Consider the following 72,089-nt stretch of genomic DNA (forward strand, 5'->3'; position numbering starts at 1 on the left):
AGAGGGAGCCTGAAAAGGCCAGTTCCTATAGCCATACTGATGAATTTCTTGCATATCACCATAGAACCTCCACCTGACGATAGATGAAGAAAATGACAGAGCCCCACATTGGAGCACCGGACTGAGCTCCCAAGGTCCTGATGAGGAGCAGAAGGAGAGAGAACATGAGAAAGAAAGTCAGGACCGTGAGGGAACCTCCAGCTGGCGACAGATGGGGAAGGTGACTGAGCCCCACATTGGAGCACTGGACTGAGCTCCCAAGGTCCTGATGAGGAGCAGAAGGAGCGAGAACATGAGAGAGAAAGTCAGGAACGAGAGGGGTGCGTTCACTCATGGAGACGGTGGGACAGAACTAATGGGAAATCACCAACTCCAGTTGGAATGGGACTGATGGATCATGCGACCAAACCCGTCTCTCTGAATGTGGCCAACAGCGGGGGCTGACTGAGAAGCAAAGGTCAATGGCTCTGGGCTCTGATTGTTCTTCATGGACGGGCTCTGTGGGAGCCTTCTCAGCTTGGTCGATCACCTTCCTGGACCTGGGGGGAGTTGGGAGGTCCTTGGTCTTAGCATAGAGTGGGGAACCCTGATGGCTCCTTGGCCTTGAGAGGGAGGGAGGGGAGGTATGGGTGGAGGGGAGGGGAGGGAAGGGGGAGAAGGAGGGGAGGGAAGGGGGAGGAGGAGGGGAGAGAGGGGGGAGGAGGAGGGAAGGAGATGGAAATTTTTAAATATAAAAAAAATAAACCATGAGAAAAAAAAAAAAAAAGAAGATACCAGTAAATGGAAAGATCTTCCATGCTGTTTGATAGGAAGGATCGACATAGTAAAAATGACAATCTTGCCAAAATCAATCTCTAGATTCAGTGAAATCCCCATCAAAATCCCAAGACAATTTTTTATAGGCCCTTAAAGAACAATAATCAACTTCATATGGAAAAACAAAAAAATCCAGGATAACAAGACAATCCTATACAATAAAGGTACTTCTGGAGGCATTTCCATCCCTGACATTAAGCTCTATTACAGAGTTACAGTAATGAAAACAGCTTGGTATTGGCAATAAAACAGCAATGTTGACCAATGGAATTAAATTGAAGACCTGGATATTAATCCATACTCCTATGAACATCTGATTTTTGACAAACAAGCTAAAATTATACAGTTGAAAAAAGAAAGCATCTTCAACAAATGGTGCTGTCATAAATGGATGTCAACATGTAGAAGAATGAAAATAGATTCATGTCTATTGCCATACACAAAACTCAAGTCCAAATGGATTAAAGACCTCAATATAAATCCAACCACACTGAACCTAATAGAAGGGAAAGTGGGAAGTAACCTTCAATGCCTGGGCAGAGGAGACCACTTCCTAAATATAACCCCAGTAGCACAGACACTAAAAGCAACAATAAATAAATGGAACCTCCTGAAAGTGAGAAGCTTCTGTATAGCAAAGGGCACAGTCAATTAGACAAAAAGTCAGCCTACTGAATGGGAAAAGATCTTCACCAATTACACATCAGACAAAAGACTGATCTCCAAAATATATAAAAAAAAAAACTCAAGAATTTAAAATGGTGTACTAAACTAAATAGAGAATTCTCAACAGAAGTATCTCAAATTGCCAAAAGATACTAGGAAAATGTTCAACATCTTTAGCTATCAGGAAAATGTAAATCAAAACAACTCTGAGATACCATATTACACCTGTCAGAATGGCTAAGATCAAAAACACTAATGATAGCTTATTCTGGAGAGGACGTGGAGTAAGGGGAGGATTCATCCATTGCTGGTGGGAATGCAAACTTGTACAACCACTTTGGAAATCAGTATGGTGGTTTCTCAGAAAATTTAGAATCAACCTACAACAGGATCCAGCAATATCACTCTTGGGCATATACCCAAAAAGATGCTTAATCATACTACAACAGCGTTTGTTCAACTATGTTCATAGCAGTATTATTTGTAATAGCCAGAACCTGGAAACAACCTAGATGGCCCTCAACTGAAAAATGGATATAGAAAATGTTGCACATTTACACATTAGAGTACTACTAAGTGGTTAAAAAAAAAAAAAACAAAAACAATGGCATCTTGAATTTTGCATGAAAATGGTGGAACTAAAAAACCACTATGTAGTTAACACAGACACTGAAAGAAAAGCATGCTTTGTATTCACACGTAAGTGGATACTAGCTGTAAAGCAGAGGATAATAAGCCTATAACCCATGATCCCAGAGCAGCTAAGTAACAAGGAAAACCCTAAGAGAAACATACATAGATCCCCCGGGAAGGGGGAATAGATAAGATCTGAGAAAATCAGGAACAAGGGGGTGGGATAGAAGGGAGGGCAAAAGGGGAGGTAGAAAAGAGAAGGGAAGGGGAGAGAACAACTTGAGGGAACAGGATAGTCAAGATAAAGAAATAACTGTGCAACCACTCACTTTAGTCCCCAGGGCTCCAGTACAGTTTTATGAAGACCTTTCAGCTCAATAAACACTGTCTTGTTTGTGTGGTGGTATTTTGCCTCTGAATCTTAGGGGTGTCTTCCCTGCCTACATAACTACAGTGCCTAACACATAATAAATATGGTTTCCTGATATGTGCTCTTGCTTCTCATGTGCTTTGAGTCTTAAAGGTATTTTTGGTTATCTAGCCTTAAACTTTACTTCCCACTCCGCTTGTTTCTTCCCAGAACTAAGCCATTTATTCTGCTTGTTTATAAAATTATCAAGGAAAGTTACTGATCCTTGGCAGTAATATTAACTTAAAAACAAATGAAGAAATCTTTAAGTGAACATACTAGTTGATGATCTATGAGTCTTGGAAGAACACCGTGTATGAGGGTGGCATTCCAGCCAATGATGCTTTGTTCATTAAACTTTCTAGTATATATTTTTTTCTCTTTATTTGTCGAAAGGGTGCATTATCATTTTATACCACTATTTTACCTCCCTGTGCAGCTATATCCTAGATCACTCGAGAGCTCAACATGACCATTTTCAGTGATTGTTCCTTGGGTCCTTATTATTTCTGGTTTGTGTTGTTATTATTACTTTATGTCTCTTCATGAAAGTGGCTGTTGTGCATGTTTCCCTTGGGTTGGTAATACTCAAAGCCATTTCTATAATTTCTAAATCCAAGATACTCTACTGAAGTTTCTTTCCTTTTCTATACGTGTGTATGTAGGTATGTGTATATATATATGTGTGTGTGTGTGTGTATATATGTATATATATGCAAGAGAGTTCTCTTTGATTTCTTTCAACTGCATTTCATCCTCTAACCTCTTTACTTGCTATTGTTTTCATTTTTGTACATCATCAGTACACCACTGTCTTGTTGATACCCATTGTCTGGGTCTCAAATCCTCAAAACATATTGACTTAGATGTTATGTATATTGCCTTGCTTATATATACTTTGGATACAAATAAAAACATAATAAAAGATAGTTGATTCTAGCTCCTTTTATGTAAAAATATAAAAAGTTCTTTTTAAAGAGCTCAATTATAAGATATTCACAAGTAGAAAAAGTCAGCTGAGCAAAGCATCAGGAAATCTACAGGAAACCCAACTTCAGAGGAAATCTACATTGCTTCACATTCTGCTTTTGATGTCTAGTAAGGGATTAAGTCAGTCTTTCTATAGAGAACTTAGAAAAGTTTTATATTAGTTATTGAGATGTAATATCATGATTACAACTCTGTAAAAGATTAGGGTCAAATATGAACATAATTTATTGTCTGATTTTTAATATCTGAAAAATGCTCCAAAGAAGCTGCAAGATGAGATGAGATTAATGGGATTTCTGTGCCACTTCACCTATAATGACAGGGTATGGTTTCCTATGTCTTTTTTCTTCATAACATACTAAATCACTTTTCTTACGTTTCTTCAGAGTGCTCTTTACTTTCAACTGGTTAGCAGATATTCCAAACACAGTATATCCTTTCAGGAAGAGAACACACATGCAGGTCATCAAACTTTGTGACAAACTTAACTATATATGTGAACACGTGCACAGAAGAAGCATGTAATAAGCAAATTTCAATTGACTATCCAGTTACATGAAGAAGATTCCTATTTAACCAACATGTAACTATGTAAATTTGAAATAAAGATCTAATGGTTGTTTTCTTATTGAGAAAAATGATACTAGCCTAATTTAGCTCTCTTTTAAACAATGTAACACAGAGAAAATGTCTGGTCAACCATTCAACAAAAGTTTCGTTTAGACATAATAAAATGAAGAATTTTAAAAATGTCGTATTTTCAAGCAGAGTCAAAAGTTTGGAACTTCTTATATCTTCCGTTGAGGTAGAAAATTAATCATCTGAGAAAGTATTAAGTGAAATAAAACCCTTCCTTTTATTGCTGGGGGAGATCCACTGCTTTAATTTCCTCTGATGTTAGACTTCTCTGAAGTCTTATGTGCGAAAACATATTTTTTTGAATTATCCAAAAGGGTCCTGTTATTTTCCTCATTTTAGTTATTAGTCTGAAAATTGCCACCATTCTGAGATCTCTATGACATTTCCGTATTATAGCCAAACCCAAGAGCCAGTTTACTTATTAGTGGCAAGTGAGGGAAGAGCAAAGAGGCCATAAAGTTGGATAATTTTACATTAGAGTTGGGATTGGTTCCCAGAATTATCACTTACATGAAAGACCTGCATTCTCTGTCTTGTAGCTGATATTACCTCCAAAAAGTCACTGAAACACCACTTTTACTTGAATTATTACAGTGTATTTTCCTTCTGTAAAAAAAAATAAACATGTATGTTAACTTGATAAATATTTAGCATTTTTCCTCTGTGGAATGAACTGAAAAAATTATTACTAATTGAGGCAAATTTTGCCCTGTATATGCTTCCTGTACTCAAGAAACTATGTCAGATTAAAAAGAAATCACTGGTATTTCCTCTCTTCTTCTAATACTGTAGATTAAGTTGAGTTTGCTTACAATGGCAGATAAGCCTTATATTTGTAGGAAACCAGTCCCTCTCACGTAGGTATTTGAAAAAGACACTTGGTGGCTATAGTTAGGTGCTGAAGGTGTATTAGGAGGTCCTGTGCTCCACCCTCATTGTGCTATTCTGTGATCTCTGGTGAACTTCATGGTCCGGGTCTATAATAAACCATAGTGTGCCTTATAGTTTTAAGGGAGCCACAATTTTGGGGGAGATATGGCTTGTTACTACACTTCTTCATATGCTCCTGGTTTTACTAGCATGAGAATTACTTAGGTAAGTGAGGACATAACATTTACACTGGGAAGTAATTATGGACTGCTGCAGTTAATTGTGAAGCAGATTTTGAGATATCTATTTTAAAGAAATATTTATAAAAATATTACTTGAGAAAGCTATTAAGTTGTCTCCAAACCAGTTGATTTTCCAGAACCATAAGAACCATGTGGCAGCTCATGACCATCTGGAACTGCAGTCTAAGAGATCTGAAACTCTCTTCCTGGCTTCTACATGCATTGTGGTATACAGATATACATATAGCAAAATATTATACACACAAACATATATATATATGTGTGTGTGTGTGTGTGTGTGTGTGTGTGTGTGTGTGTGTGTGTTTCCCAGATGTCAGTGTTTTGTGTTGTTAAGGCATTTGTTCAGGGAAAGGCAACTTTGATAAACACAATTAATAACAACAATTGACCATTAAAAAAGAGTCCTCAAATTAGAATTAAGTGATTAAACATATCTGTACATATAATATAAAAGTAAGATTCAAAATTCATCTTAATTACATGAAAACTTATTATTTTAATGTATTTAGACCCCATACTCTAGACATGTCATCTACTCTGGAATTATGTTACTACAGGGGACTTATTAATTCAAATGATTCCTGAAAATTGATATGGAATGTCTATAAAGCCTGTGGTTTGTGTCATTTCCTGGGAAATAATAAATGAGAGGACTTAATGGCTCTTGGTATTTCTATTCTTTAAGGTTATTTATTCAAGATAAGTGGCCAGAGGTGAAGTCTTTATTTCTTAATTAGTATACTTTAAAAAAAATTCTGCTGATGATTTGAGAATAGTTTTGTATTTGGAATCATGAGATTTTAAAAAAATTTTATCCAACACTTGTGGACTTGATGTTTAAAGAAATTATCTTGGTGGGACCTAAGTTTTGTTTTGTCTTCCATGTGCTACTCATGAAGAAGTGATGGTTCCTTTGTATTGCGCACTGGAACCACTTAGCTATCTTGTTCTGTTCATCTATGTATGTCACCATATGTGTTTAATTTGATGCAATAATCTATTTTAAAAACCTAACAGTTAGTATGGAAATTAAAATAGCACTCATTTATTTCTTATCATTTAAAATCCTCTTGGAAAAGTATAAGTAAATAGGTTGATGTTGAAAGGTTAACCTGGTTTTAAAATACCTTACTATACTAAACATATAAATTTATATTTAATTTTATTAATAGCATAATTTTAATTCATGAGCTACACATGACATCAGGTTTTACAAACAGTACTTAAATTTTCTTGCTTAACTTGCAAAAAAATATTGAAAATTTTAGTCACAATTAAAAACTGCTGGAATGATGCCTGCTTTCATATTTGCTTACTCTACATTATGAATGTCATAAAACACCACACTTTATTGCAATTTCAACACTACTGACCAAGTGTCAATACAAACTGTACAAGAGTTCACAGTTCCAAGTAAGACTAACATTTCTTTAGATGTGATCCCTAAACTTAGAAGCCCTCCAGTCATTGGTACTTATGGCTTTAAACCAGGGAGTATCCATAATTCCCTCATGTTTGAACCAAAGAACTCAGGGAAACACTATGCTAATGAGAATAGTTTTATTCTGCAGTATTCAGAGAAATCAGAGCAAGTGCAGAGAAGACACCACATTAAAGGTTAAGAGGCTTACCAACACAGTTCTACTTTCCTGTCTGTACTAAGTTTAATATAAGTCATATTCCTAATACTGTCACACAGTGAGCACCATATTAACACACGGATGCATCAGTATATAGATGCTTGATTATGTGTGCATGTTACTGACACTTAATTATGTGTGCATGATTGGTTGTGATATTGGTCATACTACTGGGACCATCCTCCATCTACCCTCCTTTGTCTTCAAGAAGTCTCTTGGCTGATGCCACCTAGCTCTAAATTTCTTATCTCTACTATCCTGGATTGTGTTTTAAAGTGACCTGCTTCTGACTTGAGTCACATCTTTAACATAGACCATTCATGTTTGAAAGACACAGCATGAATGAAAGACATTGAAACCAAAGATATAGGATCAATCTAATTCTAAGTAAAGACAAACACTAATGAAATTCCTTACTATATAACATACACTCTACAAATATTATTTAATCATTGTATTGTAACAACTCTCTGGGTAGGCATTTGATTGGAAATTGTGTAGCTCTGAAATGGAGACTGTAGCAATGTACTTGGTACAAGATCACATCTCAGCCAGATGGTGGCTACACACGCCTTTAATCCCAACACTCAACAGGCAGAGGCAGGCAGGGCTCTGTGAGTTCGGGACCCACCTGCTCTACAAGAGCTAGTTTCAGGACAGGCTCCAAACCTAAAGAGAAACCTGTCTTGAAAAAAAATTTAAAAATTAGCCAACAAACAATGATCTCAACTCAAAATCTGTCTTATTTATGCGTGGCTCTATAAAGGGAGTAATAGCACTAAAATCTGATCCAATTCCATCTACATTGACTATACACTAATTCACTTTATAAGAAAACAGCAATAACAACAATAAAGACCAAACCACATAGGATGAAATTCTTATGTGCCAGAAAAAGAAATTTGCCTGTTAAAAGAGAATTTTGGCTTTAGATACTTAAGATCCTTATCATTCTACTTCCTAGAAAAATTTATAATCATATATTGCTAGAAAACCACAAACACAAAATAAAGACAATTGGCATTGATGCAAATGAGAACAAACACTGGCTGTAATGTGGGAACAAATACTGGTCTCCTATTTGTAGTAGATTAAACTAGTGCAGCCACTATGTAAATCAATGCATAGGCTTCTCAAACAAACTAAAAGTAACAAGTATCGTATGACCCAATTTATGGCATTACTGAGCACAGCAAAGGATTCTATCTCCTGCAGTAAAGATAGCTGCTCATCCACATTCATTGCTTCTCTAGTGACAATAATCATTACCTGGAATCAGCATAAATGATGCAAGAATTGGTAATGATAATGTGAAACATATACATAAAGGGATTTTATTCAACATAAAGAATGATAATATGAATATTTTAGGGAATAGCTCACAAAGAAAACTCTTACATGTTCTCTTTCATACCTTCTAATCATAAACATCAATGTTTTCATGGTAATAAATGCAAATAAAGAAACTAGAAAGAGATCAACTGGACTAGAAAAAAATACTTTATGGCAATGTGATAAAGAAACACAAGACAAATAAAGCAGATGGGAGGAAACGGGTTGAAATAGTATAGCATGAAAAAAATGATCTGAAAGATGAAAGCAGAAAGTAGGTAACAACCAAACTGAAATATATTTGAAGGACTCACATAGACATCTATTATTCCCAAGATAATTTCATGTCTTTTATTTCCTTTTTTTTTTCTCATTGGCTTTCATTCTGTACCTACAGATGAGAAGATTGCTCTAACTTGCCTCCCAAGTACAGCATAAAGGCATGGCCCCTCGTTCTCTGAACCACTCTCCTTAAATTGATGTGCTGCCTGAGCTGTCAGCAATGCTGGGAAATTAATAGCAGAATTAAGAGTAGAGTTCAAGACAGTATAGGCTGAGTGGGTTACTTAATCTGAGTTCTCCAATCTTGTTCCGATTGTAAACCCTGAGCATAAATGTGCTTTCCTGTGTGGTGTGCTATGTGGCTTTCCTTCTGGCAATGCAGCTCTTTGTTCCACCTTTCCTTATTATTTGTTTCAAATAGCTGGGGAAACGGTTACAGTTCATTGACTGATGTCATACAAAACAGATAGACAGAGTCAGACAGACAGATAGGCAGACAGGCAGACAGACACGCACCATACCACACCACATTCTAGAGGAAGGCCATGCATCCAAGAGTATAAAATCAGCACAAATTTGTGCTTATTTCTTTTTTAAAGGACACAGATTTGGGTGATGGTCTGGTCAAGGTTGGGGTATACAAATATAATCAAAATAATCTATAAAAATTTCTCAAAGAACTAATAAAACATAAGAAAATACACATCAATCATACATATGGTGTGTGATAAGAACATGTCCCCAATTATGAAGTACTAATTGGTGTAGGATTCACTTTTCTAAGTGATTGTGCTTGGTGTGTCAACTCCCAGCATAGCTTCACAGAAACCACTGGGGCTGAACGTCTTTTATCAAAATTCTAAAAATGAAAAATTTATCATAACAGGTGGCCTAAAATTCTCAAGTTGAGAGATTTTCACTAAATCAATAGGAATCTCTCTCTTATAAAAATAAGCAGGATCATCAACTGTTAGCAATGATTCATTTAGAAGATATAGCGTGAAATTTGCCTCCAATATACCGGTCTCATGTCACTGAGGTTAATTGCTGTAGGATTGCTGTAAGACAGCAAGGAAAACAAGTGTTTCCCAGGTTCTAAAAAAAGTTCCCCACTGAGAAATGTGCAAAAGAAAGAAAGAAATGCATGGAAGAGTTTTGCTGAGAAAACAAGGTAAATAATAAGACTATGTTTAGTTACCATTTTTTCCATGGTTTTTTCACCTTCAAAGTCAGATTCTGTAACTGCTCTGTACTCACAAGAGATGAAAGAACAACCCTGTCACTAGCTGTTCTTGCTGGGAGTTAACACCAGCCATTGTTTTCTGTCGTTTTACACAAAGGATCTCAGTTCACTTTAATGTATAAAATATTTGCAGTAATATAAATGCACTATAATAACAAACTAGTACAGATTATAGAATACTTTGTATTCTCTTGTTTGTTATTCAGTGTATTTAGTACATGTGCTTAGTTGTTTGGGGAAAACAAAGAAATGCAAAACAGAGTGAGAGAGTATTTGTGATGTTAGCCCAATGATGTGAAGTAGGGAAATAACATAATATCTTTTCACTCTTGATTTGCCTTAAGGGAGAGAACAATCTTGTCTAAATCTATAGGAAAAGGATACAAAATATTATAGGATATGCATACCCGTGTTAACTTTCAAATGCCATATGATCTACACAGGTTACTTAGAGTATAACAACCTCATGATTTTGCTTTGCTAATTATTTGTTCTTTAAGGTCCTAGACTGTTATCTCCACCAACTGAAATATAAAAATCGTGAAATATCGTGATATACTGGTTAGGAGTGTTTTTCTAATAAAACATTCTGTCACACTGGAGGGTGTCATTTGCCTTCATGTTTTGGGCTGCTTGTACGAATCAATGGAACGTGATAGCTTAGGAAAAAGGTATTTCCAACTGTTATGCAGCTTTGTTTTTCATAAAAGAGCAGGGACATAACAGTAATGGTGTAATGATGTCTTAGGCTTGTGTGCGTGTGTGTGTGTGTTTGTATGCTGAGGTTTGAATAGGTGTCAGACAGCTGCTCTCCTTTTAAGCCATAGCCATGTCTTTAATCAAGATATTGGTGTTAAAGGTTGTTACTTGAGCAAAGGAATCAAGACTTTAGAAGACGCAGGTGGTTTCATCTTTGGGGTAAGCACAGTCCAAGACAAGGATATAATGTCTGTTAGACTAGTAACAATAATTATAATTTTATAGCCAAACAAACAACAAAAAAGAAGAGACGAAAGTGTATTGCACTATGGCAGATGCATAAAACAGCCAGCTTTTAAAGGATATTGCAATCATACATGGAAAATTTCCCATCCTAAGTAATAATTCTAAAAAGTAGCTAACTGTATAACTTTCTGAATGAAGCATTTAACAGATTTGCATTGATATAAATAATGATGTTGTTGCACTAAAACTCATAGAACAAAATGAATCTCAATGAGTCAGTTTGGGAAAAGTGAACAACTGAAAAATTACATTCTATTTTGGGCATAATAAGTACTAAAAAATAAGATAAAATGTTGAATCTTATTTGTACATTTTAGATTTTAAACACCTCTCCATGCATTATTTTATTAAATTATGCACCATCACTTTGTGTATTTTTAATAAATTCAAATTAAAGATATGAAATAATAATGATGGATGACTCAAAAAGCCAGAATGAAATTATTTCTAAATATGTTTTTGAATATTCCTTGTAATTAATAAAGTTATAAACTTTTCATCAACATATATAACTTGGTAGCATCTAAAAATATATCCTATATTTTTATTTATTAGTGAGCAGTAGGGAAATAAAAAAATCATGAAGCAATTATTTTATAACAGCAGCAAATGAAACTCTCCTTCAAAGACTTTTCAGCTATCCCTGAAATAAAAGACAATTGTTTAATTGAAGATGTGTTGGCCTATTTATTAACAACATATTAACTTGCAGTCTGATATCTGAGTGAATACTCAAACATTTAGTATATGAATAACTGGAATTATTTTAAATATTATACATGCCATTTTATCCCAGTCCCCAACTCCAGCAGGCATTCTCTGGGAACCCTCCAGCCTAGACTTCCAGACAACCAAGGAGGTGAGCAAATCGGGAAGGTGAGCTTCAGTCATATCATCTCCTCCCTCTCTCCTCCATATCCAGTCTCCGGTTTCATCCCCAGCTCTGCAGCAGACTGTTGACCTGTTGTGGTCTCTCCTCACTCTGCTCCATTCCCAGCAAACTTAGTAGAATGCCCTGTTTTTTTTCCTTTCTGTGAATCTCTTCAGCATCCTGTTTAGTCCATCCCATTCCTAAATGTGGGTTCCCAACACCTAGAAACTTTTTTCCAGGAATCCCTAGTGACTCTATCAGGATCTTGCAAGAATTTTGTACCAGGCAAACACAGTTACCACACATTCCTAGGAATTAACAAAAGTAGAAATGAGAAGGGAGACACGACAACAGACACGGAGGAAATCCAGAGGACCATAAGACATATTTTAAAATTTTTAAAATTGAGTAATGCACAAAGATGGAAAATCTAAAACAAGTTTATAATTTTCTAGATATTTATCATTTGAAAGACAGATAAAATCAAGGAACTTTTGAGTGGTCGTCTGAAAACCTGACACAGTAGAAACCTTCTAAAATATATACAATTATGAATACAATGTAAATGAAATTGCCAAATAATGGGAAATACTGAAACCCAAATGTCCCTCCCTTGTAACCAAATGAAGCTCCCATTAACAGTGTTAGGTTACCACTCTTGGGCATATATCCTAAGAATGCACACTCATACCATAAGACATTTGCTCAACTGTGCTCATAGCAGCATTATTTGTAATAGCTAGAACCTGGAAACCACCTAGATGCCTCTTAACCTAAGAATGGATAAAGAAAATGTGGTACATCTACACAGTGGAGTACTACTCAGAGGTAAAAATAATGGACATCTTGAAATTTTCATGCAAACGGATGGAACTAGGAAAAAACATCCTGAGTGATGTAACCCAGACACAGATACACAAACATGGTATGTATTCACTCATTAGTCGATGTTAGACATAAAGCAAAATAAAACCAGCCTATAGTCCATGATCCCAGAGAACCTAGGTAACAAGGGTTACATCTGATTGGGACTTTTGCCAAAGGGAGTCCTTGGGAATGCCCAAAGAATTCAGACTGTTGACAAGATTATCAGTTGCTCTTCATAAACTGATTAAAGTTCCCATAGTTGAAGACAACATCTACACAACTCATCAAATATCAACACTTTTCCTTTTTAAAAATATTTTATAACACACACACACACACACACACACACACACACACACACACATTTTTGCTGTACAGGTCCTTGATGCTTCTGTTATGGCTTTCAGTTATGTGTTTTCTATGGGATACCTGAATGTGTGAATGAGAGACTCTATGTCATTGGTTCTCATCCAGAGACTCACGACCTCTTTGGGGGTTCAACAGCTGTTTCACAGTGATTTCCTAGACCACCACAAAACACAGATATTTATGTTATGATTCATAACAGTAGCAAAGTTACAGTTATAAAGTAGCAACGAAAACAATTTTATGTTTGGGGTCACCACAACTTAAGGAACTGCACTAAAAGGTTGTAGCATTAGGAAGGCTGAGCAGCACTGGTAGATGTCATTTTTTGTGCCTTCTCTTGGGCTCTTTTTCTGCTGTTTTTGTTTTGCTTTGTACCATTCTGTTGTGTTAGTTTTTGTTTTTTTTATAATGTGAAATCATATATTACGTTATATTTTATTATCATCCCTTAGAATCCTGTTTGCTTTCTAATGAGAGACAAAGAAGAGGTGGTTCAGAGTGAGAGGTGTTGTCAGGAGGAAGTGGGGTTAGTAGAGGGAGGGAGACTTTAATCAGGATACAATATGTGTGAGAGAAAAAAAAGGCCCTTTCAGTAATGGGGAGAGAGAAGAAATTACAATTTTTCAATATCTTATAGAGAGCCCATCACAATTCTTTTTTCTAAATAAGTTATTTTGTACAAAACTAATAAATGTGTTTCTGAATCCTATGTTCACTTTCATAGTCCATTCTCCGGTATTCTGTTACATTATAGTTGTACAAAGTTTTCTTTCTTTCTTTTCTCTTTTCTTTTTCTTTCTTTCTTTTTTTTTGGGGGGGGGGGTTCGAGACAGGTTTCCCGGTGTAACATGTCTGAGCTGTCCTGAAACCAGTTCTTGTAGACGAGGCTGGCCTCAAACTCACAAGGATTCACCTGCCTTTGCCTCCCTAGTTCTGGGATTAAAGGCGTGCACCACTACCGCCCAGCGTACAAAGTTTTCTTTTCAGAGAGTAAATGCTGTTCTATTTCCACTTCCTCAAATTTTTTTTCTGACATAAATGATTGATCCATGATTTTCTTGTTTGCTATATTTTGTCAGTATAGTGTGCCTATTGTCTATTATACTTTCTAACTATTTTTATTAAAACACTACTAATTCTTATTGGATGATTTATATTCAGTATACAAAGGGGAAATTGAATCGAAATCACAGGTGAAGAGAGAAGGGATGCAGATAGAGACAGGCATGGGAACAGGAGGAGTAAGTGTGGGATGGGTGGAGGGAGAGAGTACTGGGGAAAAACTGCCATCAGGGGCATCACTGTGACTAGCTAGAAATCTAGTACAATAGGAACTTTATAATGCTAGCTTTAGCTAATACTCTTAGCAATGAAAGATAGGGAGCCTGAACCAGTCATCTCCTATAACCAGGCAAGACTTCCAGTGGAGGGATTGGGCACCCAACCCAACCACACAACCTTTGACTTACAATTTGCCCTGCCTACAAGATATGCTGGGATAAAGGTAGCAGAGAAATTATGCAAGTGGCCAGTCAACAACAGGTCCAGCTTGAGATCCTTACCATGGGAGGACGGAGCCCACCCCTGACACTGCTTAGAAGGCCAGGACCCAGAGGCTTGTACAGCCCAAAGACCTAGAATAGAATTAAACATGATGGACAAAACAAAACAAGTCAATGAACTGATTACTAATGATATTCTACTATTGTCGTAGATTGTTGCCTAGCTCAATTGTCATCAGAGAAGTTTCCTACAGCAACAGATGGAAGCAGATGCAGACACCCATAGCCAAAACTTAGGCAGAACTTGGAGAATCCTGAAGAGGGGAAGGAAGGACTGTGGGGAATCCAGAGGGACCAAGGATACAAGAAAGCCCACAGGATCTACTAACCTCGGCTCATAGGGACTCAGAGAGACAAAACCTCTAACCAGAGAGCTTGAATTGTACTGACCTAGGCCCTCTGCACATATGTTACACAGTTGTGGAGCTTGGTCTTCTTGTGGGACTCCTAACAGTGGGAGCATGGGATGTCTCTGACTGTGTTGTCTGCTTTTGGGGCCCCCTTTTTCCTACTGGGTTGCCTTGTTCAATCTTAATAGGAAAGGAGGCGACTAGTTGTTCTACAACTTGATATTCCATGATTGGCTGGTATACATGGGAAGCTTTCCCTTTTCTGAAGAGAAAGGAGAAGTGGATGGGGTAGGGAAGGTTGGGGAGGGACTGCTTGGAGAGAATGGAGGCCGGGAATCTGTGATTGGGATGACAAAAAATAATTAACAGAAAGTGATCCATTTTGATTTTTTAATTAACTCTAAAGCTAAATTAACCAAAAATAAATAAATATTATTTTCTTTGTAGTTTCTTCATATTTGCCTTTATTATAAGTTTCACACTGTTATGTTTTCTTTTTGGTGGTGTTTTAAATATAGTTATAATTTTATAGCATATATTCTTCCCAGCATTTTTAGAATTTTACCTGGAGTGTTTATTTCCACAGAAATAAATGCATAGTCATTCTTCACCAATAATTACAAACTTTCAAATTAAATTCAAAGCAGTAGTTCTCTGTAACACTGAAAAAGTGTTAGTTATCCAACCAATCTAGAAACTTCTTGTAGAGCTCAAAACAGTAGCTAAATAAACACATATTTGTCTGAGAAAAATGCTAATATATATCCACCTAACTCAATTCTATAAACAACTTCATTTTGTTATTTGATCAGTATTCCTTTGGAGTTTAATTTTTCTAAAATATTCCCTTAACAACTGGAGAGAAGACTCAGAAGCAGAATTCATATGATTTTTGCAAAGGACCCAAGTTTGAACGCCAGCATTCGTATCAGTCTATTCAGAACCACCTGGAACTTTGGATCCAGGGGTATCTGATACCTTTGGCATCTAAAGGCACCTGCACTCGTGTGTATACATGCCCACTCACCCAGTCCACCCCCAAACACAGGAAAAATATTTTTTTCATAATCTTAGATAGTAACCCCTGAAATAATTAATACAGAAGATGTCCTCTTTGTTGAACATGCAACCACTGAGTCTTTGATTCTCAATTTTTTAAACCTCTTTTTTCTGTAAGTCTATATGTGGAAGGATCCTTACACATGTTTGTATTATTACTAAGGCAGAATCGAGTCACAAAAGAATGTATTCTATTATTATTTTTTTATTACATAGCAAAATATATGCTAAATTGTTGACATGTGGTTTGACCTCCAATAAATGAAACTTCATATAATTTGTACTTCAGAATTATAGGAGAACTGAGAAGCTGATGCACACTTGTGAAAAAAGGTAAAAAGGAAAGAATTAGTCTATAATCACAATTTTTCAACTCAAGCCTACTTGTACAGAATTCATCTGTAATCTTCATCTCTAATAAAATTGCATGAGCTAGGGTGAATTTTTAAGCTATTTAAAAAGAGCATCCTTTTTGAAGCAACATTAAGTGACTAGAAATAAATAAAGGCTGGGGAAATGGCTCAGGTGGAAAATGCTTGCTTTGCACCTGTGAGGGCATGATTTGGATTGGCAGGACTCATAAAACCTTATGCAATAGCTTAAGTCTGTGCCTAAGGTTCTTACAGCATGAAGGGAGGCAGGGGGAGGAGAGGAGAGTCCTTTGAAAGTCATGGGGAAACTAGCCTGATGAATGAGAAGACACCCTGTAACAACAAAAATAGATGGTAAGGACTGATTCTGAAAATATGTGCAGTTATGTTATACATGCATTTAAAAGAGCTATTCCTAAACCACACATATTAAGTGTCTACTACTGTTAGTTATACAGATCCTGACCCTACTATTAGCTATGCGGATGTAGGAAAAGCAAAGGAAACATGGGTTTTAACGTCACTTAAATTTGTTCTTATTGTGGCAGTGAGCTGACTCAGCAGATAAAGATGCCTGTTGTGTAACATGTCAGCCTAAACTTAATCTGGGTCCCGTATGGTAGAATGAGATAACCTACTTCTGCAAATTGTACTCTGACTTCCATATGCACTTACCCACTCCAACACCCTCCTACCCTCTTACCTATCAACCTCACATAACTGAGCACACACATAAAATAACAAAAATGTAATGTTTATCAAGTTCATTTATACTAAGATTTTATTATAGACCCCAGCTCAAAACACTTATATATCTGAGATAAACATACTTCTTATGCAGTTTTTTTGTGAATTCCAGAACAGGATTTTAAATTTTAGAATTAATGAGAACTTATAAAATTGAAATAAAATAAAATATTAGTCAAAGTTAACATATTCTGGCAGATGTGTGATTAAAAATTTTAATTCAGCTTTGTGACTTATAAAGTGTAGACATGCTCAGCACTTAGCACAATACTAATCCTGGGAAAAAGATGTGTTTCTAACCAAGAACTCAACCCACACACTATAGTTTCGAAATAATGGCAAGATGAACGAATAGGGAAATCTAATAATGCACTTAGCAATCTCTTTGTTAAAATTGACCTAATAAAAAATGTCAGCCAAACAAGAAACTAAATTATTCTCAAAATAAAATCAAAATGTTTCTATCAAAAAATCTTGCTCATATATCAATTTAACACTTCACACATTTTTTATTCTTTTAAAAATAAGGAATAAGAAATTTCCTTCACATTTTACAAATTCAACAAAATCTAAAATGTTTTTTAGTATATTCTAGTGTTAGTAGAGAAGTAGCTTTTACGAGTTGGATAACTGTCAGAGATCTAAACCTGCAGGCAAAATGCTTGAAAATATTATAAGTAAAAATAATGGATAAAAGTTTGATTATTAAGCACAAGACTGCTGCAATAAGAATTTTCATTTTCTTTTTAAAAATCTATATATTTGAGGTGCTGGAGAGACTGCGCAGCAGTGATAAAGGCTTGCTGCTCTCCTAGAGAACTGAGAGGTGGTTCCCAGCACCCATACTGGGTTGCATACAAACAGTTATTAACTCTAGCACCAGGTACCCCAGAACCCTCTTCTGGCCTCTATGATACTATACTCACATCGACAAACACACACACTAATAAATTAATGATAATAGGAAAACCCACGCCTATATGACTAATAGTCTAACAGAGGAGATCTCACTACTGTGGTTTAGTGACAATGACATGGAACTAAACTGCAATGTAAATATTTATCTTTGTGCCGTAGACAAACGCTGTCCTTGTTCTTAGAGAAGATTGCTAATGATCAGCACTGAGTGCAGAGCTCAGTGACTGTTGGAGACAGTTTATATGTTTATAGTGGGAATGTAGCGCTCAGCCTAAAAAGGGCATTGATAACACTCACTCCAAGATTCAGGAAAAAATTGCAGAAGAAATAGCAGACAGAATGTAAGAGCCAACAAATAGAGAAGAGTGATGAGAAATTTGATCTACAGAGCTTGGCACAGTTATAGCTAACAATCCCATAGTGACTGACTATGGCTCCCATGCAAGGCCTGCTGTAATCTGGAAAAGTCAACACACAATGATGGATAGGGGAGAGGTTCATGTGGCCCTATAATTCCTTGCCGAACTAATAGCAGTTGATTGATAGATTCTGAGGTAAGGGTACATAACTGAATGATTTCAATTATGTAGCAAAGGATGAGTCCACAATCTTCAAATGAGAGTCCAAACTTATGACCACATAGGGAACCTGTGATTAGAATCAAAGGATCACAACAGAAAAGAGAAAGGTATTGGTGTGACAAAGGATCCAGGAGGAAGGATGCAGGGATAACAGAGATGTGGGAGGTCAGAAGGGGGTAGTAAGGATAAGCAGACTGCATTATTCACACAGAGACTTGTGAAAGAATACATTCACTCAACTAAATATGAAGTGTTGATAGATGGAATTCTTACTAATTCTTGAAATACATATCATATTTGTTCTTGGTGTGGAGAGAGTTTGAAAACAATTACATTAAGGTCAGGGAGCATATTTCTTAGAAAATTCTTGGATGAAAATGAAAGCAAAACACCTGCCACAAAGTGAAAGGGGCCAGGTGAAGTGCTGAAGATTGACATTTCCAGAGTGAGAAATCGGAGCGCGTTTCTCAGCTGTCTGTCATATTAAGGAATCAGGAAATGAGATTCAGTGTAATGTTACTGATCTAAAAGTGGGGAGTTGAATTTCCTATCTTATGGACACAGACCTAGCTTTAATATCTGAAGGTTCCAACTTGCACAGCTTAGAAAATTCACCCACGTATCAGACAAAGCTTTATGATATAAAAGCACTTTTGTTCTTCATAGGTGAGAAACTGAGAATATTGTTAGTATTATAAAGTTTACATGTTATTAATTTATAAATGTGAAATTTTAAAAGTAAGGGAAACTACCATCTTACTTTTTTCCTCATAATGCAAACAATTGCAATTAACTGTTCTGTACTGGATCAACTGTAAGATTTATTCTAAATAAGAATCAGTATTACGGTCATTTGAAATAAGGAATGGTTTCTGATTTTTCTAGATTAACATGTTACTCTCTTTTGTGATATACCTGGAAATATATGTATTTTTCTGGATTAGAAAGATTTCACAAAATTTACAATTTCATTTACTATGATAAATTTAATAAATTCAGGGAAAAACAGCAAAAAGACTGAACATGAATGCTAACAATGCAATCAGTGGTGAGCCAGGTTCTATAGTCTATATTTGCCTTGTCAGATTGATTCATCAAAGTTTAATATCCACATGCTTTAGGAAGGCTAGACATACTTTGCTTGCATGATTTTATTCACAGAGCAAATCACACACTTGAGATTATGGGGTACTAATCAGTTCAATACATATTGAATGAGTTACATTGTAGCAGACCATACATGGGTAATAATATCGAGACAACGTTAGCAGGCTTACTCTCATTACTTATTTCACGAATCCTTTCCCAGAAGAGAACATCAAAGTCTTTTACACTAAAGAAGCATGTGGTTTGCACGATGACATACTGTTTTATTTTAACCCCTCTATGATAGGATTTGTTGATAGTATTTTTTTTTCAATGAAAACACAGTCAGAGATAAGTTGAGTAAATGGAATGCTATAGTTAGTATTTAACCTTAGATGTTTCTGTGGTATAGAATCTATTTATGTTACCTTAACTTTAAGAAATATTACAAGATACAGGCTATAAAATATGAGACAGAAAATAAATAGATGAGAGGAAGATGATAGATAGATAGATAGATAGATAGATAGATGGATGGATGGATAGATGATAGAGATAGATGATAGATAGATAGATAGATAGATCGCTCGATCGATGCTCGCTCGCTCGCTCGCTGCTCGCTCGCTCGCTCGCTGCTCGCTCGCTCGCTGCTCGCTGCTCGCTCGCTGCTCGCTCGCTCGCTCGCTGGCTCGCTCGCTGCTCGCTCGCTGCTCGCTCGCTCGCTGCTCGCTCGCTCCTCGCTCGCTCGCTCGCTGCTCGCTGCTCGCTCGCTCGCTCGCTCGCTGCCTCGCCGCTCGCTCGCTCGCTCGCTCGCTCGCTCGCTCGCTCGCCGCTCGCTCGCTCGCTCGCTCGCTCGCTCGCTCGCTCGCTCGCTCGCCGCTCGCTGGCTGGCTGGCTGGCTGGCTGGCTCGCTCGCTCGCTGCTCGCTGCTAGATAGATAGATAGATAGATAGATAGATAGATAGATAGATAGATAGATGATGACAGAGAATATTGAACAGTGACTCCACAAAACTCATGTTTACCTAGAACCTCAGCCTGTGAACTGGCATGGAATGGTGCCTTTAAACATATACTTCTGAGGGAATCTCAAGATCGAGTCTTTCTGTATCCATTATGGCTCTACTCATCCCAGGCCCTGATTCAAATCCTGATTTGCTTGCTAGGCTAAGGGGTAAGTAGGAAATTTATCCTTAGAATTGAAAAGAATGGTGTACAAGACAGGTCATTGAGGACTGGAGCAATACTGTTGTTAGCTACAGAATGAGAGAGCCACTGGAAGTGTCAAGAAGCAGACTAGACTCTCACTATCATGTGTAGAGGATGACCCTGCTGATAAATTTGCCTCAGATGTCTGACCCTTATAATGAAAAGAGACTGAATTTTTATTTATTTATTTATTTATTTATTTATTTATTTATTTATTTATTTTTGTAAAACAGTTTGTGATAATTTATTATGATAGCCCTAGGAACTAGGGAGCCAATACATCATAGAAATCATTTTACTCTACACTATTTAGGGATTATTGTTAATACAGGAAGTGAAAAAGAGTACTGGGCTCCAGCTTAAAATGAGACAAATGTGTTGTTTGTACAAAGTTATGAGTGGATTATGCATTTGGATAATGCTTGTCCACATACATATATACCCATAAAATGCATCATCCAAAGGACCCCAACCCATAGATATAAAATGAGCATGGCCAAGTGAGCTATGAAATCATAACACTGGCTTAGTGATACACAAAAATTGTTAGGTTATTCCTTAGGATCAATACTGATTTAAGAGCTGCTTGGCTAGATAGATGGACAGGTAGGTTGGATATAATCAGTAAGGGGATTGCAGAGACAGCTCTGTGGTTCAGAACACTTGCTGTGCTTCAGAAGACCCAAGTTTGGTTTCCAACTTCCAAATCACAGCTGGCTGAATTCCAGTCCAAGGGATTCCTATGCTCTCTCCTGACTTTCATAAGCACTATACACATGGTGCACATACATATAGGTAAAAACACACATATACACATACACACAAACCACACATACACATCACACACACAAACACATACCACATACACAAACACATACAAACATACACCACTCACATAAATACACACATACCACACATACACACCTACATATATACCCAAACACACACCACACACACCACACATATAAAGACACACATACACACACCACACACACACAACACACAGAGACATACACACACCACATATACAAGCCATACACACACAACACAAACATACACCATGTATATACATATCATACATATACACACATAAAAACAACACACACAACACACATCAAACCATACACAGTACACACACAAACACACATACTACACATACACCACGTACATACACACACAAAAGATAAACATAAACAATTTTAAAAGATATGATAAAATAAAATAATAATTTGGTTTATCTGCTCTATTTTATTTTCATGTGCATATGTTTTATATTTATGCATATATATATAATACAATATCAAGGAAAATATTTCTGTAGGCTAACTTCTATTTAGTAGTAACTTGATTGGAGTTTAGACTTTATTTTAAGGTAAAGTATGGTGACAAACAAAAACACACAGAGGACTAAATGTTTTAAAAGCTTAGCTTATTCCTGTGAAATATTTCTCTTCTTATTAATTTTTACACTCTGTTAACTTCCACCAAGCCCAGGTATTAAAATACTTACACTGGGTTAGTAAGATGGCTCAGTGGCTAGAGATTCTTGAAGCCAGACATGACAATCTGAGCTCTATCGCCCAAATCCACATTAGATTAGTATGGGAGAAGTGACTCCTGTGTATGTCATATGACCTCCACATGTACTCTGTGTCACACGTGTGTCTTAGGGGTTTATTACTGTGGAAAGATACCATGACTATGGCAACTCAGTGTTCTTTTCTTTCTTTTTGTATTAATAAACAAAATTGTTAAAAACAAAAATACAACAACCTTAAGTGCAGAGCAGCAGCTAAATCAAGCTGCTGCTGTAAATACAGGATGTTCCTAAGGTGCAATCTGCCTCACGGTGAGGCACACCACTGTTAGTGTGTGTGCACGTGTGTGTGAGTGTGTGCGTGTGAGTGTGTGAGTGTGTGTGCGCATCTGTTTGTCTCTGTGTGTGTGAGTATGTGTGTGTACGTGAGTGTGCGAGTGTGTGTGAGTGTGTGCGTGAATGTGTGTTTGCAAGTGCGTGCGTGTGCGTGTGTTTGTGTGTGTGTGTGTGTGCGCGCGCAAGAACCAAGATGAGTTTGAGACATGGAAACCACTATGGGACAGAAAGCTGTTTATTGCGCAATCCCCAATACTCTGCACTTTTCCTTGTCTTTGTATTCTCTGTCTTTTTTCCAATTGAACTTGTCACAACCCCAAAGCTCTCCTTTCTTTTTTTTTCCAGCTTCTCATCATCCTCAGACTTTCTAGAAATGGAAGAACCATGGAAACCAAGTATCTGCTCTGTTTCTGTTAGTTTTTCTTTGTTTTTTTTCTCATTTATTTTATTAAAGATTTCCATCTCCTCCCCTCCTCCTCCCCCTTCCCTCCCCTCCCTTCCACTCCACCCCTCTCCAAGACAAAGAGCCATCAGGGTTCCCTTCACTATGTTAAGTCCAAGGTCCTCCCAGCTCCCCCTAAGTCCAGGAAGGTGAGCAACCAAACTGACAAGGCTCACAGTGAGCCCATCCATGCTGTAGAGTTCATGTTCATTGCCGTTGTCCTTGGTTTCTCAGTCCTCCTCCACCATCAGCCACATTCAGAGAGTCCGGTTTGGTCCCTTGTTCCATCAGTTCCATTCCAACTGGACTTGGTAGTCTCCCATTAGATCTGTCCCACTGTCTCAATGGGTAAACGCACTCCTCACGGTCCTGACTTCCTTGCTCATGATCTCCCTCCTTTTGCTCCTCATCGGGACCTTGGGATCTCAGTCCGGTGCTCCTATGTGGGGCTCTGTAATTTCCTCCATCCAATGCCAGGTGAAGGTTCTATGGTGATATGCAAGATATTCATGAGTATGGCAATAGGATCTGGACATTTCTGGCACCCTCTCCTCAGCTGCCCAAGGACCTAGCTGGGGGCGTCACTCATAATTGGTTTCTAGCCATAAATAAAGGACATCGAGCCTATAATTCGTAAAAAATCCTAGAGAAGCTATATAAGAAGGTGAACCCAAAGAAAAGCATATAGTTATCCTCCTGGATACTGGAAGTAGACAAGATTGCCAGACAAAAAATGGGAACATGGGAGTGGGGTGGGATGGGGGGAGAGGGGGATGGGGAGAGAAAAGTGCGAAGTGGAGGATGGGAAGAGCTTGGGGGAATAGGATGGTTGGGATATAGGAACAAGGAATTATATATCTTAGTTAAGGGAGCCATTCTAGGGTTGGCAGAGACTTGACTCTAGAGGGGTTCCCAGGTGTCCAGGAAGACGCCCCCAGTTAATCTTTGTTAACTGGAGGCTTGGAGTCAGATAGCAGAACTTTAGATGGAACTGATGAATTTCTAAATCTAGCTTCCAGAATTGCCTTCTTAAATGCTTAAAGGTACATTGAGTCCTTTAGCTCTCTTCTGCATTCTTTCGGTCCGAGATAGTCCAGATGTAATTTTTCCTACCTTTTTTGATGGCAAGTCAACAACCTTTTCAAGAGGGTCTACTTCTTTAACAGGCAGTTCTATGGGCTTTGGTTGTTCTTCTGTTTCTTCTCCCAGAACATCAGCTTCATTTGCTTCCTCTTCGTCATGTTGTTCAAAATGTGCCTGGAGTCGATTGATAAGATCTTGTTTTATTCCTTGGTCTCTGAACCACAAGCAAGACATTCTTGCTTTGGTTCCTTAAGCCTCAACTAGTAAAGCCCCACCGTCTCTTTGTGTCTTCACAGTAGCTCTTATACAGGAAAACATTTCATTGGTGTAGGTTCACAGTTTCAGAGGCTTAGTTCATTATCATTGCTGTCACGGTGAGGAGCATGGCAGCATGCAGACAGTGTTGGAGAAGTTGCTGGGAGTTCTACATCTTGATGGACAGGCATCACTTCCTCCAAGACCACAAGGCCAAATCTCCTAATAAAACCGCTCCCGATGGGCCACACATTCAAACAGGTTATGTGACCACAAGTATACACATACAAACACATTAATTAATTGTTTAATTAAACATTCAAAAAATATACATTTCTCTTTTTTCAGCTAGTCTTGAAATTTTCTCCAGTTTTCAATAGCATTTCATTTTAATATTCAAAAGTAGTTCCAAATATATTTTATAGTTCCTTAATAAGCTGATATGTGTTATTTTTATTTGTTTGCTTGTTTGCATGTATCCCAGGTTATCCTCTAACTCCACGTGTAGATGAAAATAACCTTGAATTTCTGTACTTCCAGGGATTGTAGAAGTGAGTCACTCCTGGTTTATGCTCTCTTACAGCTCAAACCCTAGGAATCACCCATGCTAGGCAAACATTTTACTGTCTCAACTATAGCCAAGGCTTTTTATGAATGCTTTAATTCAGCACAAAAGCCTTTTTATTATTTCATTTCCCTCTGTTAACTGACTAATTATCTTTTCATATGCATTGTTTACTATAGAGATTATACTAATTTTCTTGAGCTATCTTGGTACAGTTATATTAGTTTTACTTCCTTTCTTATTATTACAGATTCTTGAATATTGAAATTTGGTAACCTGCTTGTACTGTGCATTATTGTTTTAATTAATTTAGTCCAAGAAATATTAAAAATTTTTCTTATGTTAATTTATTATGTTGCCCTAGGAAACTACACATCATTGCAAATTTTTATTCCATGTAATTCTACTATTATCACTGTTTTTTTCAGTGAGCATGCATTTGTACTTATACTTCTTCTAACTCTTTTCATTTTATCTTGTAATTTTATGATATTTTCTGGAATAGTTCTCATTCTTTTGTCACCTTTAAGTCGTTTCAGTTAATAATGTTTCTATACTGATCTTTCTGAGAAAATTTTATAAAATGCATTCTTATTTTACATTAGTATTTGAAAGATATAGTCACTGGGTACAAAACTCGAAGCTGAAAATATTTTCTTTAATTAGCTGACATATGTAATGTAGTCATAAACATCTTAGTGATTACTGAGAAATCATTTTAAATTCATGAACATTTTTAAAAATACTTGAAAAGCTTTAATTTTTCTAGTCTCTGTAAAATTACTTGTGTAGTATTGAATATTTGTAAATTTCATTAAATTATTTTGATTTCTCAACAGTTGTACTATGCTTTGCTTAAGTATACATCAAGTCCAACTGAAAAACAGTAATTTCGGGTACAAGACAAAAAAAAAAAACAACCCTGTTTGTGTTAATTCTATTTAGAAAGGTATAATAAAAGATTATAATTTAAATAAGATAATGAATGATATAAAATGAATCTTGCAGTATTATACAAGTAATTTTTATGAAAGAATAAAATTTTTAGGATGCTTTTTAAGAAGAAAGGTTATTAAATAACTTTAACCTTTAGATATATAGATAGATAGATAGATGCTACACTTTGTGACTTTGAAAGAAACCAAGGATCTCAATGTATTAAAATAATTAACACAGTTAATGCTTCTATAAATGAGACGAGATTACTTCTGAAGGATTTTCATATAGAAAACTGGCTGAAGGAAATAAAGATACTGATGGTAGCATCTATGGTATAACATGAAAGTATAACACTACATGAAATGGGACAAAGGACCAAAGATTTAGAAATCAGTGGGATATACAGGGTAATTATATGTAACTGGAAGCTCACAAAGAGTAGCTAAGTTTATTTATGAGAAAAAAATGTTAATGATTTCACATATAAGGTTGAATAATATAAAAGAGTTTGGAAGAGCAAAAGAATGTAGAGAGGGTGGTAGAGCTGAGCATCGTGAACATGTGTAATGATGTTTTGCACAGAAGAATTCAGGGATATGAAAGCAGCCCTAAACTCCAAGAATCCTGACCCTATATATGATATGAAGTGTATGTTAAGAGAAAAGAATACATTAAAACAATTAAAAGTATTGTTTAAAAATGTTTACACACACATATATATATATAATGCATTCTCATTCTCCCACCCTCTACTCATTTGTACGTCTCCCACTTCTGTTAACCTGCCTCCATGTAAAGAACCCTCACCCATGTCTATGCCTTTTGCTTTGTTTGTGATTCAAAGTTTTTTGTGTGGCCATGGACTTGGAGTTATCCAGTAGAGACCGGTAGGCTCTTAAGATACTGACTGACTCACTCTTCTGTAGAACCTTTTATTTCTAATAGTTCAGCAAATATGGATAGAGTCCCATGAATCCCTCCTCCATCTAGGTCTGGATGTTGATAAGTTCAGTATTATGTAAGCCTATTGTAAGCATTTGTGAGTTCATGATTGTGGTATCTATGTCATACTCAGAAGATAGCATTCTCCTGTCCTGCTCCCTGTCTTATAGTTTTTATATTTTTTGTGCCTTTTCTTTCATAATATTACCTGAGTCTTATAAAGGATGTTATAATTTTTCTATTTAGAGCTGAATTCTCAAAAATCCACTTTCTTTACACATTGTGTAGCCAAGACTCTCTAAATTCACAATTGTCCATTATAGACAAGCTTCCCTGATCAAAGCTCAGAGTAGTTTGTGTCTACAGACCTAAAATAGATTTGGAAAAGAAAGTTTGACACTGTATCAATATAGTTAAATGAAAATATTTGGCTCCTTTCTAGGGCTTATAACCTTCTCAGTCTTGGGTTCTTGACTAGGTTGCAGTATCAGTTTTAAAATTCCAACTGAAGAGTTGACCTGGAAAACAATCAGAGAGAGGTTGGGTGTACATTAACAGTGTGCCACTATTACTGCAGTGGTCATACCTTGCATGGTAGGTTTGTATATAGTTCCTGTATTTATATCTAAGTTATAACACCATTGCCTTCTCTCTCCATGCAGCCTACATAGTACCTTCTGACACTGTGGAAGTAGACATCTGAGAGTAAGTTTCCAGCTTTCTTTTGTGCAACCAGGGTTATGGTATCCTCAGTAATATGGGATTTTCATCTAGTTCTGTTGGACAACTAACAGAAATGTAAATAGTTTCTACTCTTTTGGGTGCCTAGGGGACTTCCTTGACCAACAGCATGTGGAGAAGTATCCCATATCTGGCTTTGATATTTTCATACTACAATTTTGTGCAGAATAAAGAATTAGTACCTTTCAATTATTCAGTCACAGTCACCGTGGCCTTTCATAGTAAATAGAACAGCTTTCATCGAAACGACTAATTTGTTTGTCACAGAAATTTGGAACTGATGACCAATTATTGAAAAATGAATTTAAAATTATATGACTTCATAATTTGTTAATGATTAAAATCAGAAATATTGTTTAGTTATTGAAAAATTTAGTTATTATTCTGAGTATTTTAGAAGAGAGAAAGTTCTTCAGTCTCAAACTCAGAGTGCAAAATAATTGATAGAGTTCATAATTTTAGAATACTATTAAAATGTGTCAAAACACCATTAACTTGGGAGATGTTGCAGTTGAAATAGAATAGTAGAAGAACCCATTTTTACACTTTTGCATCTTTATTTGGGTCTTTTTCTTGCTTTTCTTTTTGAGACTAACTTAGCAGAAATTGAAACTAATTTTGAAAGAACTATTCTGATTTTTCTATTATTCTTCTAAATCCACTAGGGAACATCTGAGGAACCTTTGTAAAGGTTTGCTCTGAGAGTGAAATGCATGTCACATATAAATGATGCTCTGTGATGGTAATGCAACTCCAGAGTCTGGTATTTGGAAATAATAAAGTCTCCAGGGAAGAAAAATGCCCTCCCTGATATTTTGGGAACTAGAATATCTCAAGGCCATAATATTGCTGGGCTATTAAACCAATGATGCAAACTTATTCTAAAATACTCCTTTTAAGAGGAATATAAGTTTTAATTAAAGTTATGCTTTATATAAGAACATCAGCATATTTCACATAATACAGATGGTAATATTTATAGAACAAATAATTTCAAATTAGATGCAAAATTGTTATTCAGTGATAAAGTTAATTTCTAAAACTTGCTCATGATTAAAGTTTATATAATTTACATACATACATTATAATTACTGATCTTACATACTCATATTTATGGTATCTATTTAATCATCATGAATACAGCTTCATTACCCCACACTGACACGCAAAAAGGAACAAACTCCATGAGATCACTGATATATTTTTTAGTTTTGAAACTATACACAAAGTAGTGAATCAAAGAAACCAAAGCTGTTTGGTGCATTTAATAAAGTTTTTATAGCTCTAAGAGAATCTTCCATAAAAGTAAAGTGAATTTTGGTATTAAATATTAATTGGAAGTAATCCTAACTGATTCTACAGCTATTGAAAGATTAAAAGTTGAACACTAAAAATCTCTGTCCATAACTTTTAGAAGTCAAGTAAACAAAAATCTTGAGTGATAAAAATTATTATGTTGCATTAAAGAATAAACAGATACTCTGAGGGGCCACACGGCTATCAAATATCTAAGTTTGTGTTACAAATCTTTATTAAAATACAGGCAAATCCACATGATTTTGTTGCTAAATATCATTTATTTATCTTGATTTTGGGGTGTTTTTCGAGCCCAGGCTGATCTTCAGCTTGAAATCTTACAGCATCAACCTCCCAGATGTTGGGCTATAGATATGTGACACAGTGTTTTATTCTTTGTTTTTAAAAGAAATCTAAAAAATTAGCCTCACAAGCAGAAAAGCAATAAGGGCTTCTAAATTAAAATATGAGCTTAACACTTTCTTAATTCCAAAGTCAGACTTTACAAGTATGATGAAGTCTGTAATTTCTTAGCATAAACACAAAAATTCTCAACACATTAGCAAATCAAATGAGCATCTACAGAGAGTAACCACATATAGGTTGAAATAGAAGTAAAATAATTTCTACTAAATGATCTTTTGGTTCTAGAGGGTCCTCTAAATTTTTCTCCAAAATTAAATAGGGGCATTAGATATGCCAGTAGATACTTCTACAAAGAGAGATCTTTAACCATTTGAATAGAAACTTGATTAAAGGCACCATTGAATTTAGTTAATATTTATTTTGATACAAGGACTTGTTGTGTAAACAAAGTGGCCCTAAAACCACCATCTGTGATTCTGTGATGCACTACCCTGCCAAGTTTCAACCTAAATTCAGGTCATCCTTTTGGGGAATGAGTTGGTAAAGGCACCTCCTAAAATCTGGGTGTTTGTTCCCACAAGAAATGAATGAAACATCAATGAATGAAAAAAAGGGAGATTGTTTTGATGAGAGCAGCTAGGGCTGTGTATGAGGAGTTGAAGAGAGAAAATGGAAGGGAAAATGGTGATATTATACTATCATCTCAAAGAAATAAATAATTAAAAACCACAAAATGATACCTGTCTTATGAATGTTCTATTGTTGTGAAGAAACACCATGTTCATGGCAACTTAAAGAAAATATTTAATTGGGGGTTGCTTACAGTTTCAGAGGTAAAGTCTCTTATCCTCATATTGGGGAGTATGGTGGCATGCAGGCAAACTTGCTGGCTTGTTCTTTATTCAGATCCACAGGCAGCAGGAAGAGAAAGAGAGAGACACTGGACCTTGCTTGTGCTTTTGAAACCTCAAAGTCCCTCCTGAAGTTACACACTTCCTTCATAAAGGCCACAACTACTCTAACAAGGCCCCAGTAACTCCAGCAAGGTTACAACTACACCAAGAGGCCACACCTTCTCCAACAAGGCTGTACCTTCTCCAACAAAGCCACACCTACTCCAACAAGGCCACACCCACTCCCACAACGCCACACTTCCTAACCCTTTCAAATTGTGTCACAACCTGGTGTGTCTATGGCTGGGTATTTTTATTCAAACCACAACACCAAACTTTTAGAAAACAGATGGAAACCTTGAATCAAAAGGAGGTGAAATTACTCAGATCCAAGCTCTCTGACATGATTGACAGTTGCTAAGAACCCAAGGCAGAGGGATATCTAGGATGTATCTACAGAAATCACAATGCATTGAATGTATGCTTTCTACATATGAAGTAATTTAATACGCAAGAATAGAAAATAATAAAGAAAATCTTGGATCTTAGGATTTTTACTTCAATGAAAATGAAGATAAGTTTTTCTAATATGGATTAAATTTCATTTAACTAACAAATAACTTCATTCTACTTCATTCATATATGCTTTAGTAAAAGAGTTTGTTTCTTTTTTATTTCAAGACATTTCTCTTAAATCTCCCTAAAACTATTGGTTCAGTGTCTAAGTTTTAAGGCAGAGGACAACTAAGAGGCCAGTGTTACAGAGTATTACATGGTTTATGGCTGGTGCACGAGACATACTTTTTCCTATTGATGTCACTGCTGGTTGCCAGTACCATCTTTTAAAGAAAGAACTTGGAAATTAACTTTCTTTCTGCACAAATGTAACAAGGAGCTTACTTTCGCAGCCTTCTTAGCTATGATGATACCTTATCATTTTTTGCTGGATGGATACAGTTCTGAAGGATGGCTATGTGGTTTTTGGACTCTGGTTTTATAGAGATAAATGTTAAAACATTTTCCCCAGAAGGCACTATTTTGCACTTTCTCAGACAGAAATAAAATGACTTAGCAGAACGCTCATGGTGTATTGTTATAAAATTGCAAAAGCATCTATTCTTTATTGCACTATTGGATAAAGATTCTTAATATTCAGTATACTGGATGCCTGGCCCAATAAATTCTAAGTACAGTTTTTAAATCCAGTTTCCAAAGTACAACTGTCACATTTCCATTTACTTCAGGAGCTACCAGTACAGAGAATCATACTGTGTGTTCTTAGTGCGATTTCATTATTTTGCTTTATATACATTTTAGTTGCAGCATATGGGATACTAACAGCTACAGCAATTGTTGCTTTACTTGGATGCATAGGTAGTGATGTTGAAAGTATTAGTTCTTATATACAAAAATGATAGCACTTATATAAACAAAATTACATCTAAGAGTTAATTAGTTTTTTTTAAGTGGCACTTGGAAAACTAAAGAAAATCACTTGTGTTTTTGCAAAGGGTTTTAAGAAAGTGAATTTAAAAAAACTCTTGGATTCTTTGATCCTTGACCTATAGGAAGTATATATGGTCAGAGTAGTGTACAGAGATGGTGATTTCTGTGTTTTCATATATATATGAAAGAAAAAACAATAAAAGGGATATTTTATTATATTCCTTTCTACATCCTACCCCACTCTAGTTTTCCTAATATTAAAGGTTAATAACAAGAGAATTAAACTGACTTACCATATAAGAAATTGGAATGTAATTTAGCATTAAGTAAACTTCAACTGATTTTAAGATTATAATCCTGACAACAAATAGAAAATGTCAGAAATCATGCCCTCAAACTTCAGGCAAAGACAAGCAGCAACTACTTAGAGCATGCCCAAATAAGGCAGTTGCCTATTTATGGCATATCAGGTTTCTTTCGTGTTTGTTCTACAAAACTCTCTGTTCATACTGTCTGAATGGTCTTTCCAGTTTTGGGCTTTCACTAATTCCTGTGTCACCCTCTTGGCTCAGGTTCTACTAAATCCAATTAGTTCAGACGTTTTTTTCTTTTAACATCAGAGTGTGCATAGAGTTCGCTACTGAAAATCTGCAGCTGTATAAATAGGAGATGAATTCCATAAAGAGTAGTGAGACATTTCCCAAGACTGCTGCATCAAAGAAGATGTTCAAATGGTTAATCTCTAAGAGAAGGTGAAGCTTTTAAGAAAGCAGACAAGATCATAGTTTTTTAAGTTAGTTTAACATTGATGTGAGTGTGTGTCTGTGTGTGTGAAGTAATGGCATGCGAATGGTCAGCAAACAAATTAGTTCTTTCCTCCTACCATGTAGTTTTAATTATTATAACTCAAGACAGAAGGCTTAGCACCAAGAGCCTTTCCCTAATGAGTTTTCTTCATTCAAAATCATAACTTCTGTCATAGAAGAATACACATGACCTAATCTGGTATTTCAACTTATACATAAGGCTCATCACATGTACCAAGACCTTTTTCCATTTCTACTGTAGGCACAAATCACTAGAATTTTTATACCTCCCAGTAGCAGTGGGCAGGAAACTCCAGAGTTGTCTGAAACACATATCCCAGTAATCCTTGATGAGCAAATGATACCTGTCAGCATATACAATTTAATTTGGAAAGTTAGAAATACAGCTGTTTATTTCACTTATTATTTTTGAGACAACTTAGAGCAGTTTATATTCTGAATCTACAAAAATCAATATATTGTTAGAGAAATGAAAGCATATGATAATGGACAGAAAGTTTAACTGTGATAAAAGCCCCTTGAGTGATACTATGAGATTAACTAATAATGATACTACATGACTCAGTTATCTGAAGAACATCTGTCTTAATTTTCTTTAAAAGAATGAAAGAAGCAAACCCAAGTGAGAGACCTACATGGGACCAGGCCCAAGCAGGCAACTTCTGCTGAAGCAGGCTGGAGTCAGCAACCTCCACTAAAGCACGCCCTAGACAGTGACCTTCTCCAGAACAGGCCCAAGCCAGCAACTTATTTGGGAGCAGGCTGGAGCCAGCGACTTCCACTTGAGTAGAACCAAGCAAATAACTTTATGGGAACAGAAATGAAAGACTCCAACCCTAGTCTCCATCTTAAGAATTTTTTTGTGTGTGATCAGTTAGGCCAGGGAAAAACAGGGTATCTGTGGGCAGCAGAAGCAGCCTTGAGAAAAACACCCAGTCTTTTGTGTATCAAAGCTCAGGAAGCAGAAACTGGCTGAAAACTGGCTTAATTTAGACTTGTTTTCATTCTTAAGGTTCTGACAACTTGGTAACAGCTTTAAGTGCACAATCTATACAATTAATACAGGTTATAAGGTATGCTGAACCAGAGAATACTGACAGTATACTGTACAATAGCCTTACCAGTTTGTGCTGTGGACCATTTCTACCAAAAGGAAATGCACGTGTTTTTATCCTGTTAGACTTGTTTTTGTCCTGTTTTCCTCCTGTTAGACTTATTTTCGTCCTGATGTTAACCCCCCCATATGTAAATTTGAGTTGACCAATGATGTTGTGGTTGCTATGGTTCCCTGTTATGGATCCCTGAGACTCTATAAATGCTTGCTGGAAAAATACCAAGGAAGCTCAGTCTCACTGGAGTATTTGACATTAAAGAATCCTCTTGCTGTTTGCATCCATTGGTGTGGCTTATTGAGTCTGGAGGATCCTTCTATGGACCCTAGAAATTAGGGTCTTTCAAACCAAACCAGAAACCTTTGTGGAACCAGGCCCAGGTCAGCAACCTCCATGAGAGCAGGCTTGAGACAGAGACCTCAGTGGGTATAAGACAAAGCCAGTGACCTCCACTGGAGCAGGCCTGAGTCAGCGACCTCCATTGGAGCATATCTGATCCAGCGACCTCTGTTGGACCAGGTCCAGGCCAGGGACCTCTGTGGGAGCAGGCATGAGATAGGGACATCGTTGGGAACAGGTCTACACCAGTGACCTCTGCCAGACATGGCCCGAGCCTGAGACCTCTGCAAGATCAGGTATGAGGGAGCAACCTCCTAGATTGCAAGCCTGAGCCAGAGACCTCTGTGGACTGGGCTTGAGCCAGCAAGCTCTGTTGGAGCAGGCCCCAGTGAGTGACCTCTGTGGGAGCAGGCCTATACCAGTGACCTCCGTTGGACCAGGCCCAAGCCCAGATCAACCAACCTTCAAGGGAACAGGCCCAAGCCAGGGATATATTTGGGAGCAGGCCCAAGCCTGCCACCTCTGCCAGAGAAAGCCTGAACTAGCTACTTCCACGTGAGCAGGCCCTAGTCAACCACCTCTACAGGACTAGGCCTGAGCCAATGACCTCTAAGGGAGCAGGCTTGAGCCAGCAACCTCTGTGGGAGCAGGCCTGAATGACCTCTTGGATTGCAGAGTGACTTCCAGTGTGACTAGAATTGTCGCCCTGATTACACCAAGAGGAGCAACCATCTGAGCCTTGGACCCACTGGCACATGGAAGAGTGATCACTAGAGACACAGCACCAGCTATATCAATCAGAGGAAAAGATGGGTAGACAAGGTATGAACACATAACACCACAATGAAGAACATGACACCAACAAAAACTAGTGACTCTAAAACAATAATACTTGAACACCCCAATACAAATGAAACATTAGAAAATGATCTAAAAATAAACTTTAGGAGAATGCTTAAGGCCCTTAAAGACAAATGAAAAATTCCCTCAAAGAAATGGCAAAAAAGACAAATAAAAAATTGGAAGAAATCAATCCCTTAAAGAAAACCAAGAAAAAGCAGTAAAACAGGTGAAAGAAACAATTCAACACTTGAAAAACAAAATAGAGACAATACAAAAAGACAAACTGAAGGAATTCTGGAAATGGAAAATATGGGAAAATCATGAGAAACCACAAATGCAAGCATACAGCAGAATACAAGAGATGGAAGAGAAAATCTTAAGCATTGAAGTTACGATAGAGGAAATAGATTTATCAATCAAAGAAAACATTAGATCTAACAAAATTTAATATAAAATATCCAGGAAATATGCAACACCAAGAAAAGACCAAACCTAAAAATCATAGGAAAAGAAGTCCAACTAAATAACACAGAAAATATATTCAACAAAATTATAGAAGAAAACTTTCCCAACCTAAAGAAAGATATGCATGTGAAGATACAAGAAGCTTACAGAATACCAAATAGACAGGCCAAAATAAAAAATTCTCCCGACCACATTATAATTAAGACATTAAACATACAGAATAAAAAAAAAGAATATTAAGAGCTGCAAAGGAAAAAGGCCAAGTAACAAATAATGCCAGGCCTATCAGAATTAAACCTGACTTCTCATTAGAAACAATGAAAGCCAGAAGGTCCTGGTCAAGTGTTATGCAGACATTAAGAGACCATGGATGCCAGCCCAATCTGCTATACCCAGCAAAACTTTCATTCACCATAGACTGACAAAATTAAAAACCTGCTTCGACAAAAATACCATTTGTCAGAGTAGGGACATGGGGATTAGATACATAAGTAGAAAGTACAAAGAAGAAAAAAAAAAAAAAAAACAAAACAGAATAACAAAAATAGTACTGGGAGGGAGTTCCAGTGAATAATGAAAATCACCCATGTTTAATTTTCCATATGCTTTTATACCCAATATGAAAGGGGAAGAAGGTAACAAAAGACTTCATTAACATGACACAAACTTCATTAACATGATACAAAGCACCACTTGAACAAATAATTACTTTAACATATTGAGACATCAAATCATTAGCATTCCATTGTTTAGGCAATGAAGCCATTTAGACAAAGTATCCTGAAGACAGCCATTTCCTAGGTAACCTCATATTTCAAAAGAAGGAGCACATCCAGACTATCTGTCAGAATGGAATGGGTCTACTTGTATGAGCCATCTTAATGTGAAAAGAACCAAGAAAACACATCCTGATTCAGGATATGTAGGCACACTTGTACTTGTCAACAATTTTAAGCAACCTCCAAATTCTCCAACCATCAGAAAAGGTGGAAATAGGCTTACATTTTTGGGCCTCTACAGGACAAAACAGACTTATCCTTGACAGAACCAGTTTTAACCAATACCTAGCCACAAACCCAGTCCTACAGAAAGTACTAGAAGGAAAATTCTGAACCATGGAAGTTAGCTACATTCACAAAAAACACAGACAATAGATGATCTTACAGAAGCAAATCCTAAAAAAGAAAAAAAAAAAACATACAATATTATCAGCAAGGAAAACTAAAATAACAAGAATTAGCAATCACTGGTCATTAACATCCTTTTATATAAATGTTCTCAACTCACCTATAAAAAGACACGGGCTAACAGATTGAATACAAAAGCAGAATCCATTTATCTGCTGATTATAAGAAACACACCTCAAACTCAACGACAGATATCACCTTACAGTAAAGGGCTGGGGAAAAAATTCCAATCAAATAGTCCTATGAAACAGGTTGTGTAGCTATTCTGATATCTAACAAAATAGACTTCAAAGAAGGACATTTTATATTTGACAAAGGAAAAATTAATCAAGAGGAAATCTCAATAGTGAACATGGATGGCCCAAATACAGAGGCATCTTCATATGTAAAAGATATACTACTAAAGCTTAAATCATACATTAAAGTCATGTTAACTCCAGTAATAGTGGGAGAATTCTTCACACAGTTCTCACCACTTGACAGGTCTGCCGGATAGAAACTTAACAGAGAAATAAGGGAACTAACAGATGTTATGACGCAAATGGACTTAACAGACATCTGTAAAACATTCCATCCAAAATAAAAGAATATACATTTTTTTCTTAGCACCTCATAGAACCTTCTCAAAAAATTGACCATATACTAGGTAACAAAGTAAACCTCAATGGATACAAAAAAATTGGAATAACCCCATGTATCTTACAGATCACCATTGTATGCAGAGGCTGCTTGTTTGTTCCTGGCTGCCCCAGACCTAGAATAATCACACAGAAACTATGTTGATTAAAACACTGCTTTGCCTATTAGCTTAGGCTTCTTACTAACTAACTGTTACATCTTAAATTAACCAGTTTTTATTAATTTATCAGCATAAGGCTGTGGCTCATGAGGCTGTAGCTTACTGGTTAGAATCCAGAGTTTGTCTCCTTTGACAGCTACATGGTGTCTCCTTGACTCTTCCTACTTTCTCTCTATATCTATGTTCAGTTTCCCACCTGGATTTGCTCTAATAATCCTTTGGCCAAAACAGCTTCTTTAATAATCAATGCTAATAAAATATATTCATTGCATACAGAGGAGAATCCCACATCAACCATGGATTAAAAATAAAATTCAATAGCGAATTAATTTCAGAAAATCACAAACACATGGGAATTAAACAATGCTCATCTGAATCAACAATGGGTCAAGGAAGAAATAAATGAAGAAATTATTAAAACTTTCTAAAATTCAACAAACATGACCACACAACATAACCAAATTTATGGGACACATGAAAGCTGTGTTAAAAGGAAAACTCATAGCACTAAATGCCTACATAAAGAAGCTGGAAAAATTTCACACTAGCAAATTAACAGAACACCTGGAAACTCTAGAACAAAAAAGTCACACTCACTCAGGAGGCCTAGATGGCTGGAATAATTTAATTGATAACTGAAATTAATAAGGTATAAACAATGAAAATAATACAAAGAATAAATGAGACAAAGAATTGGTTCCTCAAGAAAATCAACAAAATAGACAAACCTGTTTCCAAACTAACCAAAAGGCAGAAAGAGAATATCCAAATTAACAAAATCAGAAAGGATAAGGGGTACATAACAACAGACATGGAGGAAATCCAGAGAATCATCAGTTCATACTTCAAAAACCTGTATTCCACAAATTTGGAAAACTTAAAGGAAATGGACAACTTTCTGGATAAATATCACTAACCAAAATTAAATTAAGACTAGATAAGCAAATTAAATAGACCTATAACTAATAAAGAAAGAAATAGAAACAGTCATCAAAAGTTTCCCAACCAAAAAAAAGCCCAGGACAAAATGGTTTCAGTGCTGAATTCTGCAAGATTTTCAAAGAAGAACTAATACTAATATTCCTCAAATTGTTCCTGACAACAGAAACAGAAGAAACATTGGCAAATTCTGTTTATGAGGCTATAATTATTCTGATAAACAAACCATACAAAGACATTCCTAAGGAAGAGAATTACAGACCAATCTTGCTCATGAACATTGATGCCAAAATACTCAATAATGACTCAAAGACAAACTGAATTAAACCACACATCAAAAACATCATCCATGATGACCAAGTAGGCTTCATCCCAAAGATACATGGATGGCTCAACATATGAAAACCTGTCGATGTAATCCTCCTTACAAACAAACTGAAAAAAACCAAATAAACAAACAAACAAAAATCCACATGATCATCTCATAGATGCTGAAAAAGCCTTTGACAAAATATAACATCCCTTCATAATAAAGATCTTGGAGAGAGCAGGGATGCAAGGAACAAACCTAAATATAATAAAGGCAATATACAGCAAGCCAACAGCCAACATCAAATTAAATGGAGAGAAACTCAAAGCAATCCCACTGAAATCAGGAACAAGACAAAGTTTTCCATTCTCTCCATATCTATTCAATATAGTACCTGAGGTTCTAACTATATTAATAGGACAGCAATAGGTGACCAAGGGGATAGAAATCAGAAAAGAAGATATCAAACTCTCACTATTTGCTGATGAATATGATAGCTTAATAAGTGACCCCAAAAATTCTACTAAGGAACATCTATAATTGTTAGAGGAGGGCCCATTTGTTTGTCCCAGCCATCCAGCTAACTTAGCCCCAAAATAACCACACAGAAATTATATTAATTAAAACACTGCTTGGCACATTATCTCTAACTTCTTATTGACTAACTCTTACATCTTACTTTAACCCATTTCTATTAATCTGTCTATCACTACATTGCAGTGGCTTACCAGCTAAATTTTGGTAGCATGTCTTAAGCTGGTGGTGGATCCATGGCTTCTCTCTGACTCTGTTTTTTTTTTTCTTCCAACATTCAGTTCCATCTCCTTGGCTACCTAAGTTCTGCACTATCAACAGGCCCAAAGCAGTTTCTTTATTAACCAATGAAAGCAACACAAAGACAGAAGGACCTCCTAAAACATACAACTCATAAAATACCTTCAGTAATGTGGCAGGATAGGAGATAAACTCAAAAATTTCAATAACCCTCCTTTATACAGATGAAAATAGGTTGAGACTTATATCAGAGAAACATCACCCTTCCCAATAGACACAAATAACATAAAATATCTTGGAGTAAATCTAACCAGATAAGTGGAAGACATATATGGCAATTACTTTAAGACTGTGAAGAATTTTAAGAATACAGCACAAAATGGAAAGATCTGTAATATTAAGATAGAACCGACATAATAAAATCAGCAATCTTACAAAAAAGATCTACAGATTTATTGCAATGCCAATAAAAATACCAGCAATATTTTTAACAGACCTTTAAAAAATAATACTCAACTTCATATGGAAAATTAAAGCCAAGGATAGCCAAAACAATATTATACAATAAAGGAACTTCTGGAAGTATTACAAACCCCTACTTCAAATTCAACTAAAAAACTACAGTACTGAAAACAGCCTGGTATTGACATAAAAACAGACAGAAGGACCAGTTGAACAGAATTGAAGATGAAGATACCAATTGACACACCTACAAACACCTGATTTTTGAAAAAGAAACAAAAAATATAAAATGAAAAAAGTATTTTCAGCAAATGGTGCTGGTATAACTGGATATCAATATGTATAAAAATGAAAATAGGCCTATATTTATTGCTATTCACAAAGTTAAGTCCAGTGGATCAAAGACCTCAACATAATGCCAGCCACAATGAACCCCATAGAAGTAAAAGTGGACAGTACACCTGAACACATTGGCACAGGAGACCACTTTTTAATTATAACCCCAGTAGCACATACCCTGAGAGAAACAATTATTAAATGGTACCTCCTGAAACTGAGGAGCTTCTATAAAGCAAAGGACACAGTCAAAAAGACAAAATGGCAGTCTACAGAATCAAAAAAAGAACTTTACCAACCCTACACTGGACAGAGGGATAATCTCCAAAATATACAAAAACTGAAGAAATTGATCATCAAAAGAACAAATAATCCAGTAAAAAATGTGACACAGACCTAAACAGAGAACCCTTAACAGATGAAACTAAAGTGGCTGAAAGACACTTAAGGAAATGCTCAACATCCTTAGTCATCAGAGAAACGCAAATCAAAATAAGTCTGAGATGCTATCTTACACCTGTAAGAATGGCCAAGATCAAAAACACTGATGAGAGCTTATGCTAGAAAGAATGTTGGGTAAGGTTAACCATAAATAGAGACAATATAAATCAAGTTATATTATAATTTTCAAAATAATCATTATTGAATTAGGCATATGAATAATGTTTAAAAGTTGTATGATTACTTTCTTTCATTTTTGGATTTTTGAGACATGGTTTCTCTGTAGCTTTGTAACCTGTCCTGGAACTAGCTCTTGTATACTAGACTGGCCTGAAACTCAGAGAACAGCCTGCCTTTGCCTCCTAAGTGCTGGGATTAAAGGTATGTGCTACCACCGCCTTGCAACTTTCTAACAGAGAGATATATTATTTTTATACTTAAAATTATCTCCTAGTAAATTTTAAATCATGTTTTTCTTACTTTATATTATGAATTTACCTGAAATATTTAGGTGGACAATTAAAACTAAATGTGAATTGTTTCTGAAATATTTGACTGCTAGCATCTGGAAGTTCCTTCTCTGCTTCTCTGTTTCTTCTGAGGGGCAGTTCATTTTATGTTTGTCTACCTAGGTGCTGCTATGAGACTAACTGATTTCCACTTGGTAATTTTCTAATAAACAAGGGTGGAAAGATTCAAAACTTCATACAAAATAATCAAACATGTTGAAATCAAACTGCTTGAGAAAACCATGTCTGGTTATCTGATATAAACTGAAATGTTTTTCCATGTTGCATAGAAACCGAAAGCTTCTCTCTTGTTCCCTTGCAGTGTGAGGCAAACTAAATATCAGCAATTTCTTTGACCATGATCCTTTTGAAAACACGAAACGAAAGTAATTTTATTCTTATAGCTGCATGAAGCTGCCTATCTTTAAACTATTCAAAAAAGTCACAACAGAACTTAAAAAGAAAACATTAAATGTATCTAAAAAGTCAGGTGAGTTTTTTTTCCCTAGGAGAAAGTTTAATCCAACATAAAATTAAAATTTAAACCAAATAGGCAGAGAGAATTAATAAGATGTATCAAAGCCACGACAAGAAGTGAATAGTTAAACAAATGTGACTGATATCACAGAGATCAGAAAAAAAATACACAAGCAGATGGGAGCCTCTCTTTCTAGTGACTGACAGCTGATGGCCACAACAAGATGGTGCCTTTAATCAACCGAAAAGGTTTTCATTGCTGAGAGCTGGTTAGCAGTGACAGTGTCTGTCAAGTACAGATTAAAATGGGGCTGGCATGAAGGGAAAATAAGATTGCACCTCAGGAGGCTCTCCTGAAAGGAAATTAAAGGATGCTTTCCAGGTAGCAGGAAATTATTTCAGAGGAAAGAATATGGTGTAATTACAAACCCAAGATAAACGGGGATGAAATATGAAGCATGTGTCTGTGTAGATGTGCAATAACATGATGATTATTGATCAACTCCACTCATTCTTTCTCTCCCAACAGAAATGAGAACATGAAAGGCATGAAGTGAAACTAAAGTATATTAAATAAATTATATCATGAAGAAAAAGTCTTTCAGTAGCATACTTTTTTTATACTTTTGAACTATTTTCCAATGTTCATTTCATGAGCATAAAAACTTTGTATAACAAAGTGGTTAGAAAATATAAAACTGATTAAGCACAAAGATTATTATCGTCATTGAGAATAATTAATGGAGCTCAGTCCTAGAATTTTAATAGTGAGTCTGCTAAAGTGTTTATAGTCATTTTATTGCTTCAGATTAGTTTAGGTTGAGGCCCATGAAAATGTGCTATAAATGAACAAGGTTAAGTAATCAACATGAATGACTTTAGGATCTTCACTGCTGGTCCAGTAAATCAGAGCACTTGATGAAGGTGGCCAAATGGCTGCGTCTGAGAGCCTATCAATACATGACAGTTGTGATGCATTTTGAAATAAAAATAAAAATTTTTAATAACTGAACATGGAGACTTAAGTTGTAGATTTATACTAGACAATGATTAGTTTTACTTCAGCATAATTAGTATTAAAAAACAAACATCTACTTGCAAAATTAACCATTTCTTGTAAGTACTCCTGTTTTCAGATGATAGGAGGTGACTACACTATTCCCTTGGATTTCCTCATTGAACGTTTTGCTGCTTAAGAATGTTTATAAAGCCGGGTGGTAGTGGCGCACACCTTTAATCCCAGCACTAGGGAGGCAGAGGCAGGCGGATCACTGTGAGTTCGAGGCCAACCTGGGCTACAAGAGCTAGTTCCGGGACAGTCTCCAAAAGCTACAGAAGAAACCCTGTCTCAAAAAACCAAAAAAAGAATGTTTATAAATGATCATTTCTCTGAAATTAGAACTCCTAGTCTTCTAGTATGAATTTATTTGATCGACAGGCATTTTATGATGTGGTTAGAAACAGTTTCAGTAATTTTCTCCACTTAATCATCACTGAAGAAATTTACTAATATCACATCATTACCACTTATGAACTTGTCCACAGAAGAGGAAATACTGGCTTACATTTGCAACTTTTACTTTATAGTTCATTAAGAATAGAAAATTCATGAAAATATCATTTCTAAAATGTTCATTTTCTGCAGTTTATGAATGTATTAAGGAGTCATGTTTTTGCTCTGTGGTACCTTTCAAAAGAATTTTAAAACTGGGTTTAAACTTTAATCTGAGCCTGAAAATAAAATTATAACTGCAGGAAAAAATATATCATGTCAGAAAAGATTTTGATTTAGTGGAAAAATAATTGTAAAATACAAAATAAAATGGCATATGAGAGAATATAGTTCATGGAAGAAGAAACATGAGTTGTAAATAAAATTTACACACAAAGAATTCAGAGAATAGTTCAACTTAATCAGGGATGGCTGTGGGAATAGTGAGGAAATCGAGGTCTTAGGTAAAGTATTAGCCCAGAAAAGGCTATATGACAAAGCAATAAGGAAGCTTACTGTCTTATAACCCAAACATTTGGGAAGGATGATAGAATATATGCAATATGAAAAAAGAAGTAGGAGATACTGAGGGTTAAAGATTTATTTTGGGATGGAGGGGGGTAGGCATGTGGGAGAGTATAGGATGAGTAATAAGTTAACAAAATAAAAGATCATGAAAGAACATCGTGGAAACCTTTTAGTTAGGAGGATAATTTTCAATAATCTTTCTAAATGTATGGATGGATGACACAGAATATTAAACAAAAATTGCATTTTCAGATGTTGGATACCTCCCTACAAGTTAATGATCAGAGAGGCCCAATGGGTCTACAGGAGGACACAATCTATTTCCATTGCTCTTGGTTAGCCAGAATAAGTTACCTGCTAATACACTATGGCTGAAGGCATCACATACTTTGGCCACAGGGAATACAGAGATCACTGTCAAGACAGATAAGAAACATCCTTCTTGTTATATCAAGTTGCAGTGAGACTAGGCATCTCATCTCCTATTAGGGCTGGGCAACGCAACCCAGGAGGAGAAAAATGTCTCAAAACAGGCAACAGAGTCAGAGACAGTTCTTGCTTTCACTGTTAGGAGTCTCATATGAAGAACAAGTTACAAAAACATAACATCTAATAATAATAACATCATAATAATCTAAGCTGAGGGCTTAGATTAGTCCCATGAAGGCTCCCTGGTTGTAGGTTCAGTCTCTGTGAGCCCCTATGAGTCCAAGATTAGTCAATTCTGCAGTTTTCCTTGTGGATTACTTGACCTCTCTTTGAACTGTCATCCTTCCTTCCCTACTTCCCTGAAGTCAGTCTAATGTTTGGCTGTGGGTCTTTGCATATGTTTCCATCTCTTGCTAGGTAAAGCCTCCTTGATGACAGATTGGTCCAGGTACCATTCTATGAACATCATTAGGAATCATTTCATTGCTTTTTTCCCCCAAGTCATGTTTGGTTCTATCCTATGTCTCTTGGCTATCCTGCCTCAGAGTCCTGGCCCTCAAATCTCATTGCAACTTAATATAGTATGGCTGGATGATATTCATGGGAGGCATGCCCATTTTGGAAGAAAAACTGAAGCAGGAAAGAGTGATGAGTGGGGCAGTAGGATGGAATGAGTAAGTGTAGTGGGGGAGGAACAGGACTAGGAGAAGAGGATGGAGGGCAAACTGTAGTCAGAATGTAAATCCAAACAAAAATTAAATAAATAAAATAAAATTTTAATCCACATGATGCCTTGATGAGCCACAGAAAAAAAGAAGAAAGGAAGACAGACAGACAGAAAGAAAGAAAGGAAGGAAGGAAGGAAGGAAGGAAGGAAGGAAGGAAGGAAGGAAACATCCTTCTTGCAGGCTAGATTACATAGTGCTGAAAGGTATTATGTTGATGTCCTGGGGAGAAAAGACATTCGTGAGTGATATGGGAAGTCCATCTGTATGGGTGTTGCTTTTATTGGTTAATAAATAAAGCTGCTTTCAGCCAATGGCTTAACAGAATAAAGTCTAAATCCAAACAGAATTAGAGAGAGAGAGAGAGAGACAGAGACAGAGACAGAGACAGAGAGAGAGAGAGTAGGCAGAGTCAGGAAGAAGCCATGTAGCCACCCATAGGAGGCAGATACACTGGAAACTTGCCAGTAAGCCACTTAAATTAAAAGGGTTAATTTAAGATATAAGAGATAGCCAGAAATATGTTTAAGCTAGTAGTCAAACAGTATTACAAAAACATAGTTTCTGGGTGATGGTGATTGTTTTGTAGTCTCTGTAGCTGGGAGCTAACAAGTGGCATCCCCCAACAAATTGACACCAATGTGGTCAATTAAATTTACATAAAATAAATTTACATAAAAACCTGAGAGAGCTTGAACAGGAATTTTAGACACATGCATACACACATGCACACACACACGCACGCACACACACACACACACACACACACACACACACACCAGCTTCAACCTCTGTTTGTTGGCTTGCTGCAGCTCCTTTAAAACAGGTCTTCCTCACTCATTCTTGGCAAGAAAGGCTGTGCAGCTTCTTTAGAAACTGGCTTCCTGGTTCACCGGCACAAACAGCTCTGACTTTTTTGTGAGGTCTGGCTATGGAGCATTTAAATGGGGTTGGTGAGCAGTGTGTTGCAAAATACTTAATGGCCCAACATGGACCCGCTACATACCTGGAACTGGGGAGGTATGCATGGCTCACAGAGGTGCAAAGCAGCCTTAATCTTAGTCATGCTGCTTAACATTTTTGTTAAGCAAAAAATTTTGTGAAGCAGTCCTGCTCAGAAAAGGATTACAAATATACAATAAAGACAAACTCAGATAAAAGAAACCTCTAAATGGGTCACTGTGTGGTTAAAAAATGTATGTAGGTTTGGAAGACAGAAGAAAAAGATTATAGAGAGTTATAAAAGGAAGTAGTAGTTTCAAAAATAAAACAAAGTCTTTAAGTACACAAAGTACAGACAGGAATAGATTAATGGAGTAAAGGAAAAGAAGCCACATAAAGATGGAAAATACAGAGAGTCTGGATTATGTAAATTATTTCATTTTTTGAACCTTTTGACTGTAAATAGGCTAAATACAGAGAAACATTTTGTTGTATGAGCTGTTAAGCTAAACCAACATATATATTTTAAAGATATCTTGACTTCAAAATTTGGGTCTAAGGATTTGTTGCTTTGGAAAAGAGGTTCTTCTTTTGTTTCCACAGAGGATGAGAACCTATGTATTCCTTCCAGAATAATATGGTTTGATGGACCAAAAGTCCCCTGAAAGGTCACAGTGAACACCCACAAAATTACTTCACCCAACAAAAAGCAGGAAGCAGTTTAAAGAGAACTATGCCTAAATTCCAAAAATATTGTTTAAAAATAATTGTTTCTATTCAAAGGGGGATATGCTATAGAGATTTGCATAGGTATAGATCTTGCTTTATTGATAGAAATTTAAGATCAATTTTGTTATATATATATATACATATATACATACATATATGTATATATTTCTGTTCTTGATTAAGATATTATGTTTGTGCAGCTCATTTAAAAATATAATGTATAATTAAGAAATATAGGGTAATAGAGAATCATCTATAATAGTCACATTAGTTATGTTTTCTATAATAAGAGAGCTATATTTCAATTAGTTAGATAATCTTCAAACCTTTCAAAGATGTACAGAATATGATATTTAAAATTTTTTCAAAACTGAGGATTTTCATGACAGTGAGACTCATCTGTTCCTGGCTACTTCAAAGGATGATGGTCATAGAAGAGGCTCCTAATGGAGTTTGTTAGCCATTTTGGCAAGAAACTGCTCTTGCCTGGAATGCTTGATGACTGGACATGCAGGACCCACAGAAAAATGCTTGACGAACTTAACTAAAGAAGGTGAGACATTCCCTCAAAATTCCTGCTTCATTAAAGTGTCTGTCATTCTATAGGACACACAAAAATGTGACTGACAACCTGCCAATATAGATAGAACTGTCTTTGAAATTTTCTGCTTCCTGGAAAAGTCTGCCAGATACTATGAGCTAAAGTAGGCTAAAGATGAGTGCCTGAAACATTACAGAATATTGGGTGACTGTCCAGACAGCTAGATGTCTCTGGCAATTCTAGAATTTTTGAAGTTGCTAGCAATGGAATTCATGTGTTTACTTTGGCAATATATCCTTCTGGAATCTTTGATTGAGTTGAAGAGTAGGTAGTCATAATTATAGTTTTCCTTAGTTGTAATAAAAGATAAAATAAATATAAATATTGTAACTATAATTCTTGCTTGATATCTGTTTTGTTATATGTAATTTGACTATGTTAAAGTTAAAACCTTCCTTTTTATTTAAAAGGGAAAATAGGAAATGCTTCTGTATATTTGTTGCCTTTATTAGTTAATAAATAAAGCTACTATAGATCAATGACTTAATAGAGTGAAGCCAGGCTGGAAATGCATACAGAGATGTAGAGAGAGATGAGTCAGGAAGAAGCCATGTAGCTGCTCATAGGAGACAGATATACTGGAATCTTGCCAGTAAGCAACAGCCATGTGGCAATATACAAACTAATAGAAATATGTTTATTTAAGATATAAGAGTTAGTCCAAAATATGCTTAAACTATTGGTAAAACAGTATTGCAAATAATATAGTTACTCAGTGATTATTTTTTGGTCTATGCAGCTAGGAAGGAACAAGTATCCTCCCCCCAACAATTCTTTTTTTTTCCAGTTTATTTATTTTTTATTAAAAATTGCCATCTCCTCCCCTCCTCATCCCCCTTCCCTCCCCTCCCCTCCACCCACACCCCCACTCCCTCCCTCTTGAGGCCAAACAGCCATCAGGGTTCTCAGCACTATGTTGAGTCCAAGGTCCTCCCAACTCCCCCGAGGTCCAGGAAGGTGAGCAACCAAACTGACAAGGCTCACACAGAGCCCGTCCATATCGTAGAGACCAAGCCCATCGCCATTGTCCTTGGCTTCTCGGTCAGCCTCCACCATCAGCCACGCTCAGAGAGATGGAAATAGAGACAGAGCCCCACATTGGAGCACCGGACTGAGCTCCCAAAGTTCTGATGAGGAGCGGAAGGAGAGAGATCATGAGAAAGAAAGTCAGAACCATGAGGGATGCGTTCACCCACTGAGACGGCAGGACAGAACTAATGGGAGACCACCAAGTCCACTTGAAATGGGACTGATGGAACATGCGACCAAATCGGACTCCCCCAACAATTCTAACTTCAATGTTCAGGGAACATCATAAAAGAAAATAAAAGGTATGATAACCAGATGATAGGAGGGCATGCTGTGAATGTTGGCTTCTGGGTATGAGCTGGCTATTGCACTCATGAAGTTACTATAACTGCTCTTACCTGCCTACAACTGTCATAATATCTAAACTGCTAAACTTCTTTGAGGAATTGGGGAGGAATGCATCATGCCCCACTTTAATTGAGAAACTTTCTCTAGTTGTTAGCTGCCAGGGAGTCATATTAGTTTGGGGATACGGGTGTAGAAGGAGCAGCGGGCTGCGTCCCGCCACCTGGCTAGCTTTGCCCAAAATAATTACACAGAAACTGTATTCATTTAAATACTGCCTGGCCCCTGGCCCATTATCTGTAGCTTCTTATTGGTTGATTCTCACATCTTCCTTTAACCCATATTTAGTAATCTGTGTAGCACCACGAGGTGTGGCTTACCAGGAGAGATCTGCGTCCATCTCGGAGAGGAGAAGCATGGAGACTCACTATGGCGACTGCCTGAAGCATCTACCCCTCTTTCCCAGAATTCTGTTCTGTCTATTCTGCCTACCTAATTTTCTGTTCTCTTAAAGGGCCAAGGCAGTTTTCTTTATTAATTAACCAATGAAAGTAACATAGACAGATAACTCTCCTCCATCATTTCCCCTTTTTCTGTTTAAACAAAAAAGAAAGGCTTCAACTTTAACATAGCAAAATTACATATAACAAAACAGTTATCAAGCAAGTATTACAGTTACAATATTTAAATCTATTTTATCTTTTATCATAACTAAGGAAAGCTATAACTATCTATTTATTCTTCAACTCCATCACAGACTCCAGAAGGATATAATATTACCTAAGTAAACAAGTCATATGCAACTTTCAAACTCTAGAAATGACAGAGACAACTCGCTGTCTGGACAGTCACCCAAAGTTCCTCTGTACCGTTGGGGCATCCATCTTCAGCCTACAGGCCCATAAGTATCCAGCAGACATTTCCATGAAGCAGGAAATTCCAAAGACAGTTCAGTCACTTTCTGCTGTGTCCTGCAGAACGTCTCGCAGACTCTTTAATGAATCAGGAACCCCAAAAGGCCATCTCACCTTTAGGCAAGTTCAGCAATCCTCTTTCTGTGGGTTCCTTGTGTCCAGTTTATGCAACAGTCCAGGTAAGAGCAGTTTCTTGCTCAAATGGCTAACAAACTCCATAAGTAGCCTCTTCGATGCCCATCTTCCTCTTGAAGTAGATTGGTGCTGCCAGGAGCAGACGTGTCTCATTGTCATGAAAAACCCTAAGTTATTAAAACATTAAATGCCATATTCTGCAGTCTTTGAAAGATATGAAGAATGCCTATCTGAACTATATCTATGCACATCTAGAAAATCTAACTAACATGACTACAAGCTTGACTATTATTGATGATTATCCATTAACAACCTATATTTCCTAATTATACATTACATTTTTAAATGAACTACACAATTACAATACCTTAATCAAGATCAGAAATACATATACATATAACAAATTGACCTTAAAATCCATACCATTGCAAATTATTCATCTCTATATCATATCCCCCTTTAAATGTAAAAGAACATTTATAACCAATATTTGGGAAAATGGGCGCAGTTTTTTCTCTCCAAACTGCTTCCTGCTGAATGGGGGCGCTGTAATTTAGGTCTTTCATGATATAACCTGTGTGCTAGGTTCCTCTCAGTTGGCAGTTGAGTGAAGTAATTTTTTGAAGATGTTCACAGCAACCTTTCAGGAGGGCGTGGTCTATCATACCATATTGGGATAGAAGCAATCCACAGGGTGTCATCCTCTGTGAAAACAAAAGAAGACCCTCTTTTCCAAAGCATCATGTTCTTAGATCCAAATTCTGAAGTCATACCGTTAAGATGTCCATTCTGGTCTAGCCTGGCAGCCCATATATTGAAATGTCTCTCTGTATTTAGCTCCTTTACAGTCAAAAATTTCAAAGAAAACACAATAAAATACATAATCCAGACTCTCTGTGAATTTTCCATTTTTACGTGGCTTATTTTTACTCTATCACTTTACTTTATTCTGTCTCTTTAAAGACTTTACCCTTTTTAAGGCATTAACTTTATTCTCAATATTTTTTCTTCTCTCTCTCAAGCCTACGTATATTCATCCAACATTGTGAGCCATTTAAAGGCCTTCTATGTCTGAATCTTTCCTATTGTGAATCTGTAATTTTTTTACTATCCAGGAGCACTTCTTAAAAGGTTAACTACTTCTTAAAAACTTAAGTTGCGCCATGTAGAGGTAATACGGTACCGCCTGTCTCCAGCCAAGTCTAAACCTTAACTGCGCTGTTATCATGGTAATTACGATAGATCCTGCCTGAGATCAGTACAGTTCAGCTTGGCAGAGCAGAGCCAAAGCCTCTCCTGCCTCAGTCATTTGGTGCCCCTGAGCCGCACACAGTTCCAGGCACACAGCAGTCCACATTGGAGCCGCACTCAGTAGTTTAATTCTGAGACTGAGCGTGCAGCACAGAAACTCTTTTCATCCAAATACAGCCAAATCTGACACGCAGAGCACCGCGCAGTCTGAAAACATCCCTGTATGGCGGCAGAAATCCGCCATGCTCTCCCGCTCGCCTAAGCCTGATTCTGCCATCTGCCCAGGTGCAGGCAGGGAGCAGGGAGCCATTGGCACGGTCTCAGCACACTCTCCTTCCGATCCCAAGTGGGAACACAAATATCCAGGCCCATAAAAGCCATTGAAATGCTTTATAGCCAAAGTTTGCACTGGCGGCACAGCACCAGGAAGCCACGTTTTAAAATGACTCAGCTTTTTCTCTGCCGCTATTGCCGAAACAGGAAATCTCTCTACGGCACGTCCTAGCAAACAGCAAAAAGCTGTGTTAAACTCTCTCTCTCCTTTATTTAAAGCCCTCTCAGGTTTTTAAGTGGATTTAGTCACCACGTTGGAGCGCCAATCTGTAGAAGGAACAGCGGGCTGTGTCCTGCCACCTGGCTAGCTTTGCCCAAAATAATTACACAGAAACTGTATTCATTTAAATACTGCCCGGCCCCTGGCCCATTATCTGTAGCTTCTTATTGGTTGATTCTCACATCTTCCTTTAACCCATATTTAGTAATCTGTGTAGCACCACGAGGTGTGGCTTACCAGGAGAGATCTTAACCTGCGTCCATCTCGGAGAGGAGAAACATGGAGACTCACTATGGCGACTGCCTGAAGCATCTACCCCTCTTTCCCAGAATTCTGTTCTGTCTATTCCGCCTACCTAATTTTCTGTTCTCTTAAAGGGCCAAGGCAGTTTTCTTTATTAATTAACCAATGAAAGTAACATAGACAGATAACTCTCCTCCATCAATACGGGCATTCTTCAAAGGATGCCCACTCACCCATGTACATGTGAGCAGCATTTAATTAGACACAGTAGACTGGTAAAATATTAAAAGAGGACACAAAGCTTAAAGAGGATGGGAAACATTGATGGTGATTAGGGGAAGTTGGAGTGAGAAAAATGAGGGGCATTTGTGATCATATTACATTGCATGCATGTATAAAATTGTCAGAAAAAATAAATTTAAAGTGTAAGGTGAGATGAATATTACATCAACCTTTTGTTCAGGTTTAGTGAGTATTTATATTAATAATGAACTGATGCATGAATATGTTAAATGAAATAATAATTTGTGGTAGACTTAAGATGGTGAATTGAAAGAACAGTGGGCAGCCTACTCTAATAATTCAATAGAAGCATATTCAAAGAATAAAATGAGAAAGTACACAGAGAGGGAGGATGACAATGAGACTAATGGCCAGGAAAATAAAAAGTTCTTTGAAAGCTAATGTTTCTGAAGGCCTTCAAAAGAACAAAAGTAGCAACAATTTCAAGAGTGAAAAGAAGTAGATGAAATAGATAATCATATTCTTAAAAACTGAAAAAAGGAAAATTGAAATGTCACTAATAAATTGGGGGATGTAAGAAAAGAAAGTATTATTGATTTAATCTTGGGTTTATGCCTTATAACATGAGATGAAAATAATACTTGATTTTGTCATTGAGGCTAGACAGTTGATATTAGATTCCTTCATTTGAGGCTTTTGAATGAAAGGGAAAACTGTTACATAAACATAGAAACAAATCAATGCTTAATCATCTATTGCTCTATCCATAGATAAGTGCACTATTTATCTCACATCAGAGAAGATTCTCTGGAAGTACAGAACTAACCCTGAGACCCATACCTGGACAAACCCAGTGAGTAAGAGACTTTGGAGCACTCAGTCATAAATGGAGTATCTTCATCCAACCTTTCTCCTCAATGTTCAGATAAATATGAATATATTTACATATATAATATATGCATATAGATATATTCACACATATGTGTATAAGTACACACATATGTAAAGGAGGAGGCAGAGACTGTAAGAGCCACAGGTGGTGAATGCTTCCAAGGAAACTCAGTCTTTCAGACACAGAGACTGTGACAGTATTCACAGAACAAAAGCTCCTAGCTTCATGCAAAATCCCAGTGAGAAGGAGAAGAAGTGGCCACAAATTTCTCCTCCTATACAAGAAGATATTCACAATTTCTGTGAAAGGGAAAGTAAGTGTTCATCAATGAAATGATACTGGTATTTCAGCCATAGCTGAGGGCTCAAGCTCATGAGTCTCATGGGTAACTGGCCAACACAAATTGGACTTAATGTTTTTATAGTGTTATTTTCTCTCTCTTCTTTTAAGAGAGAGAAAAATCATGAAGTTGGGTGGGTAGGATGAGAAACTTGGGGGAATAGGGAATGGGAAAGAATATGAGAGTTCTCTGTTTAGGTCTGTACTCCATTTTTTATTGGGCTATTTGTTATTTTAATGAACAATTTCTTGAGTATTTTGTATATTTTAGAGATCAGACCTGTGTCTGATGTGGGGTGGAGGAAGATCTTTTTTCTATTCTGTAGGATGCTGTTTTGTCTTGTTGACCATGTCTTTTGCTTTACAGAATCTTTTCAGTTTCAGGAGGTCCCATTTATTAATTGTTTCTCTCAGTGTCTGTGCTACTGGTGCTATATTTAAGAAGTGGTCTCCTGTGCCTATGTGTTCAAGTGGTGCTTCCCACTTTCTCTTCTATGAGGTTCAGTGTGGCTGGCTTTATGTTGAGGTCTTTGATCCATTTGGACTTTAGTTTTGTGCATGATGATAGATATGGATTTATTTTCATTCTTCTACAGGTTGATATCCAGTTATGCCAACACTATTTACTGAAAATGCTTTCTTTTTTCCATTTTGTATTTTTTATTTCTTTGTCAAAAATCAGGTGTTCATAGCTGTGTGGATTAATATCTGGTTCTTTGATTTAGTTCCATTGGTCCAGGCTGTTTACAGTACTGTAGTTTGTAGTAGAGTTTGATGTCAGGGATTGTGATGCCTTCAAATGTTCTTTTATTGTATGAGACTATTTTGGCTATCTTGGGTTTTTTTGCTTTTCAATATGAACTCTCAACAGAGGAATCTAAAATGGCTGAAAGACATTTAAAGAAATGCTCAACATCCTTAGTCATCAGAGAAATACAAATCAAAACAACTCTGTGATTGTAAGAATGACCAAGATCAAAAACACTGATAACAACTTGTGCTGGAGTAGTTGTGGAGTAAAGAAAACACTCTTGCATTGCTGGTAGGTATGCAAGCTGGTACAGCCCCTTTGGATATCTGTATCATGATTTCTCAGAAAATTAAGAAAAACTTTCCTCAAGAACCAGCAATACCTCCTTTGGGTATATATCCAAAGAATGCTCAATAGTGGCACAAGGACATGTGCTCAGCTATGTTCATAGCAGCATTGTTTGTCATAGCCAGAACCTGGAAACAACCTAACTCCCCCTCAATCAAAGAATGAATAAGGAAAATGTGGTTCATGTACACAATGGAGTACTACACAGCAGAGAGAAAAATGATATCTTGAAATTTGCAGGCAAATGGATGAAGCAAGAAAACATCATATTGAGTGAGTTAACCCAGAACCAGAACGACAATTATCATATTTATTTCCTCATAAGTGGTTTTTTGAAACATAAAGCAAAAAAATAAACAGCCTACAAATCACAATCCCAGAGAACCTGGACAACAATGAGGACCCTAAGAAAGACATACATGGATCTAATATACACGGGAAGTAGTAAAAGATAAGATCTCCTGAGTAAATTGGGAGCATACAGACTATGGAAAAGGGTTGAAGGGGAGGGAAAAGGCAGGGAGGAGCAGAGAAAAATGTATAGCTCAATAAAATCAATGAAAAGAAAAAAAGAATTTGATAAAAATACACTGTGAAATTCTTAATGAATAATTTACAAAGACCAAAAAGTTTGAGTAAACAATAAGGCTCAATGTTTAAATTTTCTTGCCACCAAGCATGACTATATAAATTCAACCCCAGGATCCACAAAGTGGAAGGAAAGGACCAGCTCTTGTAATAGTTCTCTGACCCCAGTGAATGCCTACACATAGGTGGCACAGATACACACACGCATACACACACTCTGAGAGAGAGGTAGAAAGAGTAAGAGCAAGATTACATAACACATAAAAACTATAAATTTTTGACTATCAGCTATGCACAAAATTACTCTACACAGTTTGAATGAAAAACAACAGAGATAATTTTTGTCCTTTTTAACTTTAAATTTGGTAAATACAAGGGTAATATAGTATCTGCTTAAAGACAGAAAAATCGAGCTTAGAACAGGAATATTTTTTGATTCTTGTCTAGAAAGCATGGCACAGGAGAGATGTGACCTAGTCAAAAAGACTAGGTAGGGTTTTCTCTTACTATGAAGACTCAGGTCACATGGGTAGAGATGCATTTAAAGAAGTGTGAGGCTGTAATCAAACATTGAAGACAGTGCCGATGGATTCAGACGGCAAATGTTCTGGGAAACACAGGCAGGTTGTTCTCTGTGCAGAATGGAGATAGGATAACAAAATGGTTGTATAAAAAACAAGGATCATTACATTCTTCCCAAGCAGAGCAGTCAGTATTCAACTAGAAATTAATGTCAGAGAATAGGTTAATTTTGGATCTCAATTATATTCATGAGAAATAACCTTCTCTAAAAGCTCAGACAACATGTAACAAAGCTCTCTTTGTATTTGTTCTTGCTTTCTAACGTTTCTCATACATGAATCTTCCATTGTCCAAATAACATAGACAAAATTTCATGCTACCTAGATGGCATAAATATTGGGATTATTTTGCTATTATTTTCTATCAAAACGTAATGTATTTTTTTCCTGAAAACTATTTACATAAATTGCCACAATCTTGATGTTAAATGTTACTTTAACACTTAAAACGTGGACTCCAGCATAGAATTATATTACTTACTTTATTAGTTCATTTACCACCTACTATGCTCTATAACTAGGTAATCCTTAGAAGATGAGATATTTGAGGTTATTTCTCATGGTAACTTGAGTACCCTTTTGTCTTACAATCACTGTCCTGGTAAAGGGTATATATTTGTGTCTCCTTTAAATTAAGTCATAAATTGTTGTTACATGTGTATATGCATGTATATGTTTAAATATAACCTGTTCAGTCTGGAAAGTGTTTGTTTGTATTATTCCAGACTGATTGATAACCTGTTGGTGTGGCGTTACCCTAGAAATACTCTTTCTCCCTCCCTCAGTGTTCCTTAGTTGACTGTAGTTCTTTTGTGTGGGGTTGAAGCCTTGTAGTATTTCCCTGCCCACTGTGGCATATCTACTGAGACCAAAGAAGGGTGTATGGAAATGTTACAGGAAAGGAAAAGGGTGGGGGAATGGTATAATAGTAATTTCAAAAATAAAATAAATATAAAAGAAATTTTAAAAATATGAAAATATAAAAAATGAAAACAAATTAATCATTTCTGATGAAAATATCTCTCAACCCATAATCAGAAGTATATTTAAAATAAGTATACTCAGAGTATATTTAAAATAAGATCATATATAAAAAGACAAAGCACAAGTGTAGTCCTTTCTAAACATTGGTCTTTTTTATTTTTTATTTTAAGTTTTGTTTTATTTAACAATATATTTTTCTCTGTTCCTCTCCCTTTCCCTCCCCTCCTCATCTAACTGCTCTCATGATCCCTATGATCCCAATTTACTCAGGAGATCTTGTATTTTCTACTTCTAATGTAGATTAGATCTATGTATGTCTCTCTTAGAATCTTTTTTGTTGAATATGTTCTCTGGGACTGTGAATTTAGGCTGTTTTTTTCTTTATGTCTAAAAGCCACTTATGAGTGAGTACATATGATATTTGTTATTCTGGATCTGGGTTACCTCAGTCAATATGATGTTTTCTAGATGCATCCATTTGCCCGCAAATTTCAAGATGTCATTAATTTTTAAATGTATCACATTTTTCTTCTTCGGTCAAGGGGAAGTTAGGTTGTTTCCAGATTCTGCCTATGACAAATAAGTAAGTATTGATCTTATATTTCTTCAGTTCTGCACTGGAAAGCACACAATTTCTCATGTATTCAAAGAACAATAAAATTAAGATGCTAAAATGTCAGATTCTAATGTGAGATGTAAAAAAACTCTAATATTTCTTATCAAATTGGCACCATAAAACTATCTGTATTTTGGATTTGAACCTGATTCTTTTTACATTACTATAGAGATATTGCTGAAAGCAAATCAAAATAGAGAAGATACTTAAATGTTACCAGGCAGCATATTCGTATTCTACAGTTTTGTTTATTTAAGAATCTTAAGGTACAAGTTAGATGCATAAAAAGTAATATAGTTAAATTATTATCAAATTATGTTTTTAGTTTCTGACTAATTTTTGATCAGAGAAGTGGGTGTTCTAACTGGCCATGATAGCAGTAGTTATGTATCCCGATGAGTCAGTTGTGTACGATGACTGTCGTCATATGATGTGCCGACTGTGCCATACAGAAGAGAAACTTCAAAGCTTTGAAACACTTTTCCTTTCATTATCTGACACTCATGCTTGCAAATTTTGCTGAGAGTATATCCTGAGCCTTATGAGAATATACAAACAAAGATTTTAGACAAAAACACTGTGCTGCCATTCCTCTTTCAGTAGTTTATTACCTAAATGACAGTGTTTATGTTAGGTCAACATTACTGACTTACTAATGATGTAATAAATGGTAACCATGCTGCTACATTTTGATAAGATTGTTCCCTTAACTTTTCAAATACATAGTTATAGTAGTTTAAAAGCTAAAACACTGGGGGAGTCTAATATTTCTTTTGGATACCCGGTCAAGGTGAATTTTAACTACTTTATACTTTTCTATTTCCTAAACTCTGAAAAAATGTTTTTATATGAAAGAAACCATTTCCCTTTCATGTTTCTCTGAGAAGTTCTCCATGCTGGTGAGTCCCTTCTATTGAGAGAGGAGGCCTTTTCCACACCAATTAAATATCTGAACCATTGGCTGACTACACTGTTAGTCATGGCAGCCACCTGATAATTTTTTCCTTAAAAATAAGTTAAAGTTGATGTTTTATTATCTAAGAGGTTGAGATATGTGAAAAACTTACCATTTAAAACTTCTTCTGAAACAATTAAATGCTGTACACTGAAAATTAGACTCAAAAGATAAAATAAAACAAAATATTAACTTCCTCTCACATTTAAATAATTTTTAGCACTCCATATGGTTCTAACTTATTAAAAAATTATGGATCAATGTTTTTTTTTTACTCCTAGAAATTTGAAAAGCTATAATTGTTATATAAACTTTAAAAATCTCAGTCTTTTCTAGGTTTATTAGGCTGTTTTTCATTTTCCATTAATTATTTAATTATTATAATTTAACTTCTTTTCCTGAATTTGCTTTCATTATTACGGCATTTTAATCACACCACAGATACTACTATTATTTTTATTATAAAATACTAACTAAAACTCAAATGAAAATCCAAGCACTACATTTTTGCAAGGGGCATAATTATAACAATTCTCTTTCATAGTATCATTAATATGTGTGAACACCTTACCTCGATAACCTAGATCCAATTATTTAATTAGTCTATATAATTCATGTTATAATAATATATTGGTTAACACATGTGGAATTATATTCTACACTTAAAAGATAGGCAGTAATATTCAATTACAATCTATCATAAATTCAACTCGTGGTATAGTAGTTTAAATTTAAAGCAAGAAATAAAGACACTGACTCTCCTGACACCTGCCATTGTTGTCCATAATTGACCTCTGTACAGACTGGCTCAATTGCCTAATATTATTATAACATTATGAAATAAATAATTAGGGATCTACAAATTACAGCAATTGCACCCAGCGTCGCCATTATCTGTTTTGTAAAGGCAATTTCTTTCGAATGTGGCAATTGTTTTGAAAGTTGTTGTTACTGCTATTTTATCTTGACACAAATTATAATTCTCAGGGAAGTGCAGAATCCCAATTGAGAAAGTTTCTCCATCCAGAAGAGCATTTTCCTTATTTTCCTTGATTAATGATTGATGTTGGGTGTCCTGGATCATAGGGGCTGGTGCTACTGCTAGGCAAAGAGCAGGCTGGGCAAGCCATGTGATAAACCCAGCAATACAGTGTCTATGCTTCACTTTCTGCCTCCAGGTTCCTGTCTTCAGTTTCTTCCCTAATTTCCTCTCATGATGTACCATGATCAGGTCATGCAAGCTGAAATAAACGCTTGTCTTCCCCCATTTTTTTATCATGTTTTTTTTTATCACAGAAATAAAAAACCTTTTCTGTTCAGGCATTTGCCATTGGCAATAGCTGCATTCTGAAAAGGAGGATGGTGCTATGATTGTGACAGAGACTTTGTGTCAGCAAAGTTGAAAAATGAAGCACAGAAAAGGATCTCCAATAGACTGGCATTTCAGAAGAGTCTCAGAAGAGCCAACTATTCAAATTATATCGACATGAAAAGTAATAAGTATCTGCATTTCTAAGATATTAAGCACCAGTGCTGTTTCTTTTGTAATACTTAACAAGAGAGACTTCTCAAGAAAACAGCAATGTTAGGTAGAGAAGGTCCCACAACTTTCTGCAGTGTAATTGCTCATAGAGAATAAAAGAGTCTTTATATAAAAAAATGAGATAATGGTATAGGAGTAATTTAATGAATTGAGTCAGGATTTTGAATAGTTTTATGTTTTATAGTTTGCTATTATATTCTAAAATATAGACATCATTGTAACTTTTTCTATCCTTTGACTATTTTTTCACTATTACGTTTTTTTAATTTCAGATGTGACAAAAATCATACCATAAGATTGACATTAAATTGATAATTATTGGAACATGCAGTGATATGCAATATATTTATCATTTTTTCTATATTTTGAATGGTTTTAAAAGAAATGTTGCACATTGTGAGTGTAAAATATATCACAGTTTTGAACTAATTTTTAGTTTTTTACATGTAATATTTAATATGTGATATACAATCTAAAAATAATAATAATCCTATAAAATAAGATGCTTAAATGGCATAACGACATTTCAAAATTAACTTTTCATACTGAAAGCAAGTTGATAAATGGTGTGGGAGAATTGTCTGTATTCTATCAGTCATGATTTAAATAAACACTGATTGGCCAGGCAGGAAGTATAGGTGGCTCAACCAGACAGGAAGTAGAGGCAGGGCAATGAAAATAGGAGAATTCTAGGTAGGAGGAAGGCCATTACTCCCCAGTCCTGCCCAGACCACCAAAGAAGCATGATGTGATCTGACCCACTGAAAAAGGTACTGAGCCATGTTGCTAATATAGATAAGAATAATGGGTTGATATAAGTTATACGAGTTAGCAAGAAGCCTGAGCTAATGGGCCAATTAGTATATCATTAATACAGACTCTCTGTGTAATTTCTTTGGGACTTACCGGCTGTGAGAACTGGGCAAGACAGAAACCCCAACAAGCAGGCTCTCATGTTACAGAAATAATTTATCAATTCTCTATGTCTTAAATGAATCAACAAGGAAGTGCTATATTATTGCCACTGACCCAAGGAATCAACCAGACTGTGATGTAACCATGTGAGGTCTTGGTTAAGTTTATAAAACAGTTCCATTAATTCAGAGAGTAGGTTGACAGAAGCCACTGCAGAATTCTAATTGACTATCCAAAACTATACTTCTGAGATTTGTTTTCACATTTTGTTTCTTAAGTTTTTGTAGAAATAGTTCATATATCCATGCACCCTACTAATATCTATGCATTTTCAATATAATATTAACAATACCCTCCCTGAATATCCATTGCAAATGTAACAAAAAAAGCGAAATACAATACATAATAGTTTTGGAAGGCCCTGATGATCAGAGGTCGCAATCTACCATGGACTGGCAGCTTTCTCCAAAATTAGCAACATGAAGGACTCCCTCCCGAGTGAGGTTTCTTGCTCTCTGCCTGCCTTTGTGAAGCATGTCTCTAGACCCGGATGCCTGACTATCATAGACCCTTGACATAGTTCCCTGTAAACCGTCTTCTCCTGCTGACCACAGCATCAATGAACATGCTCTAGTTATTTTCATAGCTGCCACTACCCCAGGTATATGATAGGAGGGTGCTAATTAATGCAAATTAGGTGATTCCCCAGCTACTGTCTCCACATCTATGTATTCCATATACTCTGGAATAAAGTGGAAGTAACTCACTGAAGTCATATCCTGGAAGGCTTTTTTTCCATTGCAGCCACAGGTGCCCCAAACCTTTTCCCCATATCTGCCCCCTCCATCTGTGAACTGGTGACCAATAATGTCGAGGAAGTAGGAGACCCACAAAAGTAACTCCACCAAATAATGTGTCCCATACATTTCCCCACCCTGTGTAAATAACCAAGTTACCTAATTAACATCTGTCTTAGTACATTTGAGCCAAGATGTAAACCTGTGAGAAAGTGAAGCCTCTGTGTCTTTGGGCAGAGTAGTTCAAATCCAGAAACAAGCAGTGTAAAGGCATTGAGGAAATGGGCTGCACCAAACCATGGAAAGTTGATGTTATTAAAAATTACCCTGGGTGCTAGATAGGTGGCTCAGAGGTTAAGGGCAGTGGCTGCTCTTCCGGAAGTTCTAAGTTCAGTTGTAAGCAACCACATTCTAGACCACAGCCATTTAGAATGAAATCTGGTACTCTCTTCTGGCATGCAGTCATAAATGCGGGCAGAACATCTTATAAATAATAAATAAGCAATTCTTTAACAAACATTTATCCTGATAATTATCCTGAAGAACTGATTGTCTGGAAGACTGAAAAGACGAAAATTAATTTAAAACTCATAGTATTTCAGTTGTAATGTTTTAAAGTGCCTTAGTTTGAGCCATCGCTCTTCAGTTATTGGCCATAGCCGATATCATCATTGAGAGGCATGCTTAGAGCAGGTACATTTATTCTTTTTCATAGGGATCTCTATTTTCCTAAATTTCTGTGAGATTTGATATGGATGCTTAAATTTCTAAACTCAATGTCTTCTTAAGCCACTATGTGTGTTGACTACATGGTAATATAATGTCAGAGAGGGGGACCATTTGTTCTCTCTAGACAACAGGAGGCTTAGCCCCTCTCTGCAGCTGATGGAAATGTACTGGACTGAACATATGCACAGGTCACAATTTAAGACATATTTAAGCTTGGCAGATCAATGAGAAGTCAGCAGTGGTTAGACAAGAAAATCTCACTATAGCATTTCCCGTTTTAGCTATTCACTCTGGTCCTAAATCCCATTGACTTCTACCAGTTAGTTTGCAAGTTCATCAAAACCCAGAACATGAGTGATTGAGAGTCTCTTCACTTTTCTATGTGGTTATCAATAAACATCCACTTTCAACTTGGGAAAAATTACCTGGTTTTCATAGAAGGGTAGGCATAGAAAAGATTAATATATTTTATATTTATTCTCTTACAGGTAATTTATTTTGATTATTTTAAATGCCTATGAACATCATAACTAAAATTTTCTGACCTGAAATTTAGTTTTTCTTGGATATTTATTATTTTAGGTGTTAACCAGTTGATATTATTAAAGTCAAATAATTTTATTTGGCATTATTTGGCATTTAATGATATTAAATTTTAAAATATAAATACATTTTAATAATTTGAGAATTTCATACAATGTGCTTTTAATTATATTCATTCTAACTACTCCTTTTAACTCATCACAGATCCACCTCCCTTTACCCCCAAGTTTTTATTCCCATTTTAAAATTTAACTTAATAACCCATCAGCTCCAATATCTGCTGTCTATATTCTTCTGAGTGTTTGAAGAACTGACATATACAAGGCTCTAGGTTAGGTACTATGATGTTGACAAGTAAATGTGAAACAGAGAGAGGTCTGGAAGTGTATATATAAACCCTAGGTGATAGGTGAAAACCTGTTTAAGTAACTTTGTGCATAGGGAGTTGTATTAAAATGTCATCCATACTGAAGGAAATAATGTGTGAGAGATATAAACTTAAAATAATTGCCCAAATATTTTCACCTCCATAAACAGAATAATTTTTGGAAATAAAAATATGATTTAAGCCAGGTATGATGGCACAAGCCATGAATCTCATCACTTCAGAAGCAGAGGGAGGAGGATCTGAGTAGGATCTCTGTGAGTTTGAGACCAGCCTGGTCTACAAAATGAGCCCAAGACCTCCAGGGCTATACAGAGAAATCCTGTCTAAAAAAATAATTTGTTTAATCATTAATGATGTATTTATCTTATGTTACAGAGCGTATTTTAATTCAAAACATTATTTATGTAACATGAACCTGAACAAACTAAAGGTTATATTTAACATTTCACTCTCCTGCAGAGTATACTTAAGCTGCTTGCAGCATTAAGCTCTTTGTAAGTCAACAAAGGTTCTGCTTCTAGGAACTGTGGTAACCTGCTGCCAATCAGCAAGGAATCAGGATCTCATTGCTACAGATACAAGTACCAAACCCAGATGCAGCCCTGGGAACAGGAAGAAGACTCTGCATTCTAGCTGACAAATCAAACTGGCTCAGACATTTATTTGTGACTTACGAGCAGAGAAATAAACCAAGCAATGACTAGCATTCTAATAAAAGATTTAGGAGATAAAAAAATGGATACTTTAAAATTATTCAATGAATGTTAATATTACTGTTTACTTTTTTTCATGTCTATTAAGCAAAGATTCAACAAAAGAAAACGAATTCCCATGTTGAATCACTGCAAACCATATAAAAGAAACTGGAATGCATTCCTTCAATGAAATCAGAACCTATATCTTATCATTTTATGGAGATAGCAGTTTTAGTAGATTTATGCTCATTGAGTTTATAAATTCTTGAACAGTTGATATGCATGTTTTTTATTTAAATGAAGATGGTATCAAACTAAAATTTTCTCTGCTTTAACTTTCACCCATGTGTCATAGAGATCTGTCTATGTCAACATGACACATTTACGTTGTATGTTTTAATGAAACACATCATCCATTTTCTAGGCTCCTGTTCATTCCAGTTTACTTTATGAAGAATTTTGTCAATATAAAACATTAATAATGATGCAAGAAATTTAGGATACATATAAAAAATATTTACCTAGGATGGAACTAAAGAGGTAAGATTGTTTGATCAAAGACTATGACACTAAAGTTATAATGGAAACTGTCTAATTAACTTCTCTTAATGGACAGAATTGTCTCCTCACATACTCAAATATTTGATTTTAATAGCCTTAATTTTGATAGACAAAATTGGTAAACAAAATTTCACTTTTAAAAAACTAGAATCTTTTTTTTTTATTTAGGAGGTGAATATTCTTTAAATTGTTTGTATTCGCTTTTAATTTTTTAAAAATTTCTGTCTCATATTGGGGGCCATGTGTTTTTTATAAGATCTATTATTTTAGGAAGAAAAGATCTTATGCTATTTCAATTGATGTCTTTTGTTGTTCATCGTTATGTTCATTTTTCTTATTCTTGAGTGCTATTTGCTGTGGCAAGAGGGAAAAAATATGAAACGAGAATCATTTTCCTTTATTGGAAATCAGTAGAAATCCTCTTTCCAAAATGGGATGTATTTTCAATCTTGAGTTTTAATTATAGTAAAAGATACATAAAATTAACAATATTGTAGAATGTAGTTCAGTAGTTTTATCTGTATTCTCATTTCTGTGGAATCAATTTCCAGAATGTCTTCATTTTCCAAAACTTAAACTGTATTAAACAGTAAATCCCCATTTCCTTCCCATCTACTTTCTGTTTTTGTGATTTAACTATTGCAGATATCTCATATAAGGACTTCAGTAACTATGGGCACACATGTTTATCTTTTGAAAGTGACTAAAATGCTAACTAAAACTGGGCTGAGCTTCAGCAACCGTTGAAGTGACAGAGAAGTGTAGGATGCATGACTGATCCACAGGAGTCTAGGGCTTACAAACATAATATCTGGCTTCCGTTTCGAATAATAGCTCTGCCATTCTCATTGAATCAGTTTTTTTGGTTTGAAGTTTTAAATTTAAGACATCTAAAACTTTCCCATATTATATTTATTTTTTACATTTGGTCTGCCACTTATGGCATTAAGAAAAGGTGTGTCTTGGTATTTTAGTTATGTGTAATTATTTTTTTTAAAAAAATCAGGGAGCATTATAATTATAATTTCATCATACAACATGCTCAATAAATTGAGATTTTGATCACTTGAAGTGATATAAAAATTGTCTCTAAATGCAGGTAGATACATAAGCATCCTTCCTTGAAAATCTTCCTTATTAGTCTCTTTCAACTCTTGGCTTAGGTTTCTGAATAGTCTATATCTGGTGTTTGCATACATATCCTTTATGACTTGCTTTACTTTGTTCCTGTCTATTCCAAATGCCTGTAAGTTAATAAAACATGAAATTGGGCAAAAAAAAATATAAAAATGCTATTGAAATTTTCTCCCGTTTTCTAGACTGTCTATGAGTATCCTTGCTGTCAAACATCCTTTGAACTCCTCAGTTTTAATATGCAATTGCCTTTCCTGTCACATCTTCCATTCTGGACTGACACCTTGCTTTAGCCCAGCATGCTATATTTCTCACAGTCTCTATTATGAATGCCAGGAGATTTTTGATCACCTTTGAAAAATTAAAAAACAAAATGTTTGACTCCATAGTTAGTTTTCTTTCTCATTTCCTTGGGATACCATAACAAATCTTATTTGAATATCAAATAACTTGTTTTACAAATATAGCAGAGATAAAAATATAGATGCCATAGAAACATATATTATGTATAGAAAAGTAGATAAAAAGAAATATTGGAGAAAATCAGATTTGGTAGATATTTGTGACTTCATTGTTAAGATCTTACTAGGCATAAACATGCACTTTCTATGATAGTTATCAAACATGTACATAGAAAATGCAAGGATACATGCAGCATTAACATTTTTCTTTAGAATATGCTCAAATTGAAACTGTTTGCAAAATATTTTGTTGATTTAAGAAGCAGAATATTGTCTGTCATATAAACTACCACATTTAATCAGCAGGTGTTCACTTTGGGTAGTCATAACTTCTTCTGAAGAGCTTTTTGATGCCAGCATCTGCTAAATAGACTGTGTAAGAATTTGGTTCCTGGAGAGAATTTATGGAAATTTTTCTATCCTGTTGTGTTGATGGGAATCATACCATGCTTCTTCTCTCCAGTGGAAAAAAAAACGGTAGGGCTGTGTTTAGTATGGTGCATTTTAGATGTTCAACAGTTTAAATAAAGTTTACTTTGTGACATTAAAAAAAACAGACAACATTGACTCTTCAAAGGATGATGATACAAGAATCAAAATCTCTTTACAAATTGGTTTTTATTGCTTTGTCCCTGTACTGTTTTTTATTGGAATCAAATCTCATCATAACTCCATATATTCACCAGAAAATATATGGTAAAGAAAAATCATTTTGGGCAATTTAACATCTTGCAACATGAAGAAAATAACTTCCAACTGGCATGTAGCAATTAAAATATTAAAATGTTCCAAATATATATTTGGCTATTCAAATTCACCAAGGAAAAAGCATTTGGAGCATCACACTTTAATTTTTACTTAGTAGTAGTGCACCGAAAAACACTCTAATTTTAAATGTGAAATCATGAGAGTCTGTTTACAGAGCATTTAGAAAATGTGTATTTTGTGTATGCTATTTTGAAGTAACTTCATTTCATTTTTTATCAATATATCTCTCCTTAAACCTCAAAGAAATATATTGCCATTTTACTGAATGAATTTGACTGCTTAACTTATTCTTATGCACAGTATTTTACTAAAGTTGTCTCCATGAAGATCAGAATACGGAGGTTCAAACTGAAGAAAAAAAAGTCTTCCCTAACCAAGAACATCATGATACATAATACATTAGCCAGTCGTGATACATTCTGGAAAGGAAAAATTAGTTTACTGCAATGTCACAGTCAACCACAATCTTGGGCAAGCCCAATGCCCAGAAGAGCCTGGGAATACTAAACACACTCATATATATATATATATATATATATATATATATATATATATATATATATATATATATTGCTTTTTTTGTTTTGTTTAGGTATTTTGAACCATTTTTGCTTGTTTTATTTTTTGACTTATGTATCTTTTACATTTTGATGGAGAACATGAAGCTGGATGCATAATGAGAATGAGGAAGATTTAGGAGGAGTCGGGAGAGGGAAAAGAATAATGTGTAAATATACTGTATGAAAAAATATTTAATGAGTTATTTTAAAAATTTAGAAATTTAAAATTATGTACCTTCAAAAACAGAACAAACATTGTTTCATTTTAAAGTTATTGGAGATGATTTTAATAATTAAGAAAAAAGAACAAATGTGTTGTTGAAGGTCTGGTTAAGGAATAACTAAAATTGTTCATGTAAGGACCATGCATGATACTGGAATAGCTTGCATTTGTTTCTTTTTGTATTTTCCTCTTTATACTCTTTTCTGGTTTCATTCTGTTGTGGTGATAAAACAGCATAATTAGAAGAGGAACATATTTATTTAGCTTATACGTTCCGGTCACAGTCTATCACTGAGGGAAGTAAGGACAGAAAGTCAAAGAGGACATACAAAACAGGTTTCTTTGCTATTAATTCTAGTCAGGGAACTCACTAATAGTTAAAGAAAGTACAGCATAAATTATGAAAGAATGTTATTTTTCATAGGGCCATGCTTCGCTAGCTTTCTTATACAGCCCAGGACCACCTGCCTAGGGAGGGTTCTGCCCCCAGTGGTCTGGACCCTTCTAGATAAACTAACAACTAAGACAGTTGCACATAGATAAACTCATAGCTCATTATTATCAGGATAATCCCTTCACTGAGACTCCCTTGGGTATGGGAGGCCCTTCTGTCTATGTGTTTTCTTTATTGGTTAATGAATAAAGAAATTGGATTGGCCTATAGGATGGGATGAGTAAGGCAGAGGGAAAGAGGAGCCATAGATAGAGCCACCAGAGACAGATACTGGGAACTTTATTCAGTAAGCCACAGCTATGTGGCATTATGGATTAATAGAAATGTGTTAAATTAACATAAGAGTTAGACAATAAAAAGCTAGAACTAATGGGCCAAGCAGTGATTTAATATTTTGAGAATCTCTTAGATTCTACTGACCAACAACTTGGAGAATGTGCTCTCATGCTTGGTAATAAGATTTTGATTAGTTTATGGTCTTGGGCAGAGTATTATCACCCCATGTGGTACCACCTAGCATTTCTAAAGATGCTATAATAGAGCCTCCTCACTCACTTACACAGACTTGTCTATCATAGTTCCCATTCCAAATGCCATTCTCTTAGGAAATAACTCAATCAGTTCATTTGCAAATACAGTTATTAAATCAAAAATCACATGTCTAGTTGACAAGGCACATAGCTAACAAGTATTTTAAACTTTACCTTCCCTATTTTAAATAAAAACAGCACCTAACATTTTGTGTGCATTGTAGTTAACATGCAATTTATTGAAAGCAATTTTAAGCCAAGAGAATAAATAATTGTTTATATAAAAATGCATCTATCATTCAAATAATCATTTATGATTCTTCTGAGATCACACATAATCTCAAAATTGCAAATTCCACATAGCATAGAATCAATTTAAATATTGCTTTAAGTTTATTTAGCATATTCTGTTTGATGTACAAGAGAAATGAGCCTTTAGAAAGCAGTTGTCAAAATCCTCATTTATTACTATTATTTTAAACTGAGGCAGCTGGAGAATGCTGTCAATTACTCAAAGTTAAGCTGGTAACTTTGCAAAAAACCACCCCTACTGGGTAAGTAAATGAGAACCACATGCAAATTAACTGAATAGCTCACTGTCTGGACAATTGCTCATTTATCACTGTTTGTAGGGGCGATTTAAGAAGTTATTATTTTTTTTGGGGGGGGGATAGAAAAACTTTACTTCTTGACTTCGTATATCACCTGATATAGATGTCAAGCATCGGCTTGCATTCCAGGGCATAGAGAACAATGGAGAGCTAATTTTGGCCAAATAGAAGGAGCAGCTACAAGCAGGTCCACCAGCAAACTGGACAGGAGCGAAAGTTCAAGTCTGTTTTTCCCAAAGGTGGGTCATAGAGGAATGTAAAGGGAGGGAAAGGAAGCTGCTTGTCCATTGTGTGGCCAGAAAGGGGACTTTTACATTTCTTTCACCATGCATCTTCATAGGTCACATGATTAAATGGGTAGATGGAGAAGTTTTCTTGTTCTATGTAATAGACTTTTTACCTTAAATGTGATGAGCTGGCTCCATTTGACTACTCCATTTCGAGCCATCCTTGAATAAGTTCTAGAGGCATTTTTCTGTAACATGTTTTGTTAGTCAAGGAATTCAGGCCCACCATGTCTAGGATGTAAATTGCTTGGTTTCTGCATTTCTCTCACCTACTATTATAGATTGCAGCCAATCATATTTCTTTTAGAGGGATGGTTTTCTCAGTTTTTAGAAAGTAATCCAAATGAGATATGAGGAACTTATATAGCCTCATTTACATATAGCAAATCTGCTCATTTAAAATACCAACATTTTGTTGTTGCTCTTGACTATAAACTCTCAAATGTAATGCCCTAGTATGTGGTGTTGTCTGGTGCCCACAATATATATTCAGATTTTGATATCTCTACTAGATCATGATGGATAAAAAAATTGCATAAAGTCAACATGTTCTGTCTTAGTTTCCCAATCAATAGCACAAGTATAACACTTGATCCTGCCACACAAGACTAGAAGAAAAATTAAGTATTTCAATTTAAAAATGGCTCTCATAGTACTTTGAACATGCTAAAATCATTGTTTTAGGAAAACCTATGGTTATTATTAAGCATATGTATGGTAGTTGCCTGCTGAAGTGTGAGAGTATTCAGGTTTGAGATTTGAAGATGAAATTAGAAAATTTATTTCTCTGCATGCATGATGGAATATAGATATGGAATGGAGGAATGCCAGATTGAATAGCAAACAGCTTTAATCTCTGATCTGGTTCTTTGCTTTCAAATCATGTAGTTTTAAAAATTTGGATATTTTACTATGTGGTTTTTAAGTTTTACTTTATTTTTACTTTAAAGCAAATTTATTTTTCATATTTTTATATTTATAAATTTTTAATTTTGTTTATTATTTTTGGAAAATAACAATTTAAAAAACACTCTTAATCCTTTTATCCTTATTATAATATTCTTCCCACTCTTTTTTTCCCTTTCTAAATTTTACCATAACTTTTCTTCTTTTTCTGTTCCCCAAGTCTCCGTTAATTTCATTTATTTACTAAATTTGATTTAGACTTAAATAAAATATAATTTTATAGCACGCACTCTCTGTATATATTTTTGTAATTTTCTGTTTTATAGTTATTGATAGTGCATGAGTTGGTTTCAATTTATTGAATTGTTTGTCTACGTCATGTTCATTTTGGTCTTGGTGTTGCAATAGTTTTCTTCTCCCTTAATGCTACTAAAAATGTCCCCTGAAGAGTAGGCTGCTTACTGTAATACTAATAAAATCCTAAGAGATATTCATTACAGCAGATACAATAGTCATAATACAGAAACACAAAAAAATCAAGACAGCACAAGGTCTCTAAGAAATCACAACTCCTTAATTTCAAAATTCAAAGATACTGAGATTGTTATAGTCAGACCAAGAATCAAAAACTTCACTTCAAAAATATTAGGTGATTTCAAAGATGAAACATATACAAAACTGAATAAAGAAAAGAAATCAATTCAAGATGTCCACAGTAAAGTTAGTAGTACAAAGAGAAAGACACTAACACGGAAGAGAAATCCAGCACTGAAACTGAGATCTTGAAAACAAAAACCACAAACAGATGTTAGCGCTGAAAAGCTCAATCAAATGAAAAATACAGATGAAAATATCACCAACAGATTAGATCTATTGAAAGAGAATATCAGGGACAGAAACTAAGAGCAGAGTAAACTCCACATTTAGTTATCACTAAAAGCAGAGAGCAAACTGGCAACCAAACACCAGAAAACAAAAAGCAGGTAGGTATGACCACAGCCTCCAAGACATCTGAAAGATGCAGAAGAGAACAAATACAGTATCCCATGGGGTAGATGAAGGAACTCAGATGCAGAAAATCTATTAAACGATAGAAGAAAATTTACCATAAGAAGGAAAATAAATTGACATACAAGCACAAGGAATTTAGAACCCCTTTTAGGCACAACTGTAGGTTAAAAGAGATAGCTGTAGCAGGAAACCAACTAATCACTGAGCAGCACCCTGACTCAAAACCCAGAGTCAGAGAAAGAAACACACCCTGTATTTGAGACCTGAGCCAAGGAGAGAAACATCTTTATCCCTGAAACCAGGACTAAAGGATCTTGGCTCTGAAACTAGTGTCAAAGAAACACACTTTATCCCTAGAATCAGAGCCAATGAAAGAAATATGCCCTGGTCCTACGATTAGAATCAAAAAGTTAAAAAGGATCAATGAAAGTTTGACCATTAAGTCAGAGCCACCTCTGCCTCTGACCAATTAAACTGACTGATCAAGGAAAAACTAACCAAATCTCCCTTATCCCTAGGAAAACTCCTCCCCTAAGAAGCCCTGTATAAGCTTCTCTACCTCTTCAGTTAAAGGCTGTCCTGAGGCTGCCTTTAATCCCTCCCTGGCAGAGGCAGGCACTCTCCTGGACTCTTTCTTCTCAGATAAATCTCTTTCTCAAAAGAGTCTTGGATGCCGACCTTCATCGACAGGTGCAGGCTAGAAGAACATGACTGAGATGTCCCTTAGGGAACCAAACTGAAAAACCTTGGTGAGATGCTGTCTAGGGGGCCTCAGCAAGGCAGTCAGAACAGAAGAACCTTGCTAGGACACTCCTAAAGGGGGCTGAGCAAAGCCAGGCAAGAAAAACTAACAAAAGGTGGCTACATTTATGCAGGAGGCTTCCCTTTTTGCAGAGTGTTAGCAAAAGGAGAAACATCTTGGACGGAGAAGAAGCAGATACCTCTGCTGGGACATTCCCTTAAGGGATGATAGAGCAGAACTCAGCTGTAGAGGTTCTCTAAGAGAAGAGCAGGATCCCTATATTCTGCGGGAAGCCCATCCCCCACTGCACTCCAGCTTCAGGTAGCCTGACTTCCGCTTAGTCAGGACACCTGTCCTCCAGGGCTGAGGTGTCCTACTGTGTGTGGCTCTAAGTATATCCTTACTTATCAGGAAACCAGGATACTTGCAGTGCTACAGCTAAGACATTCCCCTACAACAACCACAGGGAAATTTCTCGGTGAGACCTCATAGTCAAAAACTCAAACTACAAAATAAAGAAAGGAGGTTAAAAGAAGCAAAAGAAAAATGTAAACCCACAAACACATATGTACTGGAGGA

The 72,089-nt window shown here is 35.9% G+C and overlaps 1 pseudogene; it reads right to left on the reverse strand.

The window, feature by feature from the left end:
• Positions 1–22,867: 22,867 nt before the first annotated feature.
• Positions 22,868–31,012, reverse strand: LOC119811598 (annotated as a pseudogene).
• Between the last annotated feature and the right edge of the window lie 41,077 nt (positions 31,013–72,089).

This window comes from Arvicola amphibius, chromosome 4, assembly GCF_903992535.2.
Source record: "Arvicola amphibius chromosome 4, mArvAmp1.2, whole genome shotgun sequence".
NCBI classification, from domain to species: Eukaryota; Metazoa; Chordata; class Mammalia; order Rodentia; family Cricetidae; genus Arvicola; species Arvicola amphibius.